Here is a 72,089-nt window from a genome sequence, read left to right on the forward strand (position 1 = left end):
AATTTGAGCATCAGTTCTGAAATGTCCTCCAGTGCTTTACATTCCTGATAAAAGGCAATGCACAAGATATCTCTTGTTTCCAGAAGATTCTCCTTCAGAATGTTGGATCTTCAACCTCACTTAGAGTGTTGCTTGTTGAATAAAGGAAAATTCACTGAAATTTGTCTGAATTCTGTGAGCAGGAGAGGTGAACAGGGAACTTAAAGAATAGAAGATGTCAAATGTCATAATAGGACTAGAAGCCAGAGTATTCCACCTAGAGAAGACTTGGTATTGGGTGGAAAGGAGAGGCAGTTTACTGACTTCAAAGCTGTCAAGGAATTTGATTGCTTTTTTTCTGCTTGGCTCCAGAGGAAAGGACTTGCACCTTCTAGAAATAAGGGGAGGCAGGGGAGTGCTTTTTGCAGGGAAGAGAATTTCAGCTTAATATGATGAAAAACTTCAGCAAGAATAGAATGTGCTACCCCAGGAAGGAATGATTTTTTTTTTTGTACCTGGAGTTTTTAAAGCAGATGCTAGATGATCACTTGCTTGGGATTTTTTTTTTTTTTAACTAGGCAATGGGGTTAAGTGACTTGGCCAGGGTCACACAGCTAGTAAGTGTCAAATGTCTGAGGCTGGATTTGAATTCAGGTCCTCCTGACTCCAAGGCCAGAGCTCTGTTCACTGCGCCACCTAGCTGCCCCTTGCTTGGGATTTTTTAAAAGGGTATTTCTGCTATTTCTGGGATGGGTTAGACTAGATAATCTTCTAGCAAGCTCTTTTTAATCCTTTGAGATTTTAAAGCTTTTCAAGACTTTGTAATTAATATGCAATGCTCCAGGGGAATATTAAACTCTATCCATTGAGAATCAGACAACTTGGCAAAGAATTCAAGAGAGGCATTTGTGGGAGGAGAAGTATCTTGTAGAAAGGAAGGCATCAGAAATTGCAAAGGATTCAAGGAGTCTCTTTGACCATTTGGAAGGTGTCTGTGTGACTGAGATCATTTCTATCTGGACATGTTTAAGCTATGGGAAGCAATCTAATTTGCTGGCATTTATACTTAGATCTCTAGACCATATCCCTACAAATTTGTCACTAATTCAAAGTGAGCCATGCTATGGTATAGTGGAGAGAACAAGGGGTTGTAGTGAGTGAGTTGGAATCCTGGCTTTACCATTCACTGTCTGGATGAACTGCAGTAAATCACTGAACCTCTCTCGGCTTCATTTTCCTCACTGATCACATTAAGTGTCGAGACTCGATGATTCCCTAAAATTTATTTGAGCTTCAAATCTATGACCTATACGATCTAAAGTGAAGACTCTGGGAGCTGATGCATCATCTTTGTTTCACCAATTAAGTCGTATGTGTCCAGGTTCCCATTGGTCAAGCTGTTCAGAGTTATAGAAACTGAACCCACTTAAAGTTTCAGGGCATGGATCATATGATTAACAAGAACAAGAACTCAACATTTTCACTAATCTTAATGAACTCTTGAAAACTCCCCAATATAAGAATTATTCAAAAGATGTAAAGCAATTGCCAATCTCTCCACAGGCCAAGATACTAATGTGGCAAAGACTTTCCTTCGCAGGTAGGATGGGGTATCATTGGGTTGCTCAGGGAAGACATCTCTAACTTAGTCTTCTTCCACCCTTCTCCAAAGGAGACTTTACTTACTGGCAGGAGGAGAGGCAAGAGGTTGGGCTAGATGCTCTCCAACAAAGAGAGGTGATGCTCTTGGTGTGTGAAATGAAACGTACACACACACACACACACACACACACACACACACACACACACACACATTTTGATATATTTTAAAGGTTGCCCAGGTAGTATCATAACACAAATTCTGACTCCAAAGTAAATGCTCTACTGAACTGTTTCCAACTCTTCTATGCAGATGAACAGACTGTTTCTTCCTTAGCAGAATCTGGAGCTTTCCACAGAGTTGCAAGGCATCAGGGCATCTTACTGAACATTTCATGGGCCTGGCCCAATTCTTAGTTGAGTAAAGGAAATTACCCAACACTGTCCCAACTGGCAGACCTAGCCAGTTTGATAGGTTGGGCTAATGGGCTAATAGGCTGTGTGAGATAAAAAAATTAAAAAATCCTCCTGTCTCTTGATTTTGTAACTTGCTCCTTTGTTCTCTGATATACTTTTATCCCCCTGAGATGAATGTGGCTGTAGAAAGGGATCCAGTGAAAATTAGAAAGCAGTTTGGCAGAAACTAGGTATAGACCAACATCTTACAATATATACCAAGATAAGGTCAAAATGGGTATATGATTTAGACATAAAAGGTAATTATCATAACCAAACTAGGGGAGCATGAAAATTTTTATCTGTCAGATCTATGGATAAAGGAAGAATTTTTGACCAAACATATTACAGAGATCTTTATAGGATATAAAATGGATAATTTTGGTTACATTAAATTTAAAAAGGTTTTGCACAAACAAAACCAATGCAACCAAGATTATAAGGAAAACAGGAAACTGGGAGGAAATTTTTACAGCAAGTTTCTTTAATAAAGACCTAATTCTCAAATATATAGAGAGCTGGGTAAAATTTATAAGAATGTGAGTCATTCCCCAATTCATAAATTATCAAAAGAGGCAAAACAGGCAGTTTTGGAAGAAGAAATTAAAGCTACCTATAGAAATGTGGAAAAATGCTTTAAATCACTATTGATGAGAGAAATGCAAATTAAAACAACTCTGAGATACTCCCTCACACCTATCAGATTGGCTAATATGACAAAAGAGGAAAATGACAAATGTTGGAGGGGGTATGGAAAAATAGGGACAGTAATGAACTGTTAGTAAAGTTGTGAACTGATCTAACCATTCTGGAGAGCAATTTGGAACTATGCTCAAAGGGCTATAAAACTTTGCATACCCTTTGAGCCAGCTAGATCTATACCCTGAATAGATTTTTCAAAAAGGAAAAGGACCTATATTTACAAAAATATTTATAACAGTTCTTCTTATGGTGGCAAAGAATTGTAAACTGGGGCAATGCTCATCAGCTGGGGAACGGTTGAACAAGTTGTAGTATATGATCGTGCTTTAAGAAACAGTGAGCAAGAGGCTTCCAGAAAAACCTGGAAAGATTTGTATAAAATGACGCAAAGTGAAATGAGAAGAATCAGGAGGACATTGTACACAGTGACAGCCATATTGTAAGGAAGAATAATCAACTGTAAAGACTTATCTACTCTGATCAAGACATTGATCCAAGACAATTCCAAAAACCCATAATGAAAATTGCTATCCTCTTCCAGAGAAAGAACTGGTGAGCTGAATTCAGATTGAAGCATGTTTTACTTTGTATTTCTTTTGGTTATTTTTTTTTTGGGCACAGTTTTCTCTTGTAACATGGCTAAGATGGAAATATGTTTTGCATGACCTCACATGTAAAATCAAAATCAAGTTGCTTGGCTTCTCAAAGACAGGAGAAGGGCAGAAGGGAGAGAGAGAATTTGACACTCAAAATTTTTTAAAATGAAAGTTTATAAAAAAAATTTTACACGTAATTGAAAAAATAAAATAAAATTTAAAAATAAAATGCAAACAAAAAAATTGTTGAAATACTTTCAAAAAACAAGAAAGCAACTCAGCCAGCTATTTTCCAATTCAGTCTCACTGGAATGATTAGTAGGTTTGTTATTAAACTACTGAACAGATCTCTGATACTCACTGAAGTCAAGTGGCAGGACAAAAGTCAAAATGATCGGCAATGGACCAGGATGCAGTGGATAACTTTGGCATCTTTGATGTCTGACCAAGCTCTAATTACTCCATAGTACCTGCTTCAGCCACCTTCCTGGCCAGTAGAGGAAATCTTTACATGCTTGGGGTAGACATCTGCCTAAATCACAAATGGATTTGAGGCCCAGCAGTTAAAACCCTCCACCTGGTTTAGCTCTTCTGCCCAGATGGTTTTACTAGGGTGTGACTGCTACACATGCTATAACTATAAACCAAGAAATTGGAGAGAGGAGGTAGAGGAGGACACACTACCTCATGGAATCAAAGAAAGGCCCCTTGTAAGAGGACACATTTGAGTTGAGCCCTGAAGGGAGCGAAGAGTTCTGAGAGGGAGGTGAAGAGGACGAGTCCTCCAGACCTGGCAGACAGACAGCCTGCGGATCCGAACCCAGCACTCGTTTCACTAAGCTGCTGTACTTCCCTGTAACGCTTATTAAAACAACTAATAGAATACAAAGCACTTTGCACAGTGCATCTCATTCAATCACCATCACAACCCTGTGAAAGAGCAACAACTCATTATATCCTTTGGTTCTGATAGGGAAAAAAGAAGTCAGGGAAGAGTTGTGCTTTGGCCATAGACAAGAGCAATGAAGAGGCAGAGCCAGCGCTGAAACCCAGGTCTTCTGACTCCCAATCCAGTGTTTCTTCCACTGCACCACAGACACCGAAGGTTCACACTGACCCACCCCTGGACAACTCCATTTTCACCCCTTCCTGCTGACAGCCTAGTAAGCTTACAAGGCTCAGCTCATGGAATACTAGAACTGGAAGGGACCTCAGATACAACAGTCCAACAGTTTATTTATGAAGAAACTGAGGCCTAGAGAGTTCATTAACTTGCCTCAGGTCACATTACAGTTCAGTATTGGAGACCAGATTCAAATCTAGGCCTCTTGATCGCTGGTTCAGCATCCTTCCCAGTTCATGGAACTTAAAGAAAGAGGGAAAGGACCCATTTATAAACAACTATTTATAATAGCACATTTTGTGGTTGTCAAGAACTGAAAACAAATTAGTTGTCCATCAAATAATAAAATGTTTGAACAAAATATAATATGTGAATGTAGAAGAATTTTATTGCATCCCAGGAATAAAGAATATGATATATTCAGAAAAATTGGGGAAGAATTATATGAACTGATGCAGAGTAAAGACAGCAGAACCAAGAGAACAATTATGCACTGACCACCTTAATGTGAGGGGAAACAACTCTAAAAATCCTCAGAATCCTCACCAAAGTAGTGACTAAAATCATAATTTCAAAAGACTAATGATGAAACAGACCTTCTACCTCTTAGCAGAGAGGAGATGGACTAGAAGTAAAGAACTAGACTTATACTTACAGATAGGGCCAATGTAGTGATTTGTTTTGTATACCTACATAGATTTGTTATAAGTTGGTTGGTTGTTGTCCTTTGCTCTTAAAGAAAATCAAAATGATATCACTATGTTGGAATCAAGGTACAGTGTGTCTGACTATGGCTGACAGATCAATAAGAGCTTGGAAGGCTCTACCACAAGTCGGGCACAAATAGTCCACATGAACATTTGGAGTGGGGATGTCTCAAAATTTGCGCATCTCAATTTTTTTTTGAGCTATTGCAATCTACTTCACTTACCCAGCATAGCACTTTCTCAAGATTGCTCAAGGTGAGCAATCCTTTGCCAGTATCTCCCATGTCACATAATTGATTCCAAAGTTGTTCAGAAAGACCTTGAAAGTGTCCTTGTATTACTTCTTCTGATCTCCATTGTGATCATTTGCCTTGTGTGAATTCCCCATAAAATAGTCTTTTAGGCAACCATGTGTTTGCCATTGGAACAACATGGCCAACCCATCACAGTTGTGCTTTCTGAAGTAGAGTTTGAATGCTTGGCAATTTAGCTAGAGAAAGGAACTCAGTTTCTGGTATTTTATCCTTCCAGGTGATCTTCAGAATCTTCCTAAGACAATTCAAATGGAAGTGATTGAGTTTCCTGACATGGCACTGGTATACTGCCCAGGTTTCACAGGCATACAACAATAAGGTCAGCACAACAGCTCTGTAGACCTTCAGCTTAGTATTCAGTCTAATATCTTTTCTCTCCCAGACTTTCCTTCAGGGCCTCCCAAACACCAAATTAGCTCTGGCAAAGTATGTGTAAACCTCATCATCTATGTGTACATCTCTGGATAGTATCCTGAGAGAGGAAGTCACTTACCAAGCAAAAAAGCAATTAAGTGGCAGAACCAGTGGTCCAGTCTTTGAGGGAGAAGGTATTCAAAATTCACCCAAGTATTATGAAGTGGTTGCGCTGAATTTCATATAACTAGTTATGTGATTTCTTAGCTCTGACAGGATTTTACTATCTACCTTCCATATTTCCAATTTTGTCCACATAATTTTGAACTCAGGGGTAGAATATCTCTCTTTTAAATTTCACTTATCAAATAATGCAAAGTGAGGAAGAAACATGTTACATTGGGAAAGAATACTAGAGCTGGAGACAGAAGACCTGGGTTTGAATCTCAACTTTTATACTTATCAGAATGAATTTGGGCATATCATTTAAGATCTTTGGTCCTCTGGTTCCATATATGTATAATGACAGGTTTGAACTATATTCATCTTGGATTTTTTGGGTACTAAGGCTTCTAAAACACTATAGCTCTCCTTTCCCCCCAATTCCAAATGACATCCCCTTTTGTAGCTTCCCTTGCAACATCCTTCTTCCTCTTTCCTTCAAACTACTTAATGTGCCATTTCATTAAAACCTTTGTTTTCTACTAATATTGTCTCTTAAATGATTTAAAAATTAACACATTAACTGGGTAATGGCCAAATAAATTGTGGTACGTGGATATAATGGATGAAGTGGTTCAGACTCAATATGAGACTCAAATGAAATGCTCATAGATGTTCCATCATTCAGGAAAAAAGGAAGTTTACTTAACCACAGAATGGAAAGAATATTCAGCAAGAAAATAGCACTTATTCATACAGACACTGCACTCTGGTCTCCATAGAGAAATACATCTTGTCAAAAGAAAGTGTTAATATGCATGGCAGTAACACACCTTTCAAGTCCACAGGCTGCCAGTTCCAGAGACTAGGGTTTTGAAACCTTAAACAACCAGGAAGCTGGGTAAACAATTCAAGCCTTAGTCATCTGGATCATTTAAGTATAAAGAACACTTCACTTTCCTTCTTAAGAAGAAAATTAGCCTACCCTACCTAAGGCAGAGTTTATTTCTACCTCAAATAAATATATGCTGAAAGAAATTATAAATATTATGAATACAGAGAAGCATGAGATCACTTAAGTGAACCAATTCAATGCAAACAAAGCCAGGGAAATAATATATTTAACTACAACAATGTAAATGGAAAAACAAAATAATTAAAACTGAATTCTGTGAAATTACAATGCAAAGCTTGACCACAAAGAATGACAGAATCATAAGATCATAGATTTAGAAATAGAAAGGAACTTGGAGACCATCATATCCAATCGCCTCATTTTGCACATAAGGAAAATGGGAAAGGTCAACCTGTTTGCCCAGCATTATACATCTAATAAGAATCCTCCTCCTCTGCAGCTTTGGGCAGTGTTATTACCCTCACATCATCGATATTCTCTTGTCTCCAGGTTTTCAGGACACCACTCTCTCCTGATTCTCCTCCTAGTTATCTGGTTATTCTTTCTCAGGTTCCTTTGCTAGGTCCACCTGCAGAACATGCCCTCTAACTATATGAGTCCCACAGAGTTTGGTCCTGGACCCTCTTCTCCTCTCCCTCTATACTACTTCACTTGGGAATCTACTCAGCTCTGATGAATTTAATTACCATCTCTCTACTGATGATTCTCAAATCTACCTATCCTGCCCCAAACTCTCTACTGACATCCAATCTCTCATCTCCACTTTCCTTTCAGATATCCCAAACTACATGTTCAAAATGGAACTCATCATCTTTTCTCCTAAAACCTCTCCCCCTCCTATGTTTCCTGTTAAAGCTAAGGACATCACCATCCTCCTAGAGCCTTGGGATCATGGCCTAAGAGTCACCCACAGCTACTGTCTATCTCTCATCTCTCATGGCTAATCTGTTGCTAAGTCGTGTCAATTTCACCTTTGGAATATCTCTCAAATATACCCTCATCTCTACTCAGATACTGCCATCACTCTAATGCAGGACCTCATCACCTCATTCGTGGACTACTTCAAAAGCCTTCTGGTTGGTCTGCCTGCTTCAAATCTCTCCCCACTCCAATCCATCCTCTATTCAGTCACACAAGTTATTTTCTCTTTCTAAAAATTTATTTATTTTTAGTTTTCAACATTCACTTCCACAAGATCTTGAGTTCTAAATTTTCTCCCCATCTCTCCTCTCCCCCCAGCCCAAGGCAGCATGTATTCTGAATACCCCTTCCCCTGATCTGCTCTCCCTTCTATCATCCCCCATACTTTTATCCCCTCCCCCTTCTTTTTTCTAGGAGGGCAGGATAGATTTCTATACCCCATTACCTGTATATCTTATTTCCCAGTTGCATGTAAAAACAATTTTTAACATTTGTTTTTAAAACTTTGGATTCCAAATTCTCTCCCTTCCTCCCTGCCCACTCACCCTCACTGAGAAGGCGAGGTTATACATATATAGTCATGCAAAACACTTCCATAATAGCCATGTTGTGAAAAAGTAACTATATTTCCCTTCATCCTATCCCAACCCCCATTTATTCTATTCTCTCCTTTGACCTTGTCCCTCCTCAAAAGTGTTTGCTTCTGGTTACCCGTTCCCCCAATTTGCCCTCCCTTCTATCATCCCCTCCTCTCTTATCTCCTTCTCCCTATTTTCCTGTAGGGTAAAATAGATTTCCATACCCAATTGAGTGTATATGTTATTCCCTCCTTAAGCCAAATCCAATAAGAGTAAGATTCATTCATTCTCTCTCACTTTCCCCATTTTCCCCTCCACAGTAAAAGCTTTTTCTTCCCTCTTTTACGTGAGATAATTTACCGCATTCTACTCTTTCTCCTTCTTGTAAAATCCTCTCTCACCCCTTAATTTTATTTTTTAGCTGTCATCCCTTCATGCTCAACTCACCCTGTGCCCTCTGTCCATATATATATATATATATATATATATATATATATATATATGTATATGTATATATATATTCCCTCCACTTACCCTGATACTGAGAAAGGTCTCATGAGTTATAAATATCATCTTTCCATGTAGGAATATAAACAGTTCAACTTTAATGAGTCCCTTATGATTTCTCTTTCCTGTTTACCTTTTTATGCTTCTCTTGAGTCTTGTGTTTGAAAGTCAAATTTTCTATTCAGCTCTGGTCTTTTCATCAAGAATGCTTGAAAGTTCTCTCTTTCACTGAATGTCCATTTTTTCCCCTGAAGGATTATACTCAGTTTTGCTGGGTAGGTGATTCTTGGTTCCTTTGACCTCTGGAATATCATATTCCAAGCCCTTCAGTCCCTTAATGTAGAAGCTGCTAAATCTTGTGTTATCCTGGTTGTGTTTCCACAATCCTTGAATTGTCTCTTTCTGACTGATTACAATATTTTCTCCTTGACCTAGGAACTCTGGAATTTGGCTATAATATTCCTAGGAGTTTTCCTTTGGAAATGTCTTTCAGGAGGTGATCAGTGGATTCTTTCAACTTCTATTTTACTCTCTGATTCTACACTATCAGGGCAGTTTTCCTTGATAATTTCTTGAAAAATGATGTCTAGGCTCTTTTTTTTAATCATTGCTTTTGGGTAGTCCAATAATTTTTAAGTTATCTTCCCTGGATCTATTTTCCAGGTCAGTTGTTTTTCCAATGAGATATTTCACATTGTCTTCTATTTTTTCATTCTTTTCGTTTTGTTTTATAATGTCTTGATTTCTCATAAAGTCATTAGCTTCCATTTGCTCCATTCTAACTTTTAAGGAAGTATTTTCTTCAGTGAGCTTTTGTACTTCCTTTTCCATTTGGCCAATTCTGCTTCTTAAGGCATTCTCCTCCTCATTGGCTTTTTGGACCTCTTCTGCCATTTGGGTTAGGCTATTATTTAAGGTCCTATTTTCTTCAGTATTTTTTAGGTCTCCTTTAGCAAGCTATTGACTTGTTTTTCATGATTTTCTTGCATCACTCTCATTTCTCTTCCCAGTTTTTCCTCCACTTCTCTTACTTTCTTCTCAAAATCCTTTTTGAGCTCTTCCATGGCCTGGGACCAATTCACATCTTTCTTGGAGGTTTTAGCTGTAGGAGCTTTGACTTTGTTGTCTTCTTCTGGTTGTATGTTTTGATCTTCTTCATCACCAAAGTAAGACTCTATGGTCTGACTTTTTGTTTGCTGTTTGCTCATGAACCCAGTCAATTACTTGACTAACAAACTCTTTGTTAAAGTAGGGGTCTGCTTCCAGCATGGAGAATGTACTGTCCCAAGCTTCAGAGATTTTGTGCAGCTGTTTTCAGAGATACTTCTAGGGACCTGTAAATTTTCAGTTCTTCCAAGGTGGTATGATCAAGGATGAGGTATTTACTCCTTTCCTTGCCTGTGCTCTGGTCTATGAGTGACCACAAGCACTCTTTTCTGCCTTGGAACTGTGAGGAGGATTCTCTCTCCTCCACCACACCAGCACTCCTCCTCGTCCTAGGACCTCCACCCAGAACTGTGGCTCAGATCCACGCACAGGCAAAGCAAGAGAATCCTGCCTCAGCACCAGCAAAGAGATCCCTGCAATCCTCCTCTGATCAGCCACTCAATCTCCCCTTCATCTGTGGCCCAAGAGCTCCAGAAGCAGCTGCCACCCCAGGGCTGTGCTGGGACTGGGGCTAGACCAAGCTCCTCTCTCACTGTGGTCCCACAGACCTTTCCTACTGACTTTCTAAGTTGTCTTTGGCATTTGTGGGTTGAGAAATCTGGAGATCGCCATAGCTTCCCCTTGATTCAATCCCCTGAGGCCTTAATTAAATCCAGGATTTATAAATGCCTATGCTGCATTATGAATTCCAAAGAAAAAAGTGGTGTAGTGTAGGACTTCTTTTCATAAATTTATTAGATTTCCTCAGCTGTCTTTAATAAATACACTTATTCAATATTTAATTTCTTAAATTTTAAAGATAAAAATGAAATTCTTCTAAGGAAAAAAAAAGTCTTGGATTTCAAAGTTTCGTAACTATAGTCATAACTTGGAATCCCTTCACCAGGACCAAAAACATTCATTTATTTTGCAGTGGGCTTGGGTAGGGGGAACAAGTACAAAACTTAGCTTGCCACAGGAAGATGAATGACATCAGCTCAGAAGACAATCTGATCATGGGTACAAGTGGGCCATTGGAGGTGGTTGATCAGGACCCTGAAGGAGGACCATAAGGCTTCCGTTCAAGGACTGAAGTTACCAAGGAAAGGAAGCAACCCTTCTCAGATGTCTATACCCTAAGATATACATGTTTGAGATTCTGTTCATGACCAGTAAGACAGGCATGAAAGGAAAAGAATATTCAAGAAGTCAGAAGGTACTGTCAAAGAAGCAGCTGCTATTAGCTGACACTTGTTAGTGATTCATTAGTGACAAATATTCATCACCACTCAAACCTTTTCAAGTTCTCTCTGCCTAGGACCTCCAGTATCTCCTGGTCCAACCCATGAGACTTTCCCAGAGATTCGTAGAACATGGGGAAATATATGCTCACACAATTAAGGAAAGCCATCTAGGCAAACAGAACACTGGAGCCACACTCCTTCCTATATGAAAACTTAATATATTTATGAATTTATAAACTAGCTGCACAATCTTGGACAAGTTACTCAAATTCTCCAGGAATGTTTTTCTTCTATAAAATAAGGGGATTCCATGAGAACAAAATCTCACTTGGATCTCTTGCTCTCCCTCCTGCCATCATCCATAGCTCTGATGTCACCACATTAGGCCAATTTGGGGAATATCTATTCACTTTCCTGGAATATCTCTGCAGCTATGAGCTTCCTATAGGCAACCTCAGAATCAGATTTTTATAGGAACTCTACCAATGACTCATTGTCACTTCTATTCTCTTAGCCTCAGTTTTTTCTTCTAAAGACTAGAATACTATCACCTTAAGGGTCCTTTGAATTCTAATTACCCATGATTCCTAAATAAGTAGCTATCTGTTCTCTGTTTAAACATTTTCAGTGATGAGGAGGTCATTATTTCCTGGGAGATGGCATGGAATAGTGGAGGGAAAACTCAATTCTAAGCTCATGAATTTGAAATATTTATTAAACACCTACTGTATGCAAGGCACTGTGTTAAGCACTGGGGATACAAAAAGAGGCAAAAGATGGTCCCTTCCCCCAATGAATTTTCAATCTAATTAGAGAGACAACATGCAAATAAACATATACAAAGCAAGCTATCTACAGAATAAATAGGAAATAATTAATAGAGGGAAGACACCAGATTTAAGAAGTGCCAGGAAAAGCTTGCTGTAAAAGCTGAAATTTTAGTTGGTCCTTAAAGGAAGCACAGGAAGTCAGTAGATAGAGTTGAGGAGGGAGAGCATTACAGGCATGGGGGACAGAGAAAATGTTCAGAGCTAAGAGATAGAATGTCTTTTTTCCCTAAACAGCAAAGAAGCTAGCATCACTAAATCAATGAGTACTAAATCAATGAGGAAAGAATAAGGTATAAGGAGACTACTAGAAAAGAAGGAGGGAGCTAGATTATGAAGAGTTTTGAAAGTCAAAAGCAGAGGATTTTGTATTTGATATTAGAGGTGATTAGGAACCAATGGAGTTTATTGATAGGGGACAGGGTGAGACCTGTGTTTGAGAATGGAGGACATACTGGAGTAGAGAGAGACCTGAGGCAGGCACTCACCAACAAACTGTTTATAGAAACCTGACTTTGCAAAAACCATTTGAGTCAAAAGGGAGATAATAAATATTATTGCTTTTGTAGATTGACTACATCACCATTCAAATCTTTTCTATTTTTCTGTGTCTAAGACCTCCATCAGCTCACAGCCCAAACCAAGAGATTTTTCCCAGAGATTCATTGAACATAGGGGAACATAGACTCACACACATATGGAAAACCATGCAAGTAGCCCGATCCCTATAACCATACTGCTCTGTCACAAGATTTCACATGGTTCGATTGCTTCCCTCCAGCCATAGTAAACAGTTCTGCTGCCACCACATAAGAGTAGGTTAGGGAACATCTACCTACACTCATGGGATATTACTAAAGTCACCATCTACAAACTGAAACTTTGAGCATGTATTGCATCCTCTCTGAACCTGTCTTCTCACCTGTAAAAAGGTATAGCTTAGATCAGGGGTGGGGAACCTACTGCCTTGAGGCCACATGTGGCCTTCTAGATCCTTATATGCGAATAAAGGCCACCCATAAGGATCTAGAAAGGCCAGGTGTTTCCCACTCCTGGCCTAGATTCTATCTCACAAGCTTATTGTGAGGATAAAATGAGATCAAATACATAAAGCACTTCACAATCATGAAGCACTATAAAAACGAGCTATGACTATTTGAGGACATTCCCCTGGCATAATATGTTCTAGAAACTGACTAAAATAACTAACTAGTCCAACTCATGATTCTGGGGAATCTCTTCATTCCTAGCTCTGAGCTACAGGAAACACTTTAAAAAGGGAGTTAATTAGAAGGCATCCAGAACCTGTTTCCAATGCCTGGCACTTACACAAGTTGGTTGCACAATCAAGGTAGAACTCCCTATCTGTATATATTGCCAGCCCCGTAGTGATCAGGCACAGAGCAGCTCACTTTGACTTACCTCACCTCACTCCCTTTGCCACTATCTATACCATGAAGGCAGCAGCTGCATACATGCTCCTAATGCTGGCACTAATGCCCATCTTCAGTGAGTATCTCTTTCCCATTATGATCTTAGCTCCCTATGCCAGCTGTCCTCTTAGAACAATTGGCTTGGAGAGCCCAGAATAAAGATATTTGGGAAGCAGAATGGCTTCCTGTTCAGAATGAGAGCATTAAAAGGAAATAAACATGTTTTTCTGGATTTTTAAGAGAAATCATGCAATGTCATGGCTGGAAAGGGCCCTAAAGTAACAGAAGTCGGATTATTAGGATTCAAATGGGCAGTAGAACAGATAAAATTAGAGGGCAAGGTACCTTAGTCTACAGAAAAGTAGAATTGTAAGACATCATAGAAGGTTTAAGGTTTAAAAGGACTTTCAAACAATGCTAGAGCTTGAAATGAGTTTAGAAGACAGAACGGAAACTGCTTGAGCTACAACAGATATTATTAGAGCCTAGAATTTCAGAGTTGAATGGGTCTTCAAAGTTGACTAACTCCCTTCATTTTACAGAAGTGGAAACTGAGGCAGAGGTAGGGTAGAGGAAAGAAGTTATTTGCCTCTTTATTATTACAAATAGACCTTCTAGTCACATGAGAAGAAAGTACTTCCTAAGGTTCATGGTGAAGGAGGAAAAGCATTCTTGGGTCATTCAGGAGACCATTTTGGCTTTTACTTAATCCAGCCTTCTTTATTTCTATTCTAGATGTGGAGTCAACCTCAAAAAAACAAGTAAGTCTTCTTTCCCCAATCTCCAATCCTTTTGTTATTGGATTTCTTTCTTATAATAACAATGCATGTGAGATGAATGTGATGCTAAATTTAAATTCAATTATTTTGTGTGGAAATCACTGCAAAATATATTAGATAAAAGGACTCATTCCCACAAGGCATTCTGAGTCAGGAGCCTGACAACAGTCAAACCTCTAATTGGCAATAAATTGTAAAATTATGACTTAGACTTGTATGGTCTGATGCTGAGTGAAGTGAGCAGAACCAAGAGAACGTTGTACACAATAACAGCCATGTTGTGTGATGACTAATATTGACAAACTTAACCCTTCCTGGCAATACAAGGATCTAAGACATCTCCAGAGGCCTTGTGATGGAAAATACTATCCACACCCAAAGAAAGAACTATGGAAGTCGAATTGTTATTTTTTTCTCTTCTGTTGAGTTTTGTTTCCTCTTTCTGATGGTCCCTCCTATGGGTCTTAATTTCTACTTACAACATCACTAATGTGAAAATATGTTTAATATGAATGTAAATGTATAGCCTATATCAGATTCTGTGCCATTTTGGGGAGGGTGGTGGAGAGGAAGGGGGAGAAAAATTTTAAACTCAAAAGCATATGGAGGTAATTATTGATAAATCAAAATAAATTAATAAAAAAAATAAAGTCAATTGCACCCGAAAAAAAAAAGCTAAAAAAAAAATTATGACTTAGATCAGTAGAATCCAGGTACACAGAGCTAAAAGCTGAGAGTATTCGAGTATGATAGGTATTGCTCAAGGTCTTAAATCAGACATCAAAGATATAGGGAACTCTTGGCCTGGAAATTCCTCTTTCAATGTAGATCAGTGACTTAGCTATTATTTATAGGCTTAAAAAGGAAGTGTCACTGGGGGCCCTAGAGGTTAAGTGATTTGCCTGTGGTGATCTAGCTAATATGTGTCAGGAGCAGAACTTGAACCCCAGGTCTTTCTGACTTCAAAGGTGGCCATCTATCTACTCTGCCATTCTGCTCCTTATTCTACACGTAGCAAGTGTTTAATAATTGTCTGTTGAATTGATGATTGGGACTCTGGAAACCTTAACTGCCCCCCACCCTTTCATTATAAAGTACAGGAGAGGGAGGGCAGACAAACTGAGCTCAGGGGCTTTGTGTTCAAGTTATAGGCTATGATTTCCAGCGTGTCTCCAGGTCTCTTTTTTAAATGCAGAGACATAAGTACCCCAGGGTTTTTAGAAACCTGACTATCCAAAAAACCATCTGAGCCAAATAGAAAATAACACATATTATTGCTTTTGCAGGTTGACTGCAGTGGCTTTAAAAAATTGCCACCAGGCGAGGCCCCGGTCTGCATACAAATATATGACCCAATATGTGGTTCTGATGGAAACACATATTCTAATAAATGTATTTTTTGCTCTGCTGTTAAGTAAGTACAGGCATCAAATGGAAAGTAAGAGAATGCCTGAAGAGGGGGGCAGTGGTTAATACAATGAAAACACATTTTAGCATAATGTACAAGGTCAGGGTCCAAGGGACCATTGCTCCAATTCCTTAAAGCATATCCCAACCATTAGATCAGGATGTACCATCAGGTCACATGATCCACACCCCTCTCTGCCACATTTCTTTTATCCTCTATCCTTCTCCATCCCAACACATACAAACAAAATGCCTATAATAATTCCCAAGAGCAAGATTAATGAAGTCAGACAAAATGTAGTATAACTTAATGAATGGAAAGCTGGATTTAGAGATGGGAAGCTCTAGGTTCAAATACCCACCTATGACATTAATTAGCAATATAACTTTGACCAAGGCATTTGATCTCCCTAAGCCTCAGCTTCCTTTCCTGTAAAATGTGAATAATGATATCTGTATTTCCTCCTACTTCACAGGATAACATGAGACTCAAATGGGATAAGGCATATACCTCCCTTTCCAAATTTTAAAGTAGTACATAAGTATCAATAATATTATCATCATCATCATCATCAGTATTCCTTTCCTGATCCCCATCCAGGGGGTAACAGAACCAGTATCCATTGGCCTGGTCATACTCTAACTTGGGATTTCCTTCTAATTGGGGTGTCACATTTCCATCTCATTTAGGCCAGTGTCTTTTAGTTCTAATATATCTCCATACCTCCACTACGGTTCTATGGGCAGGAAAGGGTAGGCAAGGGAGTGGAGGGAAATTGGCACTTGGCAGTGATTTTTTTTTAAGAACATCAATTTTACATTTCAAAGAAAAAACAAGAATGGTTGATGAATTTTCTAGGTATGTTCAGAAAAGGAAAGCAGAATACCATTATATAAATACAGACTCTCAAAGTAAGAAGGGATATCAGTGATCATCTAATCCTAGCTTTTACCCAGTACATAAATCTCCTCTATGACATCACTGCGAAATGGTCATCTTACTTCTGTTTAAACATCGCCCGTGATAAGGAGCTCATCACTTCCCAAGACAGCCTATTCCATTGTTTCCTACTCTGCAAAGAAGACAAAGTTAGACTACTTCGTCTTTAAGATCATTTTGAGGTTCTATAGCTTGATTCCAGACAACGGGCCCATGGCCTAGTGTTCTTCACTTAACTTTCTGTTCTCATTCCACAGGCAGAGTGATGACAGAATCAGATTTGTAAATTTTGGGATGTGTTGAATTAAAGCAACAGTTCTGAAATATTCTCTGCTTCCTTTCCTTCCAACTAGAAGATCAATGCACAAGACATCTGTTTTTCCAGAAGATTCTCCTTCCGAATGTTTGTCTGATTGTCAACACTGCTTATAGAATAAAAGCAAAATTTATTGAAAAAATTTTTGCTGATTTCTGTTGGTATGAAAGAAAACAAGGAATCCAAGGGACAATAAGATCCCAATTGTCATAATAGGATTGAAACTGGTAATGTTCCAACAAGAGAATATCTGTAGGAGGAAAGGAGAAACATGCTCACTGGCTTCAAGGTTTAAATTCAAGGAATTAAATTAATTCAAGAAATTAAACTTTTTGTCTTGGTCCCAGAGGATAGGGCTAGTGCAATTAGGAGTTGGGTAGTTGAGCTGTGTTTTTTAGGGAGGAGGATTTCAGCTTAATAAAAGGAAAAAAACAATTAAGAGTCAAATAATACTGCAATATACTACCTCAGGAAGCAGTAACCTTTCGGTAATTAGAGCTTGTCAATCATAAGCTGAATGACTACTTCTTGGAGACTTCGTAGAGTTTATTTCTACTATTTCAGAGATGGAATGACTTCTATGAAGCCCATTGTCTAAACAATTCTTTGAGACCTTAAAGCTTTAGAACCCTCCCACAACAGACTATCCTATAAAAATGCAAATGGTCCAGAGAAATATTAAATTTTGTTTATTGAGAATCAGACCTCATGGGAAATATCCAGGAGGAGGATCTGTAAAAAGAAAAATTTAGAGTCTTTTTGATCTTTAGGAAGGTTTCTGTATGACTGGGATTATTTCTATTTTGGCACATTTAACCTATAAGAAGCAACTCAGACTGCTGGTGTTAATCCTTGGATTTTATGCCAGATGCCTACAAATATGTCTTTGTCTCAAAGTGAGCCATGCCATGGTTTAGTGGAAAGACCAGGGAATCCAGAGTGTGACAGTTTGAATCTTAGCTCTGTAATTAACCACCTGGGTAAACTGGAGTAAATCACTAAACCACTCTGGGCCTCATCCTCTTTATTGATAAAGTAAGGATTTTAGATTAGATTACTCTCTAAAGGTTCTTCTACCTGTGATCTAAATAACCTGCTAGGAAAGCTCTCGGAGAACTCCTGAAATCTCTGTTTCACAAGTCTTATGCAACCAGGTTCCCATTGGTCAGAAAGTTCAGTATTATGAACACAGAACATTAAAATTTTAAATTTTAGGGCAAAAGTCACATAACTAAAAAGTAGAAGACCAAACAATATCTTTAGTTCTCATGAAATCTCAAAAACTACCCAAAATAGAAATTCTGTGCAAGAGGTAAAGAAATTTTAGCTGTCTTCATAACCCAAAATACCAAGAAGTCTACCAAGGTAATAACCTTATGAATTAATGATAGAGAAGCTAATCACTAACACTCATTGTCCCTCTCCCTCCTCCAGCAGCCCCTGAACTCTAGCATGGCATACAATCTGACCCACTAGCTTATGCTCTGGGATCCACACAGCAATTTCCTTGTCACCATTCAGTGACAACAAACAGCAGAACTCAGCTCTGCCTATGCACTTCGAGGGGAGGGAGTGATATAAGAAGCCAGCATGCCAGAATGCAGCAATACTCAGTCAGAGAACTAAAGAAGAGATGGAAGAGCAAAGGAGGTCAAGATTCACCTCAAGGTGACCTACCCTACAAATCTGAGCCTAACCATAACTGAAAAATGTACAATAACATTCAATAAAGGAGAGGCATTCAAAACATTCCTAGAAAAAAAAAACAGACCTAAAGACGTGATTTCCTTCTCAAACACCTCAGACAACCCCATACAAGAACGTTGAACAAACACAACAAACAAGGAAAGTAAGAACAAAACCCCAAAGTAACCATTAAGAGATTTCTCGCTAAATGTAATGGATGTGACAAGGGTGAGAGTAGAAAAGGAAATGATAATGGAGAAACGGGCCTGAAACATGAAGGGAAAAAAACTCAGAAAACCCTGTTTATGGGTGAATCAATGTTTCTGAGGGGTTAAATTACACAATGCGAGGGTATGTAAAAGTGGGTAGGGAAAGAAGGGGAAGAAGAAGATAGAAGAGAATATATGATGTACTCTAATCAAGTCAAAGCTTAATAATGAAGAGAAAATAACTCCTGTATTCTCTCAGGAAGAAGAGAACCTAGAGAATGGGTAAGGAAGAAAAGGGAAAGAATAAAAAAGGGGAAAAGAAATGGGAGAAAGTTATGGGGGAAATTTTGTTCACTTGATGGGAGAGAATACCACTAATGAATGCTCCTATGCGTAAAGACAGAGGGGTAAAGGAGACCTGGCGCTGGGTATGATCTTAAGAGATTTGGCACTTAGAGATACCATGCATCCTGCCTCAGGAGAAGTAGAATCAGGGTTCCTTGGGGCAACTAACATCTAAAGAGTGGGACTGCATGAACACAGTGAGGAGATTTTGAAGCAAGTGGGGATCGGGGAATGAACAAGGGAAAGTAAAAGGTCAGTAATTAACTGCCTGATGAATGGCATAGGAGAATTTCTACCTCAAAGCAATCTTCTCATCACCTGCAGGAATTAGTATTTCCAAGAATGAGTCACAACAGAAAAAAGGGGGGGGGGGGACAACCAAAGGGCAAAGTTTACAGGATAATAACAAAACGAATGACAGACTGGATAAAAAAATAAAACCCCATAATCTATTTCTTACAAGAAATACATTTAAAAAACAAAGCCATACACAGAATAAATCTGAAGCAGAAAAAAAGTTACCATTTTTTACATTTTTAGTCAATCCAAAAGCAAAAGCTGTAATCATATTACCCAACAAAGATAAAAATTCACAACATAAAAAGAATAAAAAGGGAAACCCAATTGTGCTGAAATGAACTATCGATATTAAACCAATGTCACTATTAAACTTATATGCTCCAAATGTTTTAGTATTTAAATTTATAAAGGAAATATTAACTAAATGACAAGAAAACACAAACAGGAATACAATAGTGGCAGGAGATTTCAATGTCCTCCCAGTTTTGGAAAAGTCTACCAGAAAGATAAAGCAAAAGGAAAATATGGAACTGAACAAATTGCTAAAGAAACTAGTGTTAAAGGACTTATGCTATCTTCAAAATGGGACTACTAAAGAATATGTATATATATATGTATATATATATATAAATATACATATATGTATATATTTCTCAGCACCTCATGGAACTTTTACAAAACTTAATCATGTATTAAGGCACAGAGATTGCAAACAAATGTAAGAAAGTACTAAACATATTCCTCACAGACCATAATGTAATAAAAATAGCAATCAGTTCCAGGACCACAGAAGACCCAAACTCACATGGAGACTTAACAATGAAATCCTAAATAATGAGGAAGTCCAAGAGCAAATCACAGAAAAGACAAATAAAAATTATGCAAAAAAAGATAGTGATGAAACAACACACCAAAATTTCTGAGATGCAACTAAAGCAATCTTAAAGGAAAAATCATATCCCTGGAAATATACATTAACAAAATAGAAAAAGAGAGAGCTAATGAACTGAATAAGTGTTTTGCAAAAATTAGAAAGCCAACAAATAAACAAACCTAAACTATGTAATAAAGAGGAGATAGTAAAAAATAATAGAGAATTAGATAAAATGGGGAAAAAAAGCTAGAGAAATGATAAATAAAACTTAAAAGCTAGTGCTTTGGAAAAACCAGTAAAATTGATAAATCTTTACCAATCTGATTAGAAAGCAGAGGGCAGAAAATAAAATCCATAAAATGGTAAATGAACAATATAAAACCAAAATAAGGCCAGAAGGGAAAAAAAGGAATAATCAGTATCTATTATACAGAATTATATGATAATAAAACTGAGAATACAAAAGAAATAAAGGAATACCTACAAAAATATAAAGTCCAAAACTAAAAGAAGGTTTAAGAGATCAGTCTCAAAACAGGAAATAGAGCTAGCTATAAAAAAAATTAATGAAAAAACTCCTTATCCTGATGGATCCACAAAATAATTCTGTATCAGAGTTTAAAGAATAGTTAGTGCTCATACTGGGTGGCCAGGTGGCACAGTAGATACAGTGTTCAGCCTAGGGTCAAGAAAACTCATCTTCCTGAGTTTAGATATGGCCTCAGATACTTACTAGCTGTGTGACACTGGGCAAGTCACTACACCCATTTGCTTCAATTTCCTCATCTGTAAAATGAGCTGGAGAAGGAAAGGGCAAAGCATTCCAGTATCTTTGCCAAGAAAACTTCAAACAAGGTCATGAAGAATCAGATACAACTGAAAAATAACTAAACAACAACAAAAGAACCCATACTTCACAAATTATTCTCCAAAACTTTTGTGAAACAAATGTAATCTTCATAACCAAACCAGGGAACTATAAATAAAGTACAGGAAAACTATAGACCCAATATCATTAATGAATACTGATTCAAAATTTTAAAACAAAATCCTATTAAAGAGACTAGCTTCTTGAAAATACTTCAGAATTATACTTAAAAAATTACTAAAAGGTGCATGCCATTTGACTCAGTTCTAACCACTGCTAGATCTAAAGCCAAAAGAGATACTGAAAAGAAGAAAAGTTCCTCTATGTACAAAAAAAAATTATTGCAGCTCTTTTCATGGTGGCAAAAAAACCCTAAAAACTAAGAGGATGTCCAACAATTAAGGAATAGATGAATAAATTGTGGTGTATGAATGAGATGGAGCACTGTAATGCTAGAAGAAATGAGGAAATGTATAATTTTTTTAAAAAATTATATTTACAGATGGAGGATAAAGTGAGCAGAACCAGAAGACCAATTTATAGTATAACATCAATATTAAACAAATGAATGATTTTGAGAAATTTATCAACGGACAAAGAATGAAATGAGCAGAATCAGGAAAACAATTTATATAATGAGAACACTTGAAAAAAATATTTTGAAAGTTTATGCAATGACCACTCAGGCATAATCACAGGAAATCAGTGATGAAACATCCTATCCATTATAGAGAATGACACATACAGTTTTGCTTGACAAAGTATATTTGTTTCAATAAATTTTTTTTTTATCTTTTAGGGAGTGAGAATGAAAGAAAACATTTCTGTTCATTTTTTAAAAAAATACAAGGGTTGGGGGAGGTGATATAGATTGGAAATTTTGCATGCACTTTCAGATGAGGCCACTCTATTATCAATTTTTAATTGTTTTATCTTGCAAGAGATTTCTCGTGAAGTGGAAGTAATCTGTAAATTTATGTAACATAAAAATGAAACACGTTACTAAAACTGGAAAGTGACAAAAAAAGGAGGATGATTGACAAATTTGAGGACATGAATACATTGAATTATCATGGTAATAATAATTTTTTAAATACTAGCTTACATTATATAAAACTTTAAGGCTTCCAAAGCATTCACATCACAACAACCCCGTAAGGTAGCAATGGAAGTATTATCACCATTTTATAGAATGAGATATTGAGGATCAGATATAAGAAGACATGCCAAAAGTCATACTTGTAGAGATCATGAGATCCAAGAAATTGGCACAGGCCTTCTGAGACCATGTTAGGATCCTTTCCATATCATTTCAACCAACCAGGACAGGAAAAAAGATAAAGTCATGGAAAAGTGACAGACAGAGATAAGAAGAAAGGAAGAAAGGAAGAATAAAAAAATAAAGGTAATGGGGGCACCAAGGGGTGCACCGGCCCTGGAGTCAGGAGGACCCAAGTTCAAATCTGGCCTCAGATATTTGACACTTATTAACTATATGACCCTGGGCAAGTCACTTCACCCTAACTGCCTCGCCAAAAAAATAAAAAATAAAGGGAATGCAAAAGAACAAAGAAATAGAGGAAAAAGAAAGAGATGGCTCATACAACTAATCCAGAACATAGGCAGCCCTTATTTGGTGACTTTCTGTGTGACTTTGGTCAAATTATTTCACTTCATAGAGTTTCAATTTCTCTCTCAAATGAAAAAATTGGTTGGACAAGGTCCCTTTTAAACCTACAGTTCTATCACTATGATTTTACAGTTTATAACACAGGCTTTTATTTTAAAAGGGAGTACAAGGGGACACATGGAGCAATTAAAAGATACAAGGCAGGAGACTGATTTTTTTTATAAGTAGTGGTACAAAAATACCATCAAGGACATATACAATCAGAAAGAAAGGTAGGTTGGCCATGTAGTAAGAACAAGAGGTAACAAATAAATAGTTAAAGTGTTTCATTGGTATCCCTGTGGTATGAAAAACAGAAGAGGAGAAAGGCCTCTCAGAAGACTTTTTTAAAAGACTTGTACAAGGTTCAAACTAAATAAGAAGGTATGGATGGACTACAATCTACACCATGGAAAAAAGGTACCCATATTGTGAAATCACAGATTCATCTAAACATCTATGTGACAACAGCTCACATTCATGTGAAAATTTCTGGCTCACAAAACAAAACAAAAACTGTTTCAAAAACATTCTTTTGTTTGTTTTTCTAAAACCTCTCTGAGGGAAGAAGGAAGGTATTATTTTCATTTCACAGGAGAAATCTGAGACCTAGAAATGTGAAATATAATACGAGCAAGGGTTTTTTTAATCTATTTTTTTTTACTTTTTAAATTTATTTTAATATTTTTCCCCAATTTATTTCTTTTTAGTTTTCAATATTCACTTCCACAAAATTTTGAGTTCCAAATTTTCTCCCATCCCTGCCCTCCCCCTACCCAATGACAGCCTGCATTCTGATTTCCCCTTCAACCAATCTGTTCTCCCTTCTATCTCCCCCCCCCCCATCCCTTTCCCCTTCTATTTTCCTGTAGGGTAAGATAGATTTCTATATCCCTTTGCCTGTGTATCTTATTTCCCAGTTGCATTCAGAAACAATTTCTAACATTCATTTCTAAAACTTTGAGTTCCAAATTCTCTCCTCTCCTCCCTCCCCACACACCCTTATTGAGAAGGCAAACAATTTGAAATAGGCCATACACGTGTGATTATACAAAATACTTCCATAATAGTCATGTTGTGAAAGACTAACTATATTTCCCTTAATCCTATCCCGGTCCCCATTTATTCTATTCTATTCTTTGTCCCTGTCCCTCTTCAAAAGTGTTTACTTCTAATTACCCCCTCCCCCAATCTGCCCTCCCTTCTCTCACCCCTCCCTCTCTTATCCCCTTGCCCCCTACCTTCCGGTAGGGTAAGATAGATTTCCATACTCAATTGAGTGTGTATGTTATTCCCTCCTTAAGCCAAACCTAATAAAAGTACAGTTCACTCATTCCTTCTAACCTTCCCCCTTTCCCCTCCACTGTAAAAGCTTTTTCTTGCCTCTTTTATGGGAGATAATTTACCCCATTCTACCTCTCCCTTTCTCCTTCTCCCAGTACATTCCTATCTCACCCCTTAATTTAATTTTTTTTTTAGATATTGTCTCTTCCTATTCAATTCACCCTGTGCCTTCTGTCTATATATATTCCCTCCAACTACCCTAATAATAAGAAAGGTCTCATGAGTTACAAATATCATCTTTCCTTGTAGGAATGTAAACAGTTCAACTTTAATAAGTCACTTATGATTTCTCTTTCCTGTTTACCTTTTCATACTTCTCTTGAGTCTTGTATTCGAAAGTCAATTTTTCTATTTAGCTCTGGCTTCTCAAGAATGCATTAAATTCCTCTATATCACTGAATGTCAATTTCCGCCCCCCTCCATTGATTACACTCAGTTTTGCTGGATAGGTGATTTTTGGTTTTAATCCTAGCTCCTTTGACCTCTGGAATATCATATTCCAAGCCCTCCAATTCCTTAATGTAGTAGCTGTTAAATCTTGTGTTTTCCTGATAGTGTTTCCACAATACTTGAATTGTTTCTTTCTTGCTGTTTGCAATATTTTCTCCTTGACCTGGGAACTCTGGAATTTGGCTATAATATTTCTGGGAGTTTTCCTTTCTTTCAATTTCTATTTTACTCTCTGGTTCAAGAATATCGGGGCAGTTTTCCTTGATAATTTCTTGAAAGATTATGTCTAGGCTTTTTTTTATTATGACTTTCAGGTAGTTCAATAATTTTTAAATTATCTCTCCTGGATCTATTTTCCAGGTCAGTTGTTTTTCCAATGAGATATTTCACTTTGTCTATTTTTTTCATTCTTTTGGTTTTATTTTATAATTTCTTGATGTCTCATAGACTCATTAGATTCTATTTGCTCCATTTTAATTTTTAAAAAATTATTTTCCTCAATGAGCTTTTGGCCTCCTTTTCCATTTGTCCAATTCTACCTTTTAAGGCATTCCTCTCCTCATTGGCTTTTTGGACTCTTTTGCCATTTGGTCTAGTCTATTTTTTTAAGGTATTGTTTTCTTCAGCATTTTGGGGGGTCTCCTTTAGCAAGATGTTGACTCATTTTTCATGATTTTATTGCATCACTCTCATTTCTTTTCCCAATTTTTCGTCTATTCCTCTTACTTGATTTTTAAAATCCTTTTTGAGCTCTTCCATGGCCTAAGACCAATTCACATTCTTCTTGAGGGCTCTGGATGTAGGAGCTTTGACTTTGTTGTTTTCTTCTGGTTGTATGTTTTGATCTTCCTTGTCACCAAAGTAAGAGTCTATAGTCTGAATTTTTTCCCTCTGTTTGCTTATCTTCCCAGTCAGTTCCTTGACTTTTCAACTCTCTGTTAAGGTAGGCTCTGTTTCCAGTATGGAGGATGTACTGTCCCAAGCTTCAGGGGTTTTGTGCAGCTGTTTTCAGAGATGTTACCTTCTGTAAGTTTTCAGTTCTTCCAAGGTGGTATGATCTAAGGAGAGGTGTTTACTCATCTCCTGGCCTGTGCTCCGGTCTGTGAGTGACCACAAGCACTCTTTTCTGCCACAGAAATGAAAGGAGGATTCCTTCCACTGCTGCCATAAGCTCCACCATGCAAGGTGGACTGCCACCCAGGACTGGACCCAGATCCAAGCATAGGCAAAGCAAGAGAATCCTTCCTCAGAGTCAGAGATCCCTGGAATCCCCCTCTGATCAGCTGCTTGATCCCCCCACCATCTGTTGGCCAAAAGTTCTGGAAGCAGCTGCAACTGTGGCCACTGCCCTGGGGATGTGCTAGGGCCAGGGCTGGACCACGCTCCTCTCTCACCCAGGTCCAACAGACCTTCTAAGTTGTCTTTGGCATTTGTAGGTTGAGAAGTCTGGAAACCACCACAGCTCCCCTAAATTCAGTCCCCTGAGGCCTACTCCAGGTTTGCTGAGGCCCAGTCTTTGCCTGTGCAGCCCACACTGAACTGTGTTCTCCCAGACCAGCGCAACACACCTTTCCCATTGACCATCCACGTTGTTTTGGGCTGGAAATTTGTTTCACTCTGCTTTTTTGTGAGTTCTGCTGCTCTAGAATTTGTTTAGAGTCATTTTTATAAGTATATGGAGGGGTTTGGGGGAGAGCTCAAGCAAGTCCCTGCTTTTACTCAGCCATTTTGGCTCCTCCCCTCCTTTTTAAAATCTTTAAACAATCATTTTTGTATATATCAAAGTTGATGGTAATCAGAAGAATGAATGTGACTCTTAACTCTACAACTAATGACCTCAGTGTCCATGGTCAAGTCACTTCCCTTCTCTTGAGTCTCAGTTTCCTCATCTGTGAAATCAGAAGATTGGATCAAATGGTCTCCAAGGTCTCTCTAGCTCTAATAATTTGTGTTCTAAGGTGCCTTGCATTTCCATAAACTGTGTATTTATAAGCTATCTTGTTCTTTAGTGGATGGAGAACTAGGACTGAAGTCAGGAAGACCTGAGTTCAAACTTGACCATAGATATTTACTAGCTGTGGGACTCTAGACAAGTCACTAAAAACTTTGCCTGTCTCAGTTTCCTCAATTATAAAATAGGGATAATAATAGCATCGAACTCCCAGGATTGTTGTGAGGATCAGATAAGATAATAATTATAAAGCACTTAGAACAGTTCCTGGCACACAGTAATTGCTTAATAAATGTTTGTTTCCTTCTTTCCTTCCTTCTTTCCTTTCTTCTTTCCTTCCCAATATCCTTGAGGTTTCTAGCCTCTTCTTTCTGAGAAGGGGAAAGGCTCCTGCCTTTCTTTAAATTTTATTGCTTCCAGTAGGAATCTATAATTCACCGGGGTCTCCTGAGTTACCTTAAAGAAAACTGAGACTCCCAGAGTAAAAACAGATTGCTTTGTACCGTTCAAATTTCTGAATGTTTTCATTTTCTCTAAGGAAAAAAAACATATTCTTATAAACTTATTAAACCATAGATGTCAGATATTCAAAAGATTATCTATGATGATTAGGTAAGATTTATGCCAGTAAAGCATTGGATGATTCAATATTAGAACTTTATCAATAACCATGGAAAAGGCTCTTGATAAAATAAAACACACATTTATTTTCAAAGCACTAGAAATGATGGGAAAAAGGGGATCTTTCATCAAAATTATAGGGTATCAAAAATTAAGAACTGGTATCATCGATGATGGAAAACACAAAAGGCCTTTCCAATAAAATAAGCAGAAAAGGCTATCAGCTGTAAAGCAATCATGTAGCCCAGCTTTCATGTGTACCAGTCAACACCTGAGAGGAATCTGGTATTATCAGTCAAAGCTTCAACTGCTTCCAAGGTTAGATGTGACTTGCTCCTTTGACTCTGTTCCTTGTGAGTGAGGTCCAGATTATTGACTCCCCATGCTGCTACTTACTCAGTGAGGAAAAACCCACCCTCCTCATCCGTCTCCTCACTGCTATGTTTCATTTGAGTTCATTTGACAAAGCATAGCTATACACAGTCCTTCAATCACAATCCTGAAAATGAATACAAAATAATGCATCAAAACATCCAATGTAGATCTTTTCTTGTCCATGAATACTCCCCCAAACAGGCAGCCACCCCTCTTTTTCCAGGACAGTCCCAAACTCAAATACTCACAAAAAGCCACTGTTTTCAAGGCTGTTTCACTGGAGATTTAGCCTTCAGCCAGTTAGAATGTCACTTTGATTAAGGATAATCTGGTCTCAGATTCTCTTCCAAAGGCAATGCTATTTGAGCCAGAATGGACAACCCAAGGCAGGCTTGATCAGCTGCCAATCCTTCATTCTAGTGGTGTTGACCCCACTCCAAGATCTTGTTGTCTCTGGCAGGGTCTATCTTTGTACAGGACAGGAAGACCATGTTATTCATCTTTCAATATTCCATAATGGGGGCTATCTCCAGTCATCCTGATTTATATCTTGCCACTGGACCCAGATGGCTCCAGAAGGGAGAGCTGGTGACTTTGCAAAGCCCTGCCTCATTTAAATCCAATTCACTAGCAAGTTATGACATCACCTTCTCAATGTCATGGTCCTCTTCCAGAACAAAGGACAAACAACAATAATATCTTTGTACAAGGAAGAGGTAATTATGCATAAGATGACTATGGAAGGGATGTGTAATACAATATTATTTTGCAAATAAAGACACTAAGGTTCAGAGACATTAAATGGCTTGCTTTAGGTCAGGTAAGTAGAACTGGAATTTGAGTCCAGGACCTCTAACTCCAAATCCAGGCCTCTTTTGACTCTGCCACGTTGCTACATGAGGCCATTTGCCAAGAGATCCCTCAACTATCCTTTCTTATACCATTCAAATGCCTTCAAGAACAATCTCCTCCAACCCATTCATCACATGAAGCCGTGGCCAAGGCAAACTTCTCCACCTGTACCAGTGATCTCATTCTGCTCCATCTCCTCCAGCAGACTGACCCTCTATCACCCCCACTCTTATTTACCTACAATCTCTTGTTTACTGGCTGCTTCCCTATTGCCTTTAAACATGCCCATGTCTACCCATCCTCAAAACTCATTTGATCCATCCATCCCCACTAAATATCCTCCCTCAGCTTACCTCCTTTTTGTGGTTAAGCAACTTGAGAAAGTTGTCTACAGAGATGCCTCCTCTTGTTTTCTTCTTAACTCTCTACAGTCTGGTTTCTGGCCTCATCATTAAACTGAAACTGCTCTCTCCAATGTCACTAGTGATCTCTTAATTGCCAAATCCAGTCTTCATACACCTTACACGCTTCCATATTTTTCTTTAATCCACTGACACTATTCCTCATGTGGCTCTGGGAATTTTCACTGGTTGTCCCCCATGCCCATAGGACTCTCCCTCCCCATCTCTGCCTCCCTCAAGTTTCAGCTTAAATGCAACCTTCTAAAGGAAGCCTTTCCCAGTTCCCCTTAATTGTACTACTGTCCCCGTTGATTATTTCCTATTTGTCCTGTGTATAGTTTTTACATAGTTGTTTGCATGTTGTCTCCCTTGTTACTTTGTGAACTCCTTGAGGGCAAGGACTGCTCTCAGTTTTTGTTGTTTGGTTGGTTTTTTGCCTTTCTCTGTATTCCCAGTGCTTAACACGGCCTGACACACAATAGCACTTAACAAATGCTTATTGACTGACTATTTTTTGAGAATGATCTTGAAGAATTCTGCCTATCCCATCTGCCATTTAAGGTTTGTTTTTTATTAGAACTTTTCCTGCCTGGACAGAACCTATTGACTAGTAACTTAGGATCACCAAACCATAGGATTCAGAGTTGGAAGAACCTTTAAACATCATCTACCTAAACCCTTCACTTTACAAGTGAGGAAACTGAAGCTTAGAAAGGTGAAACGCTCTCTTCAAAGTCACAGTTAGCAAGTTTCTCCAAACTCCAAAATTCTTACTACTGCCCTCTAGAAGCACACACAAAAAGTCTAATTTCTGTAACAGGCCTTCAAATGTTTAATGACTAGTTACACATCCTATTCTAGGCTAAACATCCCCAGTTTCTTCTATTCATAGGGATAATAAATCTAGCAGTAGAAGGCACCTCAGGACTATCTACCCCACTCTTGGATATTTTAGAGAAGAAAATGAGGTCCATTCAATTGACCCTAGATGTCAAGAGGTATTTTTGTTGTTTGAATTTTTTTTAGTTGTTGTTTCTACTTTAAAAAAATTGAAAACTTCAAAAGTTTGCATGGAAATATATCTTATCAAGAGGTTGTGTAAGCAATGGGATATCCTTCGAGTGTAAGAGATGCCAGCTTCTCATTTGTTGTTGTTTTAAGTTGTAGGCAACCATAAAGCTGGTCCAATAGTTCAAGCCTTAATCACCTGGATCAATTAAGTATCAAGGCCAGTATTTTTAAGGAGAAATTAGTCTAGTCTACCTAAAGTAGAGTTTATTTCTACCACAGACAAATGAGGTGAGGAAACTATATGATTGGTTAAAGGAATGACAGCATCATAGGGGCTGAGATAATATAATTTGGTTGAAAGTCTGGAATGTGGGTTGGGAACAACTCATTCCATCTTGACAATTTTGAATGATACTGTCCACCTGGATCTTGCAGGAATAACTAACAGTAGATAACAAATTTTCTCTAATTGTATGAAAACAGCTAGAAACAAAATATTTCCTGAAATGGTACCATGCTGGTTGATAGAGTTAACAATAGATGTCCTGGAATTGAACTAGGATAAATAATGGTATAGAAGAAAACAAGTTTCCTTGACATAAAGTATTTTATAGATTGTGCTGAGATAACAACTCCCTTTGCATTAAAATGTTTTATGAGAACACTGAGGTGAGAGCTAAGGGGCACAGTGAATTGAGTGCCAGGCCTGGAGTCACAAAGACTCATCTTCCTGAGTTCAAATTTGGCCTCAGACACTTACAAGTTGTGTGACCCTGGGCAAGTAACTCGACCCTGTTTGCCTCAGGTTTCCCAACTGATGGGCATCCCCTCAATTTCCAATTCTTTGCCACCATAGAAACAGCTGCTATAAATATTTTTGCATATGTGGGTCCTTTTCCCATTTTTATGATGTCTTTGGGATATAGCCCTAGAAGTGATATTGCTGGGTCAAAGGGTATGCACAGTTTTATAGCCCTTTGGGCATAGTTCCAAATTGCTCTCCAGAATGGTTGGATCAGTTCACAACTCCACCAACAGTGCATTAATGTTCCAGTTTCTCTCACTTCCTACTTAGGAGTGCTTGAGAATATGTGCAACTATATAACACATCACTAAGAAGCTCTTATCTTACAGGAATTCCTGCTCTATGTAGATATTCTGACTAGAGGCCTCTTGCCTCAGGAACCAGATCTTTACAACTCAGAAATTTCCCCATAGAGGCCAAGTTCATTCCATTTTCTATTAGGTGACTTTGCTTCTAATTTACCAAGACAACTCACTTTTGTTAAATATTTCAAAGAATAAATATAGTAGTAAGGTAAAATTCTTCTCCTAGGATTAAAGTCTGTATTCTCTTTCTGAATTAAGCAAGCCTTTTTCTTTCAGAGACAGAAAGAAGAGATAATCTGAGATATTATTAAACACTATATAAGGCTTGTTTTTTTCCTTTTCAATGGAAAGCCCTCTAGGAGGGTGAGAGGAGGCCCTCATGTTAATAACCCAGAGTTCTCAGCCCAAAACTTTCTTTTGACTAGTCTAGTAAGGGAGGCTACAGTAATAGTACAGGTAAGAGGTAATAAGGCCCAAGTGAACTAGTGAGGATTGTGAGAGATGGAAACACATAAGAACGATGTTATGGATGTAAAAATGACAAGATTTTGCAACTGATTGGATATTGGGTGAAAGAAAAGGTGAAGAATCAAAGATAAAGAAGATCTTGAGAACTTAGAACATAGCAAGAATGGTGGTGAGATACACAGAAATAGAAAAGTTCCAAAGTATAGATAGTTTGAGAGAAAAAAAATGTAATCATAATCCATTTATGCCTGCTCATCCTGTGCTACTCATTCCTGAAAAGTGTATGTAATGGAGTTTGGGAGGTAGTATTATTCTCTGGCCACTATCCTGGAGCTCAGAACCTACTTTTCCAGTGATCTGGGATGAAAAATGTAGCAACAATGGAGGGGGATGGGAAAGGGGAGAGGGAAGAGCTAAGGAAGATTGAAATTTGATGGCACAGCTGATTCAGGTGCTGGGGTTAGAACTGGCTTTAATGGGTTTGAGGAGCCAAAGCCCAGCAAAGCCACTGGAGGTCAGCTCTGGAGTTGGGGAGAATGAAGGGTGTAGTATAGTAGTTAGAAACAAGAATAACATTAATTATGAGGGGAAGGGAGCCCCCCCCCACATTCTGATTAGTTGATTACCCACCTCTTGGGGTCAAGTCATAGCCTTCACCTTGGAAACCACTACTCTAGAAGACTGAAGCTGAGATGGCCTCGTTGCCCCTCTGAGGCCAGAAAATATCTGGGAGCAACACCCAGTAAAACTTTCAACAGCAGCAGCTACCAGAGCATCATTCATTTTTAATTTTTTTTATTCACTTTGAACTTAAATACAAAAAGATTAAAAAAAAGAACATTTCCATGTATACAGTACAACATAAACAGAGTATTTGATATAAAACTATGAATTTCCATTCCAGGCTGTTACTTTTTTTGGAAAAACTATGTAATAAACACTACACTTTGTTTTCAAAGCTACCTTGCTTTTCTGTGTTTCCTTCTAAGTTTTCTTTTGTTCTCTGCTGTGCACTTTTCTTTTTCTTCTCCCTCCCTTCCCAGCTTGCTCTAAAGAAGGATACAATTAAACACAAAGATATATATATATATATATGTGTATATATATATACACACACATATATGTATGTATATATACACACACATACACACATACATATGTGCATAAATCTATACTATACACACTTCTACTTATTAGTTATTTCTCTAGATGTGAATGGCATCTTTCTTCATAGGCCCTTTATGGTTAGTTAGTTTGAATATTGATACTCAAGATGTATTAGTCATTCAAAGTTGTTCTTAGGACAAAATCTCTGTTACTATGTACAGTGTTCTCTTGGTACTGCTCATTTCACTTTTCATTTTTTTCATGCAAGTCTTCCATGTTTTTCTAAAATCAACTAGCTCATCATTTCTTATAGCACAGTAGTATTCCATCACAACCACATACTACAACTTGTTTAGCCATTCCCTAATTGAAGGGCATCTATTATTTTAGCCAATCTGATAGGTGTAAGATGATATCTTAAAGTTGTTTTAATTTGCATTTCTCTAATCAATAATGATTTGGACCATTTTTTTCATGACCACATACAGTTTTGATTTCATTGAAAAACTGCCTATTCTATAGAGCAATTTGGAATTATGCCCAAAGGGCTATAAAAATGTGTATACCCTTTGACCCAGCAATAACACTTCTAGGGCTACAGCCCAAAGAGATCATAAAAATGGAAAAAGGACCCACACATACAAAAATATTTATACCAGCTCTTTCTGCGGTAGCAAAGAGTTGGAAATTGAGGGGCTGCCCATTAATTGGGGAATGGCGGAACAAGTTGTGGTATATGAATGTAATGGAATACTATTGTGCTATAAGAAACAACGAGCAAGTGGGCTTCAGAAAAACCTGGAAAGACTTGTATGGACTGAAGCTGAGTGAAGTGAGCAGAACCAGGAGAATGTTGTATGCAGTAACAGCCACAGTGTGTGATGACTTTGATAGACTTAGCTCTTCACAGCAATGCAAGGATCTAAGACATCTCCAAAAGTCTCATGATGGAAAATGCTATCCATATCCAGAGAAAGAACTATGGAGTTTGAACTCAGATCAAAGCATACTATTTGCTCTTTTTTTCTTCTTCTGTTTTGTTTTCTTTCTTCTTTCCTGTGATTCCTCCTATTGGTTCTAATTCTTCTTTACAACATGACTAATGTGAAAAATAACTGCCTGTTCATATCCTTTGACATTCATCAATGAGGAATGATTCAAATTCTTATAAATTTGACAAAGTTCTTCATATATTGGAGAAATGATACCTTTATCTGAGAGACTACAAATTTTTCCCCTAATTTGCTGCTTTCCTTCTAATCTTGGCTACATTGGTTTCATTTGAACCATTTTTTAAAATTTAATGTAATAAAATTATTCATTTTACATCTCACAATGCTCTCTATCTCTTGTTGGTTCATAAAAATTGTTTTCCTATCCATAAATCTTATAGGTAAAATGTTCCATGTTCCTAGGTCATGTATCCATTTTGACCTTGTCTTGGGAAATAGTTTAAGATATTAGTCTATGCCTAATTTCTGCCAGCTTGCTTTCGAGCTTTCCCAACAATTTTTTACTAAATAATAAATTCTTATCCCCAAAACTGAAATCTTTACATTTGTCAAACACAAAGTTACTATAATCATTTACTACTGTGTATTGTACATTACGCTGTTCTACTGAATTTACCTTCCTATTTCTTAACTAGTACCAGATAGTTTGGATAATTACTGCCTTTTAATATAGTTAAAGATCTCTATCTCCTTCCTTTATATTGTTTCCATTAGTTTCTTTGAAATTCTTTTGTTCTTCCAAATGAATTTTGTTATTATATTTTTCTAACTCAGTAAAATAATTTTTTGGTAATTTAACTGGAATGGCATTGCATAAATAATTAAGAAAATTGCCATTTTTATTATATTGACTTGCTTACCCATGAACAATTAATATTTCTCCAATAATTTAAATCTGACTTTATTTGTATAAAGTGTTTTATAATCATGTTCATCGAGTTCCTGGGTCTGTTTTAGCAGGTACCTCTCAGGTATTTTATACTCCCTACAGTTACTGTAAATAAGGTTATCTCTTACTATCTTTTCTTACAGAATTTTGTTAGTGCTATATAAAAATGCTGATGATTTATGTAGGTTTATTTTATATCCCAATACTTTGCTAAAATTATTGTTTCAACTAACTTTTTATTTGAATCTTTAGGATTTTCCAAATATATCATCATATTGTTTGCAAAAAAAGATAGTTTATTACCTCATTTCCCATTCTGATTCCTTCAATTTCTTCTCTTCTCTTACTGCTGTTGCTAGCATTTCTAAAACAATATTGAATAATAGTGGTGAGACAGTGTAGTTTCCCTGTTTATCTCTTTTAATTTAATATCCCTTTTTATTACATCAGCTAATTTCTACTCCAGCTCTTTATTTTAACTCTATCTCTCATTTTGAATTGTTTCTAATAAACAACATGTTGAATTCTGATTTTTAATCCATTCTGCTATCTGTTTACATTTTATGGGTGAGTCCATCTCTTTCACATTCAAAGTTATAATTACTAGTTGTGTATTTCCCGCCATCCTATTTTTCCCTCACCATGTATTGTTCTCACTCTATTTACCCTATTCCTCCTTACTCATCCAATTTACTTCTATCCATTGTCTTTCTCTCCCTTTCCTTAATCTACCCACCACTCTAAAGAGTCCCTTCCTTATTCTCTCCTCCCACCCTCCTAGGTTCCTCCCTTATCCTAGCCCCTCACCCTCCTATTTCTTTATAAATTTAGAAGACTTTTATGCCCTTCTAGATATGTTATTCCCTCTTTAACCCAGTTAAGATGTAAGATTCCAGCACTACCAGCTCTCCCCTCCCACCACTTCCACTGTAACAGTTATTCCATTCATGCCTCATTTGTATTATTATTCCATTTTACCTCTCCCTACCCAATTTTATTTTTTAGAATCATCCCAATATATTCAACTCAACCTCAAGTCTTTTATCAACATATGATCTTTTAAACTATCCAAGTAATGATAACAATCTTAAGAATACAGATAACATTTTCCTATATAAGAAGTAAAAGTTTGACCTACTAAGTCCCTTATAATTGTTCTTTAATGTTTACTTTCTATTTCTCCTTGATATGTCAAATTTTCCTTTGAGTTCTGGTCATTTTGTCACAAATACCTGAAAGTCTTTCAGTTCATTAAATATCTATTTCTTCTTGTTGCTGTGGTGGTTGTTGTTGTTGGGCAAGTTATTTGCTGGGCAAGTTATTTTTGGTTGTAACTTCAGCCCTTTTGCTTTTTAAAATATGTTTGAAGTCCTATGGTCTTTTAATGTAAAAGCTAATAGGTCTTGTGTTATTCTCATTGTAGCTCCGATGAGGTCTAGAGGTTTAGGGGTGATGGGACCCCTGAGATTGTGACATGGGCCCTGCCTGAATGAATTCAACCCAAATCTTTCAGCCAAAGAAAAAGTTTATTAGAGATAAACCATAAGGTGCATCTGAATAAGATCAAAAGGTAGGGCTAAGGCTTTCAAAGGGAGATGAGGAGCTAGGGCCCGTAGAGCCAGATTCACTTTGGGGCAAGGGGCAAAGATCTCAGCTTGGGCCCATACCCCATCAGCTCCATGGTACTAAAATTTTTTTCCTTGTTGCTTATAATATTTTCCCCTTAACCTGGGAACTTCAAAACTTGGCTATAATCCTATAAATTTTCATCTTAGGATCTCTTTCAGTTGGTGATCAATGTATTTTTTCTATTTTGATTTTACTCTCTCATTCTAGTACTTCAGGGCAATTTTCATTAATAATTTCTTGTAATGTATCTAGACTCTTTTTTTTAATCAAAATTTTCAGGTAGTCCAAAATTCTTATATTGTCTCTCCTCAATCTGTTCTCCAGATTAGTTGTGTTTCTAATGAGATGTTTCACGTTCTCTATTTTTTTCCTTCTTTTTAATTTGTTTTATTATTTCTTGGTGTCATACGACATAATTGGCTTTCCCTTGCCTAATTTTAGTTTTTAAGGAATTGTTTTCTTCCCTATGTTTTTGGACCTCTTTTTCCAATTAGTTGACTATCTTTTTATAATTTTCTTGATTTTCTTGGATTGCTCAGTTTTTTTTCCTAATTTTTACTCAACCTTTCTCATTTAATATTTAAAGTCCTTTTTAAGCTCTTCCAAGAACTCTTTTTAGGCTTGTGACCATTTGATATTTTCTTTAAAGGAGGAGGGTTTTTTGGTTTGTTTTTGTTTTGTTTTTGTTTTTGTTTTTTTTTAGCTTCACTATCTTCTTTGGAGTACGAACCCAGATTTATAGCAGATAACAGCCATCCATAGTCAGGGTCTTTCTCCTTTGCTTACTCATTATTGTTATTGTTATTATTATTTTATTTTTAGGAGCTTATTACTGTAGTCAAATTCTAGTGCTAAGCTATGGAGAATGATGCCTCAGGCTTCAGATTTTAAGTACAGATGTTTATTAAGTTCTATCTGGGAGCCTGACCTTGGACACTCCTCTCCACCCCAAGGCCACAGCTTGGGTAACCAGCGCGAGTCACTGCATCTGCTCTTGGCTCCCTGCAGACCCTCTCCAGGCTGGGAACTTTAATTAAGTTAGAGGTAGAAGGGAGAAATCAGGGAAAGTGATGTTGAACTAAATGACCTTCAACTCTTTGGTATGCAAAGAAATTAATCTGCTTAGGCCTTTTTTGTAAGAATTTTTCAAATGCCTTTTTAAAAATTGAATATTCATGATTTTTGTTATATAGTTTGTCATATATATTTATAATTATAACTATTAAAACCCCAATAAAGGGGTTTTAATAGGGTGAACTTTAGAAGAAGAGATGTTGAGTAATGGTGGGAAAGGGAGATTCTGGAAAGGGCAGTAGGGGACAAAGATTATTATGACTCCCTTTCTACATCCAATTTGATGAGGAATATGGGAGAAGCGAAAGCCAGTGCTGAAGAGAACATTCAGGGATGTAGTAACATCTGAGGGAAGTCATCAAAGCAAGTAGATAGAATAAATCAAAGAAGTACAGAATTAAGTTTGTTCCTATAGGATTTAAAACTGGAAGAGATCTTAGAAGTTCTAGTTGACAGATGAGGAAACTGAGGTCTAGAAAGCTGAAGTAACTTGACCAAGGTCACAAGTAGTAAGCAGCAAAGTTGGGAGTTCATGCACTCATTCAAGAAATATGTATGGATCTCTAAGTATTTTGGAAAGACTAACTGATTTGTATAATTAGAGGACTCAGCTCCAAATTCTGGCTCTGGGTGTGATATAACTTTTTTGGATCTCAAAGTCTTCATTTATTAAGTTAGTGGGGAAAGGGGACAAATCAGGGAAGGTGATGTTGAATTAAATGGCCTTCAACTCTTTGGTATGCAAAGAAACTAATCTGCTTAGGTCTTATTTTGTAAGAATTTTTCAAATGACTTTTTAAAAAGTGAATATTCATAACTTTTCATTTATACTTAGACACACATTTGCAGGGTATATCACCTTGTGAGCTTCACTGCTCTTGGGAACACATTATTCAATTTCCTTCAATAAATCAATAAACATTTATTAAGCACCTATTATTATATAAGCATCTAAGCAATAAACACTTATTTAGGCACTGTGCTAAGCACTGGGGATCCAAAAAGAGGCCAAAGACAGTTCCTGCCCTCAAGGAGCTTATAACATGCAAATAAATATATACAAAGCAAGCCACATAAAGGATAAATAAGAAATAATTAACGGAGACATTAGAATTAAGAAGGGTTACAAAAGGCTTCCAGTAAAATTTGAGATTTTAGTTGAGACTTAAAGGAAACCAGAGAGATTAATAGTTGGAACAGAGAAGGGAGGGGATTCCAGGTATGGGAGATAGCCAGAGAAAATGTCCAGACAAAAATATGGAATGCCTTGTTCATGGAACAGACAAAAGGACATTGTTACTGGATCAGAGTATGTGATTGGGACTAAGGTGTAAGAAGACTAGAAAGGTAGAAGGAGACTAAGATATGAAGGGTTTTGAATACCAAACAGAGTATTTTAGTTTTGATCCTAGAAATAATAAGCCCCTAGAGTTTACTGAGCAGGAGGTGACATGATTGGACCTGTGCTTTAGGAAAATCACTTTAGTGGCGGAATGGAGGATCAATTAGAGTGGGGAGAGACTTGAAGAAGGCAGATCCCAGTAGGCTATTGCAATTATCTAGGTATGGGATAATGCACTAGAGTGATAGCAGTGTCAGAGAAGAGAAGGGGCTTAACAGGCTTTAACAACAGATTGAATATGGGAAGTTCAGAGATAGTGAGAAGTCCAGGATGTCTTCTAGGTTGCAAGCCTGAAGGACTGAGAAAATGATGTTGCACTCTACCATAATATGGAAGGTAAAAAGGGTAGGGTTTTTGGGAAAAGATAATGAGTTTCATTTTAGCCATAATTTAGTGTAATATGTCTACTGGATATCTATTTTGACATGTATGAAATGCAGTTGGAGATGCAAAATTGGAGGTCAGCAGATAGAATGAGGCAGGAAAGGTAGATCTGATAATCTTCAGCATATATTTGGCAACTAAATCCGTTAGAACTGATGAGATCACTAAATGAATTAGTATAGAGGGTGAAAAGGGTTCAGGAGAGAACCCTGAGGAAAACATACCATTACAGTACATGATCTGTAAGAGAAGTCAACAAAAGAGACAAAGAAGGAAGGTCACATAGGTAGAAAGAGAATCAGGAGAGAGTTATGTCCCAAAAACCTAGAGAGAAAAGAGTATCAAGGAGGAAAGGGTAATCAACAGTTAAAGACTGCAGAGAGCGCAAGGAAAATGACTGAGAAAAGGCCATTGGATTTGGCTACTAAGAGATCATAACTAATTTTGTTTGGCAGTTTCAGTGGAATGACTAAGGTCAGAAGCCAGGATTGTAAAAGAGGTTAAGAAGAGAGGAGAGAAGGTAGGGACATCTATTGTAGATGGCCTTTTCAAGGAATTTAGTTAGAAAGGGTAGAAGAGATATAAAAGGATAGTTAAGAGGGAATGTAAGGCTCATGTGAGTGGCTTTTGTTTTTGTTTTGTTTTGTTTTTTTCCAAGATGAAGGAAACATGGGCATGTTGGTAAGCACCAGGGAATAAGTCAGTAGACAGGGAGAGATTGAAAATAAGTGGAAAATGGTGATGACAAGAGGTAAGTCTGTTGGAGGAGATGGAATAGAGTGGGATTACTGGCCTTGGTAAGAAATAAAGACTTCATCAGATAAAGGAGGTGTTAGTGGCAGAAAGCAACTAAGTGATAGGAGATAAAGAAAGGAATGAAGAGGGAGCTCACAATGAATGGCCTAAATTTTTTCTTAAAATATGAGGTAAGATTTTTAGCTGAGAGAGTGGGTGAACATGGAGCCATTAGAGGTTTGAAGGGGGATGAAAAGGTACCACTGTGGAGAGTGAAATAGTGAGTTATTAAGGGAGGTAGAGTAGGATTGCCCAGCAGTAGAAAGGGCCCAGTTGAGGTTGTGTAACACAAATTTGTAGTGGATCCAGTCAGAACAGTTGTGTGATTTTCTCCATTTTTGTTTAGCAGCACATATGTAGAAGAAAAGGCAGTAAATAGTGGGAGCGATCTCAGGCTGAAGTTTGGCTGGGCATAATTGGTGATTTGATAAGGGTAGGGATTCAAGAGAGAAACAGTATAAAGTTGAATTGGTTCTCCAAGGGTTCAAAATGGAGAAAATAGGACAGAGTGGCCAATGCAGAGGAGATGGCCTGGTAAAGAATTGAGAGGTCAAAGGATTAGAGGTTATGATAATGGATGAAGAATTTCCAGGAGCCAAGATGGCAGGGTAAGAAGTAAGTCATTCTTACCCTCCCTTATTAACTTCTGAAAGTCCAGAAAATATCACCCCAGGAAAAACCCTGGAACAGCTGAACCAGAAGAAAGATGGCATGCAGCAGTCCAGTAGCCCAGGTAGCTTGAGGGATTAACAGGAAAGGACCCTCTTGCCCTGGAGGAAGGGGAGCAGTACAGAACAGGAGGCATCTCAACAAGCTAGCAGAAAGCCCCACCTCAGCATACCAGGAGGAGATCCTGAAAACCAGGCGGTGGAGCAGGCAAACAACAACACCTGGATCCCCAAGTGCCTCAGTGAGGTGGGGGGAGGGGGGAACCAGTGGAAACCAGCTTGTAAAACCAGCCTGTAAAACCAGAATGCCTTGGCATTCTACAGCAACCAAGTCTAACAGTGCCTCAGCAAAACTAAGGGAAGCAGTACTCCAAGAGGCCCCAGGGGAATAAACATCCTGCAATATCCATCTGAAATGAGCTGAAGAAACAAAAAGAAGGAAAGGCCTGGGTGAGCAGGAAATCTCCAGGAGCCACATTACCCAATCCTGCTCCTAGAGTTCCAGTGTTGCTGATTCCAGCCCAACATGAGGAAAGCTGCCAGAACCCTACAGCCTCCAACTGCCAGCATTGGAGGCCCCAGCACACAAAGCTAGCGACTAGGCCCTGGCTCCCTACACAAGAAGCTTGGGTCAGTGCCCTCTGCCCCCCAGCAGGAAAACTCAATCTCTTTAAAGGCCAGGAAATAAACAAACACCATGAACAAAAAGAAACATATGATAGATCCTTATTATGAGAACAGTAAAGATCAAGGCAGAAATTCTGAAGAGGACAACATTGTCAACAAACACACATCTGGAATCTCAAAAGGGAATATGAACTGGTCTGAAGCCCAAAAAGCCTTCTTAGAAGAGCTCAAGAAGGATTTTAAAAGTCAAATGAGAGGGGAAGCTAGGTGGCACAGTGGATGGAGCACTGGCCCTTAAGTCAGGAGGACCTGAGTTCAAATCTGGCCTTAGACCAGTCACTTGACACTTACTAGCTATGTGACCCTGGGCAAGTCACTTAACCCCAATTGCCTAAAAAAAAAAAAGTCAAATGAAAGAGGTAGAAAAAAATGGGAAAAGAAATGAGAGGTAAGCAAGAAAGAATGAATAGCTTGGAAACAGAAGGACAAAAATTAACTGTAGAAAACAAGTCCTTAAAAAATACAATTGGCCAACTGGAAAAAAAAGCACACTGAAGCAAACAAGTCCCTAAAAATACAATTGGCCAAATGGGGAAGGAGGTACAAAATCTAATAGAAAAAAACAATTTGTTAAAAATTAGAATTGGGCAAATGGAAGCTAATGCCTCTATGAGAAAGCAAGAATCAGTCAAACAAAAACAAAAGAATGAAAAAATAGATGAAAATGTAAAATACCTCATTGGTAAAACAACTGACCTGGAAAATCAATGCAGGAGAGACAATTTAAAAATTATTGGTCTACCTGAAAATCACGATAACACAAGATTTAGCAATTTCTACATTAAGGGATGGGAGAGCATGGAGTATGATATTCCAGTGGGCAAAGAAGATAGGATTACAACCAAGAATCACCTACCCAGCAAAACTGGGTATAATCCTTCAGCAGCAAAAATGGTCATTCAATGAAATAGGGGACTTTTTAAGCATTCTTGATGAAAAGACCAGAGCTGAATAGAAAATTTGACTTTCAAATACAAGACTCAAGTGAAACATGAAGAGGTAAACAGGAAAGAGAAATCATAAGAGTTGTATTAAGGTTGAACTGTTTATATTCCTGCATGGAAAGATATTTGTAACTCATGAGACCTTTGTCAGTATTAGGATAGTTGGAGGGTAAAAATTATATGTATGTATGTAGATAGATAGATAGATAGATAGAGGACATAGGGTCAGTTGGAGATGAAGGGGTGATATCTGAAGAATAAAATTAAGGGGTGAGAAAGGATTATACTGGGAGAAGGAGAAAGGGAGAAGTAGAATGGGATAAATTATCTCACATAAAACAGACAAGAAAAAGCTTTTACAGTAGAGGGAAAACGGGAGAAGGTGAGAGGGAATGAGGGAATCTTATTCTCATTGGATTCGGTTTAAGGAGGGAATAACATACACACTCAACTGAGTATGGAAATCTATCTTACCTTACAGGAAAATCTGGGGACAAGACAGCAAGGGGATGATACAGGGGAGGGCAGATTGTAGGAGGGGGTAATCAGAAGCCAACAATTCTGAGAAGGGACAGGGTCAAAAGAGAGAATAGAATAAATGGGAGGCAGGATAGGAGGAAGGGAAATATACTTAATTTTTCACAACAAAACTACTATGGAAGTGTTTTGTATGACTACACATGTATAACCTGTATTGAGTTGCTTGCCTTTTCAATGAGGGTGGGTGGGGAGGGAGGAAGGGAGAAAATTTGGAATCCAAAGTTTTAAAAACACATGTTAAAAAAATTTCTTTTCACATGCAATTGGGAAATAAGAAATACAGGAATGGGATATAGAAATCTATCCTGCCCTACAGGAAAATAGAAGGGGAAGGGGATAAGAGAAGAGGGGTGAGATAGAAGGGAGGGCAGATTAGGGAAAGGGATATACAAAATGCATGCCATCTTGGGGTGGGGGGAGGGATGAGATGGGGAGAAAATTTGGAACTTAAAATCTTGTGGAAGTGAATGTTGAAAACTAAAAATAATTTTAAAAAAAGAACCCACCAATCATCTCCTGAAAGAGATCCCAAATTGAAAACGCCAAGGAATATAGTAGCCAAATTCCAAAATTACCAAGTCAAAAAGAAAATACTGCAATAAGCCAGAAAGAAACAATTTAAATATCATGGAACCACAGTCAGAATTACACAGGATCTTGCAGCTTCTACATTAAAAGATGGTAGGTCATGGAATATGATATTCCCTAAGGCAAAGGAACTTGGATTACAACCAAGGATCAACTACCCAGTGAAAATGAGCATGATCTTTCAGGGGAGGAGATGGATACTCAACAAAATAGGGGACTTCCAAACCTTCCCGATAAAAAGACCAGAGCTCAACAGAAAATTTGATCTTCAAATACAAGACTCAAGAGAGACATAAAAAGGTAAACGGGACAGAACAACATGTTAGTAAGGGCAAACTATTCACATCCCTATAAGGGAAGATGATACTTGTAACGCTTGAGAACTGTATTGTTATTACATCATGTTAAAGGGGTATACATAAAGTTGGTGGGTAAAAGTTGACTTTGATGTAATGATAAAAAAAAAATCTAATCAAGTGGGTTAAATGGATCCAAGTAAGTGGATTAATCTGCTCTAAGAAAACGTACTGAGAGAAAAGGAAAGGAGGAGGTAGACAAGGGTAAATTACACTAGAGGAAAAGGCACAAAAACCTATTACAGCAGAGGGAAAGAAGGGAGTAAGATGAGCATTGTTTGAACCTTAGTTTCAGAGTTGGCTCAAGAAGGGAATAACATAATCAGTTAGGTACTAATATTGATAGACAACCCTTCTCAGCAATACAAGAATCTAAGACATCTCCAAAGGCTTCATGATGGAAAATGCTATCCATTTACAAAGAAAGAACTACGGAGTTTGAATGCAGATCCAAGCATACTATTTGCTATTTTTTTTTTCTGTTGTGTTTCGTTTCCTCTTTCTGGTGGTTCCTCCTATTGATTCCAATTCTTACTTACAACATCACTAATGTGAAAATATGTTTAATAGGAATGTATATGTATAGTCTATATTAGATTGTATGCCTTTTTGGGGAGGGGGAGGAAAATTTAAAACTCAAAAGCTTATGAAAGTGATTGTTGATAAACCATCAAAATAAATTAATTAAAAAAAGAATAAGGTATTGTAAGGGAAGACAAAGAGAGAAATAAAAAGTCAACAGGTCATGACTGGATAAGAGGATTTCATAATTCTTGAACACAGAAGTGGTGCATTTGTGGGTGATGGCAAAATCATAAGTATGACCATCTTTGTGTGTGACTCAGGTTGAGTGAAGCAGCTCATGGGAAATGAGTAGGTAGAGAATCTGAATGGTTAGGGTATTTGAGGATAGTCAATATGTATACTTAAGTTTCTTAGTACGAGGGCAAGAGTTAGAGAGGAGAGAAAAAATGTGAGCCACATAACAAACACATTTGGAAAGGAAGGGAGGAGTTCACCTGGAGGGTGAAATAGATGAAACAGCATGAAGCTCAAAGTAAAAGATATTACTGAGTGATAGACGTAGGAGGAGAATCCAGAAGTAGCAATGGAGGCAAGGAGTTATTTCAACTCTGTCCCACCCCGGACCAATGAGTCAAAGAGAATTGGTGTAGGTGCATCCAATAGTGAAAAGGGTGACCAAGGAGGCTGTGCCATCAGAGGGGAACCAGGTTTCAGTAAGAGCTTGTAGAAGGAAGGAGTGGGAAAGGAAGATTTAAAATGAAAGGTAGTTTGTTGCCTACGAGACTAGCATTCCAGAGGTCACAGTGATAGGACTAGGTAGAGTTAAATTGAAAATTGAAGTGGGAGGGTTGAGGGGGATGGGAATGAGAAACTGGGTGGTGAAAGATGGGGAATGGGATTTGGATGATGATCTACAGGAGTTTAGGCACTGGATTTGAAGGGTATAACCAAGTGTGAGAATGCTCGTCATTGAGTGGAAGACACCACTCCTCTTGCCAACAGAGGTGGCAGATCTGCCTAGAGGCAAATGCACTATGAGATGGAAGGAACAGATAGTCAGATGGGAGGCCCTACTTTACAACTCCTCATCCCTCTAAAAGCTGGAGATTAGGCAGTAAAAGTGCCCAGCTAGAGATGGAAGTTGAACCTGCATTATAAGAGAAAGATGTCCTTTTCGGTGGATGCAGAATAGACTTGTTTTATTGGAATTTCCTTTCCTTGCTATTTAAAGTTCTTTCTCCTGCTCCCTTGCAGAGCTTGTTGTTTGACATGACAATGTCCCTGCCTTGAAGAGTTTATAGTCTAATATATTCCACTCCCTTTACACTTCTCCTGTCACATATCCAGAGTGATAGCCAGGAAAAGGAGTTTTGTCCTGGGGAGTCACAGGGATGATGAGTAGACCCAAGGGGCAGGAAGTTGTAAGGACCTTTAAAGATTCAATGGTAGTATTGGGCTGATTACTGAGCTACTGCTTCCTTTACCCATACGAAGAATCTATCAATACCCAGAGTATGTATAAATTGAATTTCCAGTCCCACTGATATAGATTCTCCCCTCACTGAAGGAGATAAACAACTTGTATCTGTGTGATGAGTGAGATGGAGTTGTCCAAGCAAGAGACTGTTTTTTTCAGTCCTTTAAGGTCTTCTAGCTTCCAGCTATGAGGAAAAAGATGTGTGACATCAACCTCTCTCCAGGACTCGAAAGGGGAAAAAGATTCTGGAAAGAAGCCAACATGAGAAGATCTGACAGTCTCTTATTATATCCCTATCCACAACTTGCTACAATAGAGGTTTCGGGGAATTTCCTTTTGAGTGGGATCTGGGATTCTCCTCCTTAGATGAGCTAAATTATCTTTCAGTAGGAGGGCTTAATCAGTACTTGTCTAGTGCATATTGCTATATGTGTATTTTCTCTGATTTCTGTTTTATTATTAACTTGGATATATAGATTTCATCACTATTTTCTATGTGTCTTCATTGTGAAACTCGCATTTGGTAGGAAGGTGGTCTAGCCTTGGAAATAAAGTTTGGGGTCCCTGTCTGCATTAAGAAATGGCAATTAGAAGTCTAGCTTGAACCTAAATCTTACATCCCCTAGACAAATGATATTTAATAGAGCCGACAGATATGACTTTTACCCCCACTCTTTGAAGAAAGCAGAATGGAGGCTTGTGCTTCCCCTCCTGGAAAGAATTAATGTGTCACTTGGAAAAGGGTAGGGGAAAGAAGCATTAGAGATACCTATTCTCATCTCCCTGTCACACATACACACACCCTCATTATATATGTATCACACAAGGCTGTTGAGAGAAGATTAAATGACATAATGGTACATTATTTTTGCAATCATTAATGCATAATACAAACGTGAGTCATTATTTGCTAAGTATCCTGGATGACTGGGAAAGCATATTTTCTGTTGGGAAGCACTAGGCATGTCTTGGTAGATACTGAGCTATAAACTCTGATCCTCAATTGATCTGTCCTCAGTATTGTGTGTTACTTTGCAAAGCACTGGTACTGTACTTCTTGACATTGAGACCCTCTCAAGGTCACCTACACTACAACCAGAAGGGCCACCACCTTCAGCATAAGATCCTGGGAGCACACAAATTCAAATTCATTTATGAATTCAGAGAAGGGGGTTACCAAGTATATTGGAGCAATTCATAGAAATAAAGGCAATGTGGCCAATAAATCAATGATCATTTGTATTTCAGGAAAAAAGCACTGAAATTGAAAATAATGGGTCTGGGTTCAAATCACAGTTCTGCTATTTACTAGTTCGACCTTAAGCAAGTCACTTCACTCTTAAATAATGAGCATTACTTACCTATTAATATTTCTGTATTAATCACCTATTATGTGTTAGACACAAGGGATATAAAAACAAAGAATGGAAAAATCCCTACTCATAAGTTTACTCTCCAAGGAGGAGAGTGGATTAGATGAAATCTAAGGCTCCTTCTAGGTATAGGGTCTATGAAAATTTCACAGAATTGGGGAAAAAAATAAGTTGTCATATTTTAGAAAATATATAGAAAAGCGTTAGCACCTAAGAAGGTTGGTGAAGGGACCATAGATTATTATTACATAAAAGGTTGGTCAAGGAAATGGAGATATATTCCCTAGGGAAGGGAGGATTTAAGACTTAGAGGGACCATGAGGGGTGATGTCAAATATTTGAAGGGTTGTCAAGTGGAAGAGAGATTGAGCTTGAATTTGTCCTAGGTGGGAGAAGCAATGACAAAAAACTGCAGAGAGGCAACATAAGGAAAAACTTTTAAACAATTTGAACTGCCCCAAGTGCAAAGAGTTGCCTCCAGAACAAATGGGTTTCTAAAACCAAGGGATTTAGAAGGAAAGGGTCCTAGGTGTTCACCTAGTCCAATCCTCTCATTTTCCCGATGGGGAAATTGAGGCCCAGGGGAGAGAAGAGGCTCGTCTGAACTAGGACCAGGGACATCCGAGGTCCTCAGTCTGAGGTCCCACGTGTAAGAAGTGGTACTGAGGCTTCCATAAAGGTCTTTGTTGCACTGACAAAAAACAGCGCTTCCCTCAGTTACTGGCACATAGTAGGCGCTTAATAAATATTGACTGACTGATTGGTTGACTGAAGAAATCCCAGGACAAAGCTGGAAGGGACCTAAGAGTTCCTGAAGTCCAACCTCATCTTAGAGAGAAGATGGGACGAGCACTCACACCTCCAAGTTCTTGTTGACATCTCCACTAAGTCCAGTCCGCTTCACAGCCCCGGAAGTGGTCCTGGGCAGGGGCGGAAAAGGAAGCGAAGCGGCAGGGGAGCCGGAAGTGTTTGCCGGGGTTCTCTCTCTCCCTCCCTCTTCCCGAGCAACAATAACAGACAGGAGGCCGCCGGGCAAGTGAGGCACTGGCAGAGCCTCGGGAGGCTCCGGGTCCGGGCGTGGTGGGGCGGCTGCGCCCTTGCTGAACCCGTGTCTCCTCTTGTGTCTCCCTCACAGACGCAGCTGCAGCCTCGGAGTCGGAACATGGTCCAGCCGCAGGCTCAACCCTGCGCAGCCTCCGCCGCAGCCTCGGTCTCCGGGCGCCCGGTAATGGGGGAGGGGGCCCGCTGTCAGGCCGCAAGACGCAGAGGAAATGGGGAGGGGGCGCTCCGGGGTGTCCCTGGGGCCGAGAGAGCGGGGGACACGGCGGGGGCGGGGGCAGGGGGACAGGAGACCGAGGGCAGCCTTGGGGACCCGGGTGGGAGAAGGGCACAGACGGGGCGGAGGACCAGGCGGGGATGGGGGCAGTGGACAGTGGGACCCGGACCCCTGCATGGCGAAGAGGGGGGATGGGGAGTAGCGAGGGGCACAGGTGAGAGAAGGACGCAGACTCGGGGCGGGGGACACCCAGGGGTACACTGTGGCTGAAATAGATAAAGAGGGCAGGAAGGGAGGGGAAGGACTGAGACCAAGCAGAAGAAAAGTGTGATCCTCCTGAATCAGTGGCTCTAGAAAATCTTGGAGCAAAATCATGGAAATGTGATGTACGTGAAAAAAAAATTTTTAATATGTACATCATGTCATCTTTATGAAAAAATATCAAGCCTTGAAACTGTCAAGAACTCTTCCTTACCTTGCATGGAACAGAGCTTGGGAAATGGTGGACTAGATGGTCTCAGAGGTTTCTTCTAGGATTGATTTTCCATGAGCTTCTCTGTTAACTCTGGCAGTTTCACTAGTTGAAATTTTAGCCTTCCTTTAAGATCCAGTTCAAATGCCACCTCCTGGTAATCTTTGATGAATTTTCATTGTGAGACAGAAGCCATATCTTTAAATTCCTATGGTAACTTAAATATACCATTCTTCTAGTCACTATAGTATATTCTAAATCATTTTGTAGTTATTTCTGTCTTTATCTCTTCCACTAAACTATGAGCTTCAGAGGGCAGGAAGTATATCCTATTTTTCTTTATATTCCAAAGGATCTTTTACAAACTTCCTCGAAGGTGACCACTTTAGATCCTTACTCAGGGCTTAATACTATTTTAGGCATATTTCTCATAAGCTCAGTTTTCTGCTTTCATAGGGTATAGCTGACTAAAAGCAGAAAATGGGATACAGGTAAGAGATGAAGGGGAGAATGAAGTGTTGCTAGAAGTAAGCATGCTACCAGCATTGATTAATGCCTACAAACACAAATGGAGGTTGCTGGCAGACCATAACAAATAGGTGTGCAAACTCAGGACACAACAATATGGGGCTATTTATTTTAGGGACAAAGATACCTAAAAAGCTCCAGAGGGAGATCTTTAATGTGTAGGCACTGTAGATTTTCTCTGTTGGAAGGGATCTCTAGATAATGTAGTTCCACCTGTGTCTGAACACTTTGCTAGGCCCTGGGGATACAAAGACAAAAATTAAACAATCTTTCCAGTACTAGAGCTTACATATCTGTTGTGAGTTGGGGAGGCAGGCATACAATATACTCAGCTAAATAAGCACAAAGTATATACAAAATAAAAATAAGTTCAAGAAAGGGAGCCAACAATTGGGGCATCTGGATAAGCCTTAAGAGGTGATACCCAAACAGATCCCCTAAGGACTGATGGCACCAACAAAACCAACATCACCTGGATTATCTCCACATCTTTTGGGGCTATTTCAAAGATGGCTGGTGACTGAACCAGAAAGAACCATAGACCCAGTAGGTTTTAAGAAACACGACCAAAGTTTCTACTCATGTCTTTTCTGTTACCCTTGAAGAGTGCCACTTGGGACTCAGCAGCTTCTCCCTTGGACTTCCCATTGAGGTAAGAAGAGAAATCACTTTTCCATCCTATCGTGGACAAGGTGGAAGATCCATACATGTTTATTTGTGTACATACTGTGTCTCTCAGTTGAATGTAAGCTCTTTGAAAACAGGGATTTTTTTTTTCATTTTCCCCCCATTTTTGTCTTTAGACATAGGAATTAAGGAAGTCACTAAATTTATTATTTCCAAATCCCTTAAATGAAGTCTGATTACCTGGAGGCATGTTAACACTGGATCCATTTAAGGACCTATATACGTACAATATGGACAAACAATAGAAATGGATCAATAACTTTTTTTCAGTCCTACCAAATTCAGAAAAATGGATTAAGGTGGAGAATGGCTCCAGTTCTGGTCCAGAAGTCAGAAGATGTAAATAAAAGTCCTGTCTCTGCTACTAACTTACTATATGTGATCTTCGGCAAGCCACTTCCTTATGGACCTCAGCTTCCCCGTCAGTAAAATGGTGACTTCATCAGCTTGTTAGTGACAAGAGTATGCTAGAATTGGAGTCCTGATGCCTGAGTTTAGATCTGGGATCCAACATTTATCTGAATGACTTAATCTCTCTGCCTTTCAGTTTCCTCAACTGTAAATATGGGGATAATTGTAATCATATTCTTTGCCTTGCTGGGTTGTCATGAGGGAAGTACTTTTTAAACTATAAAGTTCTATGGAAATGGGAATTATTCATATTATTTCTCCACGGTGAATAGAGTATTGCTTCATGCAGAGTATGTGCTCAGCAAATGTTTCTCACTGATAGGAGAATCAAGTCCACTACAGAAATTGTTAAAAGATTTCACTTTTCATTAAAACAAACAAAAAGGATTTGATGGCCCACAGGTGGTGCCATTTCATCTTTTTGGACAAAAGACGAAGGTGATTGACATGAATTAAATAGCCTGTTGGTGGGTCTGACAGCTGTTTAAAGTCTGTCCTCACTCTAGTCCATGCTCTATTCAGCTACCTGAAGCTCGGGTCAAACCATCTCAGCTGTCTACTCAGTAAACTGTAATGGCTTCTTATCACCCCTTGGATCAGACACAAAATCATCTGTTCGGCATTCAAAGCCCTTCATAACCTATGTCCAGCCCACTTTCCAGTCTTCTTGCACCCTGGTCCCCACCATGGTAGATCCAGTGACACTGGCTTCCTGACTGTTCCACATACAAGACACCCTATCTTTCAACTCTACTCATTTTCTCTGCCTGCCCTCGTGTCTTAATCTCCCTCCTCATTTCTGTGTCCTGGCTCCCTTCAAGTCCCAGTTAAATCCCATCTATAGGGAGCCTTTTCCAATCCTTCTTAAATCCAGTGAGCCACCTAGGTGGCACAGTGAATAGAGCACTAGGTAGGCCTAGAGTCAGGAAGAATTGAGTTCAAATCTGGCCTCAGACTCTTTCTAGTTCTGTAAACCTGGGCAAGTAAATTAATCTTTGTTTCCTCAACTGGAAAATGGAGATAGTGATAGCACTTACCTTGTGGGGTTGTACTTTGTAAAGCATTTAGCACTGTGCCTGGCACATAGTAGGTGCTATATAAATGATTTTTCCCTTCTTCACATGCTTTCCCTTTGTTAATTATTTCCTATGTATACTGCGTATAGCTTTTTAATACATAATTACTTGTTGTCTCCCATATTGGATTGTGAGGTTCTTGGGAGCAGAAACTACATTTGACCTGGCACATAGAGGTACTTTAAAAAGCTTACTGACTTACTAGCTGTGTGACCTTGGGCAAGTCACTTTAAAAAAAAAGCTTACTGTCTTTTCTGCATCTGTATTTTGCATCTGACAGGTTTTGTTTTCGTTTTTGTTTTTGTTTTTGTTTTTTTAGGCAATTGGAGTTAAGTGACCTGCCCAGGGTCACACAGCTAGTGTCAAGTGTTTGGTCTGAGGCCGAATTTGAACTCAGGTCCTTCTGACTCCAGGGCCGGTGCTCTATCCATTGCGCCACCTAGCTGCCCCTTGTGACACTTTTAATAAATAATCCCTAATCAAACCAAGAAACTATGATGTGATCTCTACCCTAGTATGTGGCACTGATGGCATTACCCACAATAACCCATGTTATTGTATATTGAGATCAGATGAGGGTTTAAGATTCAGCACTGGACTGAACACCCCCAAAATGTGCTCTCTACCTAGTAGACTAAACCTGAAAAGCACCTCAAAGTCTTTAGAGGCCAGCTTTCTACCTGGGACAGGAATTTTCCTTACAGGCTGCTTGATGGGTGTTCATCCACTTTCTAAAGGAAGACAGTATGGTGTCAGCACACCTGGGACTGAATTCTAGCCTGAACTTTTTCTTACTTGTGTGACTTTGGACTTTTTTGTCTCAGAACTCTGGTTTCCTCATCTATCACATGAGGACTAGATAGTTGCTATGGTCCTTTCTAGCCCTAAAAATATGATATTGTGAGCCTTCTCTGGGCTTTGGCTTCTTCATTTTTAAAATGAGAGAGTCTGACTAGTGGTTCTATGAAGTCCCTTCCATTTCTAAATCCTGATAACCCCTCTCTGATTATATTCAGTGATAGACAGCATAGAGCAGTGGAAAGAACATTATATTTGGAGTTGGAGGGTCTCTTACCACACACAGTCCAATGGGAGGGAATTAGAATGAGACATGGAGGGTTTGGGTTGAGAGGTATGGGAATAAGGAAGTGAGCAGTGGGTGATAAAGAATGGGGTTTGTATAGTGACAACCAGTGGTTCAGGATCACTGAGATGGGCAGGTATGAGGTTTTGTTGTGTTTTGAAGAGGCAGCCGGGATTAAGTGACTTGCCCAGAGTTGCACAGCTAGTGAGTGTTATGTGTCTGAGGTCACATTTGAACTCAGGTCCTCCTGACTCCAGGGCTGGTATTTTATCCACTGTGCCACCTAGCTGGTATGAATTTAAGTGTTATTTATGTCACTTGGGGTTCCCCACCTCAGGGTGGGGTCTGCTTAGGGTGTTAGGTAGCTCCTACAAGAGGACCATTGAGGGGAGCTGAGAAAAAAGAATTTGTTTCTTATTCCTACAGGCAAGCCAGCTCAGGAGATAAGTAGAGTGAATAGTAAGGACTAGCTCTCTCTGCCCCTTGCTGGCAGGAAGGTGCCATGTCAGGAGACAGGCGCCTAATGGAATGGAGTCTGGGTGATTCCCCTGCAAGCAGGAAGGGTGAATATCAACAGACATATGCGTAATGGAATTGGATTTCTCTTATCCTCTGGTGTCCTGTGTAAGGAACAGCAAGTTAACAAGTATTGCTAAATTGTAATACATGGAGGGGAATAAAGTATAAGAAGACTGGAGGTATAAAGGGCCCAGATTGTGAAAGGCTTTGAATGGCACACAGCATTTCCAGTTTTGTTCTGGAGGTAATAGGGAGCCACTGTGATTTATTGGACAACTAGGTGATACAGTAGCTAGAGTGCTATACCTGGAGTCAGGAAAATCATCTTTCTAAGTTCGAATCTGACCTCAGACACTGTCTGTGTGACCCTGGGCAAGTCACTTAATCCTACTTGCCTCAGTTTCCTAATCTGTAAAATGAGTTGGAGAAGGAAATGGCAAACTACTCCTGTATCCTTGCCAAGTAAACCCCAAATGGGGTTTAGTCTTATAAAGAGTCAGACACAACTGAAACAACTAAACAACTACAGAATAATTTTTTGTGTTGAGATAATATGGTGTGGTCTGAATTTTGGGGAAAATCACTTGCTAGCTGAGTAGAGGACAGATTAGAATGGGTAGAGGCTTGAGGCAGGAAGACCGATTAGAAAGCCAATTTGTTTTACTTGAATCTATGATTATTTAAATTCTCTCTTTCTTCTTTCTTTCCAGGAAACCTGGTCTTCATCCTAAGAGAAACTGGCACATCTTACCCATGGAACTAAAGAGAGTAGACTGTTTGTTTTCTCTTTACATTATTAGGACCCAGGGAAGAAACAGTTGGGCTCACATTCCTGTAGATTTATAGATTTATATAGATTACACAGATTTAAGATTTACATAGCACTTCCTTCACAACAAGCTTGTAAGGTATTTCCACTTTACAGGTGAAAAGAACTGAGGTTCAGAAAGAAAACATGAAATTGTCTGTGGACATCCAGCTTGGAACTGTAACCAAGGTCTTCTGACTCAGAGTAGTTTTGAAAGAATATTGAATTTGGAGTCAGATATCCTAAATTTGAATCACAGTTCTACTGTGTGACTTTGAGCAGCTAGTTTCCCCTTTCTAGGCACAAGTTTCTTTCTCTCATTGTAATGAGAGGGTAAGCCTAGATAATCTGTAAGAGTCCTTCCAGCTTTAAATTCCATGATCTTAGGATTCCAAGTCTAACACTTTCTAGTATACAATTTTGCCTTTTTTTTTTTTTAAGTATGGCAATCAAGGTTAAGTGACTTGGCCAGGGTCACACAGCTAGTAAGTGTCAAGTGTCTGAGGTCATATTTGAACTCAGGTCCTTCTGACTCCAAGGCTGGAGTTCTATCCACCGTGCCACCTAGCTGCCCCTCCATTTTGCCTTTTGCTACTGCTGTCATCATCCTTATCCTTCAGCTAACATTCAGTAAGAAATTGTATGAGTACAGTTCCTTGCTCGGTTAAGGAAAGGATATGGAGAAGATGTTTCATCTACCCCTGAAGAACTCATATTTTCATTACATATCATTTACCAAGGGTAGCTGTGCAGTGTTTTCTGCTTCACACTGGATTTTTCAGTAAGCATATAGCAACTGCTTTATTCAGCAACATAATCATCTTTCATTGAATAAGCCCTACTGTGTGAGAGGCATCATGCTGATCACTAGGGAGGATAGAAAATGTAGCTAAGACATGGTCCTCGCCCTCATAGATAATAATATATGTGACTCCAGTGAAAGCCCTTGGAAGCACAATCCTGTTAAGCAGCAAAGGCCGTCAGATGTACTGTCAAGCAAGCGCTTAGTCCTGCATTTATATCTACCTACCCTGCTCCTGAGGGGGATCTAGAGCATCAGCCATAGTTCCTAGGGCTCAGGCTGTATGTGACTTGCCCTTTTTTCTTTGCCCTTTGTGGATGGTGGGCTAAATGACTGCTAAATGACTACTCAGGAAAAAGTAAAATAAATACCCCTTAAATCTCATCCCTGCTGTATTTCAGTTGCTGTCGTTTCCCAAAGCAGCTAGGTGAAGCAATGGATAGAACACTGGACCCAGAGTCAGAAAGACCTGAATTCAAATCTAGCTTCAGATAATTAACAGCTATGTGTTCCTGGACAAGTCACTTAACCTGTCTCAGTTTCCTAATAATAACACCTACCTCTCAGGTTTGTTATGAGGATCAAGTAGAATATTTGTAAAGCTCTTAGCACAGTGCCTAGCACAAAGTAGGCATTTAATAAATGCTTATTCTCTCCTTCCCAAAGCATAACTATATGCAGTCCTTTAATCACAATACTGTATAAATACATGAAAATATACCCCATATGGGCATTTTCTTGCCCATGAAGCCTCCCCATACCAGGCTGCCACAGCTCCAAACCCAAGTGCTCGATCTTAGTACATCAGGGCTATTCCACTCTTGGCCTGAAGATTTAGCCTCCAGTCAGTTGGAGTGCCCCTTGGATTAAGGATACTCTAACTGGTCTCTGTCTCTCCCAAGGACAATACTGCTTGAGCTAGCAAGGATACCCAAAGAAGGCTTAGTCAGGTACCAGCTCTTCTTTTCAATGGTGTTTTCATTCCAGGATCCTATAATTCTTGGCAGAGTCTATATTTGCACAAGAAGAGGTTGTCATGGATAGGATTAGATTGAAAGCTGGCAGGGACATTAGAGATCATCTAATGCAGTCATTTTATACATGAAGAAACTAAGGTTCAGAGGTTAAATGCTTTGCCTCAGGTCACGAAGGTAGCAAGTAGCAGAGGCAAAATTTGGATCCAGATCTTCTGATTCTATGATGAATACTCTTTCTAGTGCACCATGTTGCTAGTTAGTGGAGAATGGTCCCAAGGAATTTTGCTTATCCTCTCTGCCATTAAAGATTTGGGTTTTTGTTAGACTTTTTCCATCTAGCTACAATACATTGTCCTGCAACTTAAAATCGTTGAGCCATAGGGTTTAGAGTTGGCAATCATCTAAACTAACTACGTCATTTTACAGATGAAGAAACAAGCTTAGAATGATAATGTGTCTTTGCCATAATTACACAGATAGTCTGTTGTTCTGGACTCTAAAATTCTTACTTTTGCCCTCTGGTATTACGTGGATTAAATCTAATTTCTTTGCTTTGTGATAGCACTTCAGATTCTAAAGACAAAAATCACACATCTATAAATCTTCTGTTGGCAAAATATCTCCAGTTTCTTCACTTCATATGACAATAAATCTAGAGCTAGAAGGGTCCTCCAAGGTCATCTAGGCCAGCCCTTACCCCATTTTACAGAGGAGGAAGCAGAGGTCCTTTCAAGTGATCCTGGACAGGATGTTTAACCTGTACACCATCCTAGTCTCCATCCATTTGACTCATGAAAGCTCAGCAATGTCCCTTCTAAAAACCAACCAGAAAGAGAAATTGTTTACACTTTTGTAACACTATAGTTTACATAACTTGGCAGCAGCTCTGGAAAGTAAGTAATACAAGTATTTTAAACCCCATTTTATAAATAAACTAAAGCTCAGAGAGGTGGACTGACTTGCCCAAGGCCACAAAGCTAATAAGTGTGAGAGGCTGCATCAAAACCCGGGTCTCCTTAATTACAAATCAAGGGGGTTTTTGTTTGTTTTTCTTGTAATCCTAACTCTATGTGACCTGATCTAACAAAGAACAGTGGTAACATATCTGGTTATCTGGACAGTAGGGCTCAAATCATGCAGTCTAAGGTCATATTAACTTTTTTCAGGGCATCGTTACATGTAACATTGCAACAATTGTGATCTGTCAAGACTCCCAGATCCTTTTCACTTGAACTACTAGCTACCTAAGACTCCCACATCTATTTGTGTACTTAATTTTGAACTCGAGAGTAGAATATTTCTTTTAAATTTCTCCTCCCACATAATGCAAAGTGAGAAGGAAACATGCTGCCATAGAAAAGAATACTGGAACTGGTAGCAGAAGAACTCGGCTTGAATCTCTGCTCTTATACTACCAGTATGACTTGGGACAAATAATTTAAGGTCTTTGGTACTCAGTCTTAACTTGTATAATGAGAGGCTTGGGCTATATTATCTTTTAAGTGCCATCTAGACCCTCTCTTAAATTTGAGGGGTACTAAGGTTTCCAAAACACACTAGCTTTCTTTTTCCCCCCAATTTCATAAAAAACACCATCTCTTGCAACATTCTTCTCCATTACTATAATGGATTAACACTACTATTTCATTAGAAGCTTTTTAAAAAAATTATACTAATTTCATTTCCTAGCTCACTATTAAATATTACATCAGTTGGGGAGTAAGCTAAACAAATGGTAATAGATGGTGTTCTGAGCTGGGTCTGATTGGCCAGTCAGGTTGTTCAGGCTAGAGTTTAGAATCAATTGAAACACTCATAGACTCTCCAACATTTGGCAAGAAGGAAGGTTACTTAACTGTAGCATGGGAAGGATATTGAGCAAGGAAACAATGGATAGACACAGCCTCTTTGCTTCCATATAGAAATACCTATTGTCAAAAGGATATAACATAGCTTAGTCGTAGGCTTCCTTCAAGTCTGAGGGACAGAAGCTTGAGGGGCTAAGCTTTTTAAGCCCTAGGCAACTAGCTTGCTGGGTAACTTAAGTGTCTTGGATTATATAATTATCAAGTTTTCCTGCCTTTTTACAGACAAATTAGCCTAGCCTTCCTTAGATTGAGTTTGTTTCCACTATAGATGAATGTATTACCATACTGAAAGAAAGAATAAATACAGAGAAAGAAAGAAGACATATAAATTGATTCAAAGTAAAGTTGTTCATACTTTGTTTTCAATGAGGACTGATGATGCCATGGAGTGATGTCTTACACATGAATTGGATTTAAATGAGGCAGAGTTGTGCAAAGTTTCAGCCTCAACCTTTGTGAAGGCAACTGAAGCAGGTGCTGTGCAGTGTAAAATAAAGCAGAATCAGGAAAACAATGAAACTCAAAATTGATTTCAGTGAAAATAACAACAAAGAATCATAGGATCATAGATTTAGAAAGGGAAAGTACAACCCCTTCATTTTATAGATGAGAAAACTGGTACTAAGAGAGGTCAAGTGCCTAGTAAGCATCTGCAGCAGTGTTTGAATTCAGGTTTTCCTGAGTACAAGTCCGGTACACTTATGTACTGTGCCACCTATACAGGAAGTTATCTCTTTATACTCCCCCGACCCTCACCACCACCGCAATACATAAGATGTCAAAACTTTTTAGATGTTTTGGCTCATTCCTGAATTGGATTTTCCCCCTTCTTATTCTGTTATTTGCAACGGTTCTCTGGGAGGGAGAGAAGCGGTAAACTAGAATGGGAAATACAGGCAACATGAAAACGAGATATTTTTTTAAAGAAAATTTATCAGTGAGTGCCTGCAAGCTATGGTTTTGAGAGGATGAAGAACTACAAGAATACCTGGGACTTAATCCAGCTTTTCTGAGGGCCCATGTGAGAGGGAGTGTCCTTGATGCTGTACACAGATGAGGAAACTGAGGCCAAAAGAGGTTAACTGACTCATTCAGGGCCATCTAGGTAGTAAATGGCAAAGCTGAGATTTCAACGCAAAGTCTTTGACTCTAGATAAAATGCTGTAATAAATTAAGTTTTCAACTCTGCTATGCAAATGAATGGGTTATTTCCTCCTTTGCTGAATTTGAGGTTTTTCCACTGAGCAGCAAGGCCTTACGGCCTCCTGCTATAAACCACATAGTACTGGCCCATTTCTCATCTTAATCAAAGAAATAGCTTTCTTTTCTCTTTTCAGAATTACCCAACACTGCTTCAATAGATGGATCTTGTCAACTGAACAGGTTCTATAATGGACACCATGGGAAGAGATGTTAAAAATCCTGTTGTCTCTTGGTTTTTAAATTGGTCTTTTGCTCCTTGCTATTGTAGTTTCAGTGAATTTAGGGTTTAATTATTCTGTTGTTTTTCATTTGCATTGTTATAATTATTATGTATGTTATTTTCCTGGCTCTGCTTATTTTACTTTCAATCAATTAATATAAGTACTTTGTACCTGTTGGGGGCATTATCATACTTCATTCTGCTTTATAGTTAGATGTATCCTTGCATTCCCCCCAACTACACTTTGAATTCCCTGAGGACAGGAAGACTAGCTTATTTATTGTTAAAAGATTGGGCCTGGTAGTCTTGAGACCACTATGAGAGTTTCCCTTTAAGAGAGGCTCAGACTTAACAGAATTTATGGATGGAAATCACTGTTACAACATTAGGCCTAAAGGCAGCTAGGTAATATAGTGAATAGAGCACTCAGCCCTGGAGTCAGGAGGACCTGAGTTCAAATGTGGCCTCAGACACTTGACAATTACTAGCTGTGTGACCCTGGGCAGGTCATTTAACCCCATTGCCTAGCCAAAAAAAAAAAAAAAGATTAGGCCTGATGGTCTTCAGGCCATTACTCTGGTCTACCCTTAAGGCTATAAACTTATAGAACATACTCATGCAAAAATATTGAAAATAATATTTTTCTAAGATTAATACAGGTGTGTGCCCAAAATAATATTTTACCTACCACCAGCTTGTTTTTCTCCCTGATAACAAAATCCCTAAATAATATTTTGCCCTGAACTTTAATATGCAAATTGTCTAGCTCCAGGGAGGCTGCCTCCAAATTAGAGTATAAGAACCCCACACTCTGAAGGATACTTTGGAGCACACCCCTCTCCACCAGCAGGAGCACAATTTTCCTCTGCAGCATTCCCTTCCTGCTAAATGGACCTGTGTCAATGTACTCCCCGATGTAGCATCACTCTTACGTGAGTTACGCTCTTATGTTAGTGTGTCCAAGATGTATATCAGATCCCCTTTTCTTTCTCCCCTTTCTGCCCTCTTCCTCATTACTTGCAATAAAACTTGCATTGAACTGGTTCCCATTGTTTTACGTGTTTTCAGCATCTGAGCTCATTGAAGGGTTGTTTTTCCTAGTATCTCTGGCTGGCCCATGGACCATTTAGACATAAACTGGGTACCCAGACAAGGACTTAACCTACTGACAGTCACACCTACAGTGGGGGAGTATGGTGCTGTGAGCCCAGTCAGAGAAAGTAAGGTCAACAGGGGAAGCTTGCATCCTCCTATGAGGGACTCCCTTATATCAGAGGACTGTCACAAAACATTTATTTATCAGTACTCCATAACACTTCATATCTGGTTTCTCACATGGTAGGTGCTTGACAAACATTTATGGAATGAAAGAATGATGTTAAATTGTGAGGAAATCAGTATTCCTTTATAACAAAAACAGATTTTCTTCTATTGCCACTAATAATAATGATGATGATGATGCCTATTTCCAGTGCTTACTTGGGCTCAAGACATAGCATAAGAAATAGGCAGGACTTATAACCTTAAAAGGGGGTGGGTAAACCATGAATCAAGAGAAAAATGGATTGTTGTTATCCAATGGCTACACTGGTACTCTCCAGTTACTAAGAGAACCAAAGGAGATCCTCTTGCATGTTGGATGAATCATCTCTGGAGGCTTTTCAAACAATAGAGATAGGCATCTTTCAAGATGAGGTGTGGAGGAGTTGCAAGCTACATCAGTGGAGGGGGACAAATGAGATCATGGATCCATTAAAGTATTATAGCATTTTTTAAAAAAAAGTTTATAGATCACAATTATGCAGCAACTTTTTAAGATTTTAAAATCATTTTCATCACAACAAGCCCATGATGTAGCAATCTATTTTATAGAAGGGGAAATTGAGAATCAGAGATCAGAAGACTTGCCCACATAAATAATAATAGGAAGGGTTGTGGAAAACTAGCATGTTAGTACACTTACCTATACATATCCTTTGACCCAGTGGAATTGCTATTACGCATGTGCCTCATGGAATTTAAAGACGCAGGGAAAGGATCCATAGATATTAGACTATTTGTAACAACATGTTTTGCCACAGCAAAGAACTAAAAATGAAATAGTCTATTTGGGGAAATGTCTGAACTATATATGTGATTATAAAAGAATTTTACTGTATCATAAGGAATATGGAGGAGTCCAAGAAATATAGGGAGATTTATATGAACTGATGCAAGATGAAGTGAGTAGAACCAAGAGAACAATTTATGCACTGACTGCAATAATGTGAAGAGAAATGACTCTGAAAAACCTCAGAACTCTTACCAAAGTAGTGATCAATTATGGTTTCAAAAAAGTAACGATACCGACTTTCTACCTCTTAGCAGAAGAAGGCTGGGCTAGAAGTGTAAAACTAAACATATATTCTCAGACATGGTTAATGCATTATTACACAGTTTTGCTTGATTATACGTATTTGTTACAAAGGTGATGTACTGGAGGGAGGTGAGAGGCAAGTCATGGGGTAGAGATAGACATGAAAAAAGAATATTAACAAAGCATTTTAAAAGATGCATAGAAGTAAGTGCAGGGGAGATGCAGATGCAGGAAGGAACATGCAAATAGAGCAATTTATTACAATCTGTGTATATTCATGTACATATAAATACACAAATTTTTTAAGAAAAACTATGGATATGTATGGATATGGAAAATCTTGAGATAATTTTAACAATATGAAATTTAAAAGTTTCTTAAAATTAATATATATAGGGGAGCTCAGGGAGATTGACAGGTTCACTGACACTGGGGCAAGAGTTGGCCACAAGTATGTGTGGGACAAAGGTGGCAGCATTGGGGAGTATTTTAGCATATAAGCATAGAAAGAATACAAAGGCAGGTAGCATTAGGGTAGAAAGATATCCTTGAATTAGCACTGGGTGCAGGAGCAGGTGCCATCTGGAAGCCCTGTCACTTGGCCCATTACCCAAGTCTGAGTCATAGATCTAGAGGGGAGATCAGGGGTCATGAGTAAAGGGAACTCCAGCTGAATAGTAAGCATGGAACAAGTTCTGAAATGTGGCTATGTGGCTCTGAACCCACAAGTGGAGTGGCGACCAGTTCTAGCCTTTAGCCCAGGCCATAAGCCTGCAGTAAGAATAACCAGGGCAGGAAATCCAGACCAAAGGGGAACCAGCAGTTCAGTTACTCTGAACCTAGAGAACCTCCCAACAAGCAAACAGTGACTAAATCCAGTAGTACTCTATTGAAACTCAACCACACGCAAGCCAAACAGGAACTTGCAGAACTCAGACCAGGATGGCAGTTAATAGACTTCAGCCTGGATTTTACCACTTCGGGAGGACAGAACATTTGGAGGCCTCTAGCCTGAGCTATGACAACAGCAGAGGAATGTAAGAGGAAAGATCAGGCCAGATATCTCTACTCCTTCCCTTGAAGTATACAGAACCCAATGCTAATATAAAGTCCAAAGTCAAGAAGTAAGCTAGAAAAATGAACAAAAAAAAAAAAATCCAAATTATAAATGGCTACTATGATACTATGGAAGCTCAAGGCCGCCACAGAAAAAGACAACTTGAGAACATCTACAAGCAAAGCCATAAAGAAAATTGCTGATTGGATGCAACTGCAACAAGAATTTCTAGAAAAATTAAAGAGCTTTTAAAAAGAACAAAAATAAAATGTAAAAACCAATTAGAGAAATGAAGGCTAGATGGGCAAAGGCTTAAGAGCTATATAAGAAAAATATGAAAATAGAATTAATAGCTTAAGAAGCACAAAACTTTTAAAGAGAAAATAACTCCTTAACACAATTCCAAAACACTTTTCACACAAATAGAGGCAAAACTAAATAATTGGGAAAATATCAGTTGCTCATGGATAGGCCAAGCTAATATAAAAAAAATGGCAATTCTACCTAAATTAATTTACTTATTCAATGCCATATCAATCAAACTACCAAAAAAATTTATAGAGCTTTAAAAAATAATAAAATTCATCTCGAAGAAAAAAAGGTCCAGAACATCAAGGGAATTAATGAAAAGAAATGCAAGGGAAAGTGGCCTAGCCATACCAGATCTGAAGTTGTATTATAGAGCAGCAATCATCAAAACTACTTGGTACTGGCTAAGAAATAGAGTGGTAGATCAGTGGAACAGGTTAGGTATGCAAGACACAACAGTCAATGACAATACTAATCTACTAATTGGATAAATTCAATGACTTCAGCTTCTGGGATAAGAACTCACTATTTGACAAAAATTGCTGGGAAAACTGGAAAATAGTATGGCAGAAACTAGGCATAGACTAACATCTCACACCATATACCAAGATAAAGTCAAAATGGTATATAGGCTATAGATAAAAAGGCTGACACTATAAGCAAACGAGGAGAGCAAGGAATAGTTTACCTGTCAGATTTATAGAGAATGGAATAATTTATGATTAAACAAAAGATAGAGAACATTATGAAATGCAAAATGGATAATTTTGATGACATTAAATTGAAAAAGTTTTTCCCAAAGCCAATGCAACCAAGATCAGAAGGGAAGCAGAGAGCTGGGAAACAATTTTTACAACCAGTGTCTCTGATAAAGGCCTCATTTCTCAAATATATAGAAAACTGAGTCAAATTCATAAGAATACAAGTCAAGAATACAAGAGTGGCAGAACCCCCCCCAAAAAAGGATGGAGTGAAACAATTTTCCAGACCAAGACAACTTAGGTGGGCAGGAAAGGTCTATAGCACCAAGGTGAGAGGGGAGTGCAATTCAGTGCAGGCTGTGCCAGCACATATCGGGCCCCAGCAAACCAGGAGCAGGCCTTGGGGGCAAAATGAATCACTAGCAGCAGTGGTGGTTTCCAGATCTCTCAACCCACAGAAGATAAGGGGGTTGAACAACTGGTCAGAAGGAGATTGCAGGGGTCCCTTTGGTGGCACTGGGACCAGGACTCTGTTACATTGCCCAAGCTTGGATCTGGATCACAGTCCTGGGTCTCAGTCCCAGGGTGAGAAGGGGCACTAGTACATCAGAGTTTGTGACCACAGGGGACTGGGGACTCTGGTCCCAGTTCCAGGAAAAGAGTGCCTGTGGTCGCTCACAGACCAGTGCACACAGGACAGCAGTAAACCCACCTCTCTCTATATCATACTACCTTGGAAGAACTTAAAACTTACAGATTTCTAGAATTATCTCTGAAAACAGCGCACAAAAAACCTAAAGCTTGGGATTGTGCCCCCTCCACTCTGGAAGCAGAGCCCCACTTTAGCAAAAAGTTACATGTCAAGAAATAGGTTGGGAAAATGAGCAAACAACAGAAAAAAATTCTGACTATAGAATGTTACCATGGTGACGAGGAAGATCAAAACACAAACTCAGAAGACAACAAAGGCAAAACTCCAACATTCAAAGCCTCAAAGAAAAATATGAATTGGCCCCAGGCCATGGAAGAGCTCAAAAAAGATTTTAAAAATCAAACGAGAAAGGTAGAGGAAAAAATCAGGAAGAGAAATGAGAATGATGTAAGAAAAATATGAAAAAAGAATCAATAGCTTGGTAAAAGAGGAACAACAAAAAAACAAATGCTGAAGAAAACACCTTAAAAAACAGAATAGGCACAACTCCAAAAGACTCATGATGGAAAATGCTATCCACATCCAGAGAAAGAACTATGAAGTCTGAATGTAGATCAAAGCATATTATTTTCTTTTTTGTTTGTTTGTTTGTTTGTTTGTTTTTTCTTTCTTGTGGTTTTTCCCTTTGTTCTGATTCTTCTTTCACAACATGACTAATGTGGAAATATGTTTAATATGATTATACATGTATATTCTATATCAGATTTCATGCTTTCTTGGGGAAGAGAAGGAGGGGGGAAATTTTAGAACTCAAAATCTTATAAAAGTACATTTTTAAAACTAAATATAAGTAAATTAATCTTTAAAAAAAAAAACCCAAAACAAAATAGGCCCAATGGTAACAGAGGTACAAAAATCCACTGAAGAAAAGAACTCCTTAAAAAGTAGAATTGGGGACAGCTCGGTGGCACAGTGCATAGAGCTCCAGCCTTGAAGTCAGGAGGACTTGAGTTCAAATGTGGCCTCAGACACTTGACACTTAACTAGCTGTGTGACCCTGGGCAAGTCACTTAACCCCAATTGCTTCACACATACACACACACAAAAATAGAATTGGCCAAATGGAAAAGGAGGTACAAAAGCTCACTGAAGAAACTAATTTCTTAAAAATTAGAATTGAGCAAATGGAAGCTAATGACATTATGAGACATCAAGAAACAATAAAACAAAATCAAAAGAATGGAAAAATAGAATAAAATGTGAAATATCTCATTGGAAAAAATTAAGAATTATGGAATACCTGAAAGCCATGTAAAAAAAAAGAGCCTAGACATCATCTTTTAAGAAATTATCAAGGAAAATTGCCCTGATATTCTAGAACCAGAGGATAAAATAGAAATTGAAAGAATCCACTAATCAACTCCTGAAAGAGATCCCAAAATGAAAACTCCCAGGAATATTATAGCCACATTTCAGAGCTCCCAGGTCAAGGAAAAAATATTGCAAGCAGCCAAAAAGAAACAATTCAAATATCATGGAGCCAGAGTCAGGAAAGCACAAAATTTAGCAGTGTCTATATTAAAGGATCAGAGAACTTGGAATATGATATTCTGGAGGGCAAAAGAGCTAGGATTACAACCAAGAATCACCTACCCAGCAAAACTTAGTATAATCCTTCGGGGGGGGGGGAAATGGATTTTCAGTGAAATTGAGGATTTTCCAGCATTCCTGATGAAAAGACCAGGGCTGAGTAGAAAATTTTACTTTAAAATACAAGACTCAAGAGAAGTATAAAAAGGTAAACAGGAAAGAGAAATCATAAGGGATTCAATAAGGTTAAGTTGCTTACATTCCTACATGGGAAAATGATACTTGTAACTCCTAAAATCTTTCTCATTATTAGGGCAGTTAGAAAGAGTATACATAGACCAAGGGCACTGCTGTGAGTTGAATATGATGGGATGACTATCTAAAAAAAATAAAATTAAGGGGTAAGAAAGGAATGCACTGGGAGAAGGGGGAAAGGGAGCGGTAGAATGGGGTAAATAATCTGACATAAAAGAGGCCCGAAAGAAATTTTTCAGTTTCAGGAACCATGGGGAAAGGTGGGGGTGGAGCACATGAACCTTTCATTGAAATTGGCTCAAAGAGGGAATAACATACACACTCAATTGGGTGTAAAAATCTACCTTACCCTATAGGAAAGTAGGAGGGGAAGGGGATAAGAGAAGTTAGGGGTGATAGAAGGGGCAGCAGATTGGGGGAAAAGGTAGTCAAAAGCAAAACACTTGAAAATGGACAGGGTGAAAGAAGAGATAGAGTAGGATAAATGGACAAAATAGGATGGAGGAAAATATATAGTAATCATTACTGTGAAAAAAAATTTTACAGCAAGTTTCTCTGATAAAGACCTCATTTTTCAAATACATAGAAAACTGAGGCAAATTTATAGAAACACAAGCCATTCTCCAATTGATAAAAGGGTCAAAGGATATGAACAGGCAGTTTTCAGATGAAGAAATTAAAGCTATCTATAGTCATATGAAAAAATGCTCTAAATCACTATTGATTAGAGGAATGCAAATTAAAACAACTTTGAGGTGCCACTTTACGCCTATCAGATTGGCTAATATGACATAAAAGGGAAATGGTAAATGTTGGAGAGGATGTGAGAAAATTTAAACACTAATGTACTGTTGGTGAAGTTGTATACTGATTCAACCATTCTGGAGAGCAATTTGGAACTATACCCAAAGGGCTATAAAAACCATGAATACCCTTTGACCCAATAATACCACTACTAGGTCTATATCCCAAATAGATAAAAAACAAAAATATGTACAAAAATATTTATAGCAGCTATTTTAGTGGTAACAAATAATTGGAAATTGAGGGGAATGTCCATCAATTGGGAAATGGTTGAACAAGTTGTATAGGATTGTAATAGAATACTATCACATTATAAGAAATGAAGAACAGGATGCTCTCAGAAAAAAACCTGGAAAGCTTACATGGACTATAGCAAAGTGAAATAAGTAGAACCAGGTACACAGTACCTAATTGTACACAGTAATAGCAATATTGTATGATGATATACTGTGAATAACTTAGCTATTCTCAACAATATAACGATCCAAGACAATTCTGAAGGATTTATGATGAAAGGTGGTGTCCATACCCAGAGAAAAAACTGGGGGAGCCTAAATGCAGATTAAAGATACTTTTTCTTTACTTTCTTTATGGGGGGGGGAAGGTGTCTGTTTTCTTTCACAGCATGACTTACATGCAAATGTGTTTTGCATGACTACACATGTATAACCTATTTAAAATTGTTTGCCTTCTCAATGGGGGGGGAGAGGGAGAGGGAGAGAATTTGTGACTAAAAATTTGAAAAAAAAGTATGTTAAAATTGTTTTTACATGTAATTGGGGAAAAAATAAAATATTTTAAAAGTAAAAAGTATCAAAGACAATGAATTAATATTAACACTGAACCCATATGCACCAAATGGCATAATATCTCAATTCTTAAAAAGTTAAATGTATTACAGGAGGAAATAGATAGTAGAACAATAATAATAAGGAACCTCAAATTACCCTTCTCATATTTAGATAGATTTAACCATAAATTAAAAATGAAAAAAGTTAAGGAGAGGACTAGAATTTTAGAAAAGTTAGATATAATAGACCTCTGGAGAAAAATGAATGAGAATAGAAAAGATTTTACTTTTTCTCAGCTGTGTATGGCACCTTCACAAAAACTGAGCACATATTAGGGCATAAAAACACCACCAAAAAATGTAGAAAAAAAGAAATATTAAATGAACCTTTATATAATCACAGAGCAATAAGATTAATAAAACATCTTTGAAAAATAAATAAAAATTAATTCAAAACTAAATAACTTGATCCTAAAGAATGAGTGACAAAGAACAAATCATAGAAACAATCAAGAATTCCATTAAAGATAATGACAATAATGAAACAACATACAAAAATTTGGAGAATATAGCCAGAGTAGTACTTAGGGGGAAATTTATGTTTCTAAATGCTTACAACAACAAAAGAGAGAAAGAACAAATCAATGAATTGGGTATGCAACTAAAAAAAAAAACCCTAAGAAAAAATCCCCAGGACTAGATGGATATATAATTGAATTTTGCTAAACTTTTTTTAAAAGTTAAATTCTAGTACTACATAAACTGTTTGGAAAAAAAATAGGTAAAGAAAAATACCTACCAAATTCTATACCACAAGTATGATCTTGATATCTAAACCAGTAAGAGTGAAAAGAGAGAAAGAAAAGTGTAGACCAATTTCCCTAATGAATATTGATGCAGAAATTTTAAATAAAATAATAGCAAGCAGATTACAGCACTATATCACAATGATCACATACTATAACCAAACTGGATTTATACCAGGATTGCAGGATTGGTTCAAAATCAGGAAAACTAGAAACATAATTGATCATCTCAGTAATAAAAACACAATAATAATATGATTTATTTCGATAGACACAGAAAAAAAAACTTTTGACAAAATACAACACCCATCTTTATTAAACACATACACACACACGAAAACACAGGAATAGATGGAGCTTTCTTAAAATGATAAGTAGTATCTATCTAAAACCAAAGGAAGCAATATCAACAATGGAGATAAGCTAGAAACCTTTCCAATAGAATCAAAGGTAAAGCAAGGATGTCTATTATCACTCATATTCAATTTTGTACTAGAAAGCTATCCATACCAATTAGACAAGAAAAAGAAATTGAAGGAATAAGAATAAGTGAAAAAAAACCAAAACTATCACTTTTTACAATTGAGATTGGTGATTAAACTAAACTAAACTAAATTAAACTAAATTAAACTAAACTAAATTAAACTAAATTAAACTAAACTAAATTAAAAAAACTAATCAAAACAACGAACAACTTTAACAAAGTTGCAGGATATAAAATATATACATAGAAATCATCAGTATTTCTGTATATTACTGACAAAATCCAGGAAGAAGACACAAAAAGAGAGATTCCATTTAAACTAACTGCAAATAGTATCAAATACTTAAAAGCCTACCTGCCAAGACACATATGAAAACAATATGAACACTACTACAAAACACTGTTTACACAAATAATGACAGGTAAATAATTGTTGAAATATTAATTGCTCATGGTTTCAGGAGAACAATTTATAAAGTAACAGCAATCTCATGGAGATAATCAACCTTGAAAGACTTAATAACTCTTATTAACACAATGATCAATCATAATTTCAAAGGATTCATGATGAAACAACCTCCAGATAGAGTTGATAGACCCAGAGTCCAGACTGAAAGATATTTTCTTCTCTTTTTCTTTCCATTTTTGATATGGCTAATGTGGAAATTTATTTTACATGACTATACATATTTGTAAGGATTTTTTTTCTTGCCTTCTCAATGTGTGAGCAATAGAAGGAAAGAATTCAAAACTGAAAATAAAATAGAATTGAATTATTGGAAAAATTTTTAAAGTGATATGAAAAGGCAAAATAAATAAATAGATTAAAATGGCCATACTTTTGACTCAGAGATTTAATTATTAGTCATATACAAGGAGATTAAGTGAAAGTCTCTTCATACACCAAAATATTTGTAGAAGCACATTTTGTTGTAGCTAAGATCTGGAAACAAGGAGATGCCCATTGATTAAGGAATGGCTAAAGAAACTGTGATGGATGAATGCAGTGAAATATTAATGTGCTGTTAAAAAATGACAAATTCAATGAATACAAAGCATGGATTTACATAAAATGCTTTAGCGTGAAACATAAAATATATAAAAAATTACAAAAATGTAAATATAGAGAGAACAACCATAAAGCAAGCCAAAGTGAATGTTGTAAAATGACAAAGAAAAAACACAATTACAGTAAAGAGTTGGGAGAAAACAACCTCTCCCACTTGCAGAGTGGGAGGCCCACGGGTATACAACATCACATATATTTTCTGATTCTTTCTGTCAATTGGATTTGTTGGGGTTTTTTCTCTTCATCCTTTAAAAAATATTCTTTTGATATGAAATGACTCTTTGGGAGTGGAAAGGGGAAAGTATGGGAGAAACTTAGGTAATGTAAAAATAAAATGTATTTATTCAAATTTATTTTTATAAATAATATATAAATATAATATATAATTAAATATATATTTAAATTATATATAAATATAAATGAAATACATAAACATTTAATTATATAATATGTAATATAAACATCTATTTATATAAATATATACTTAATTATCTAAGGATAATTGAGTTAAAATAGAAAGCTATGAAACGATCTACCAGCAGGTACGTACCAGGTAAAATCTTCTGTAGTTTGCCTACTGCCTCATCTCTCCCAGTCTCCCAGAGAACCTTAATAGCTTATTATCATGCCATTTGTCTTCAGCACATTTTATGCTATTTGCCCTAGGTACAAAAATTGCTAATTACCTGCAGAATTAAGTTTGACAGGAGTCAAGCATTGAAGTTAAGTAGAGGCAGAAAAGATTAGTTAAGTAATTTTACAATGTTAAATTGTCATTCCCTACCAGTTTAAATTAGAAATATAAACCAGCAGTATTTCTGTTGTGTTTCTGGTTAAAACATAAACTTTCATGAAGATAAGACTTGAACCTGCGAGTGATTTAATTGTAAAAAAAAAAACAAAAACAAAAACAAAAACAAAACAAAAAACCTCATAGAAATAATTTCCCTGTTTTATGCAGAACAAGTCCTATTGAGAACAAGATATTTTCTTTAGCGTGTGACTGAGTTCCTAATGACCTTTTCTTTGGCATCCCATGGAACTGGTCATTCTGAAATTGACTTCATAATAAGGGGAGGGAATGTTCCATCCACCAGTTTCATCAACATGAGCTGAATCTCCATGGGTCTATATAGAAAACAGTCACTAAGGACCTTTCAGGTGAATAAAATCACCTTTTGTCTCAGGAAAATGAAAATTATTTTGATATTCTTCATTCTGGCACATTATGATTTCTCAGGTAAGGTTATTAAATTTAAATTCTGACAATTTAACAATACTAGGGCAGAGTAACCAAGGGATAGCAATTTCCTGAATTGAATACTGAGACACTGGACTCTCTCATTGATAATAAGGTGCACTACCAGGAATAAAACCTTATATTTACTTGGTATATATTTTCTACTGTTTCTTCACACTAAAGTGTAAGTTCCTGATGGGCAAGGACTGTTTCATTTTTGTCTTTATATCTCTAGCATCTAGCTTGACACATAGTAGGTGCCTAATAAGTGCTTACTGAAGGAAGGAATCTCTCTGGCAGTAAGTAATTGAGCAGTTCAGAAAAATTTAAGCATCATACTCCATGTCAGTTTTAAAGTGGAAATTTAGCAAGAAGGTATAGAAAAAAGGAAGGAAGGAAAGGAAGGAAAGAAGAAAGAAAGGAAAGGAGGGACAGATGGAGGGAAGGAAGAAAGAAAGGGAGGGAGGGAGGGAGGAAAACTTTGTTAAGCTGCTATGTACCAGGGACTGTGCTAACCACTTTACAAATATCTCTCGTAGCTACAATTATAAGAAACCCATAAGAAGCCCTAGCCATTAGCCCACTCCTACGTCATGACTAGGACAGGTTCCTGTGTTTTCTGAACTTGAGATTCAAACAGCCCATGTTCACTTGAGGGTAGTGTTGATGTAGACTTGACTGATGACTACCTCTGAGGGAGATAGACAAATGGTTTCTGTCTGGGAAGAGAGGAAATCTTGTCATGAGCACCAGTATGAAAGAAGGTTCCCAGGACTTCTAAGATTTAGGTTGGTGGTCTGCTCTTGTAGAGAAATATTATTTGCATCATTTGTACATATCAATTGATAAAATTCAATTGCATGCATTGAGAAGTATATCTAATTGGTATATCCATCACAGTTATGACAAATACTGGTAAATGAATTTTAGTCATGCCCATGTATTCCATGACTTTCATCCATTTCCTTTGACTTTTTAGTGATCTTAGTGAAAAAAGAGGAAACAGTTATGTGACAGTGAGATCATTCTGTAATAGATTAAATTGCATGGATGA

The 72,089-nt window shown here is 38.0% G+C and overlaps 2 protein-coding genes across 2 annotated transcripts; both read left to right on the forward strand.

Annotated features, from left to right (window-relative positions):
* The first annotated feature begins 13,508 nt into the window (after positions 1 to 13,508).
* On the forward strand, positions 13,509 to 17,148 carry LOC114027808 (serine protease inhibitor Kazal-type 9-like). Its single transcript, XM_027841977.1, has 4 exons — positions 13,509 to 13,640; positions 14,300 to 14,325; positions 15,630 to 15,757; positions 16,948 to 17,148. Exons 1-4 carry the CDS (start codon positions 13,586 to 13,588, stop codon positions 16,991 to 16,993), a joined length of 255 nt encoding a protein of 84 aa, XP_027697778.1. The 5' UTR covers positions 13,509 to 13,585; the 3' UTR covers positions 16,994 to 17,148.
* A 27,576-nt stretch (positions 17,149 to 44,724) lies between these two features.
* LOC114027577 lies at positions 44,725 to 54,274 on the forward strand. Its single transcript, XM_027841676.1, has 5 exons — positions 44,725 to 44,854; positions 47,825 to 48,027; positions 48,127 to 48,216; positions 49,873 to 49,919; positions 53,755 to 54,274. The coding sequence occupies exons 1-5, from the start codon at positions 44,725 to 44,727 to the stop codon at positions 53,888 to 53,890; spliced, it is 606 nt and encodes a 201-aa protein (XP_027697477.1). The 3' UTR covers positions 53,891 to 54,274.
* The last annotated feature ends 17,815 nt before the right edge of the window (positions 54,275 to 72,089 follow it).

Source organism: Vombatus ursinus, unplaced genomic scaffold, assembly GCF_900497805.2.
Source record: "Vombatus ursinus unplaced genomic scaffold, bare-nosed wombat genome assembly UNPS02014863.1, whole genome shotgun sequence".
Classification (NCBI taxonomy): Eukaryota; Metazoa; Chordata; class Mammalia; order Diprotodontia; family Vombatidae; genus Vombatus; species Vombatus ursinus.

What these genes read in the sequence shown, in the direction of transcription:
- LOC114027577 (XM_027841676.1), top strand. Translation starts at nt 44,725, where the DNA reads ATGGAGGCAAGGAGTTATTTCAACTCTGTCCCACCCCGGACCAATGAG. An exon ending in GACAGGAGGCCGCCGGGCAA is followed by an intron (nt 48,028 to 48,126) that starts GTGAGGCACTGG and finishes TCTCCCTCACAG; the next exon opens with ACGCAGCTGCAGCCTCGGAG. An exon ending in CCCTTGGACTTCCCATTGAG is followed by an intron (nt 49,920 to 53,754) that starts GTAAGAAGAGAA and finishes CTTTCTTTCCAG; the next exon opens with GAAACCTGGTCTTCATCCTA.
- LOC114027808 (XM_027841977.1), top strand. Translation starts at nt 13,586, where the DNA reads ATGAAGGCAGCAGCTGCATACATGCTCCTAATGCTGGCACTAATGCCC. An exon ending in AGTCAACCTCAAAAAAACAA is followed by an intron (nt 14,326 to 15,629) that starts GTAAGTCTTCTT and finishes TTGCTTTTGCAG; the next exon opens with GTTGACTGCAGTGGCTTTAA. An exon ending in ATTTTTTGCTCTGCTGTTAA is followed by an intron (nt 15,758 to 16,947) that starts GTAAGTACAGGC and finishes CTCATTCCACAG; the next exon opens with GCAGAGTGATGACAGAATCA.